The sequence below is a fragment of the Phoenix dactylifera genome, chromosome 4, assembly GCF_009389715.1.
Source record: "Phoenix dactylifera cultivar Barhee BC4 chromosome 4, palm_55x_up_171113_PBpolish2nd_filt_p, whole genome shotgun sequence".
NCBI classification, from domain to species: domain Eukaryota; kingdom Viridiplantae; phylum Streptophyta; class Magnoliopsida; order Arecales; family Arecaceae; genus Phoenix; species Phoenix dactylifera.
This window is the reverse complement of record NC_052395.1, coordinates 7,407,967-7,479,618: the sequence shown is the minus strand read 5'-3', so window position 1 is coordinate 7,479,618 and position 71,652 is coordinate 7,407,967. Positions and strand designations below refer to the sequence as shown.

Sequence of the window (71,652 nt, the reverse complement as noted above, 5' to 3'; positions counted from 1 at the left end):
GAAGCATTAATTAATGTTGTTCTCATGTACTGCTGTATTCTATTAACAGGTCTCTTGACGTGGAGCATCTCGAAGCCTTTGGGTTTGGAAGGCTCGAGTCCTGGACACGATCCGCCGGTGACGCCAAAGGCAGGAGACGACGTCAGGCATCCGACGTCGCCGTTGGCCCTCGCCGTTTTCGAGGCGGGGGGGCTCGTGACGTGGCACGGGGCCGTCCACAACGGCTCCGTCGTGGTCCGAGAAACGCCAGCCGTTATGTCAGACGGGAACCGTTGGTGGAGTGGTGGAGCCGGACCATCGGCTCGAGATAGCGTGGTCCATGGCCCAGCTGGCGATGACGGAGAGAGATAACGGAGAGTGGGGACGGACGTTTGGATCTCCGCCGTTGAGCTGGCTGGAGGAGGTTAACGGCGATTGGACGTGCGGGTTGGTGGAAGCCCCCACCATGTGCTTTCGCGTCACCGCCCTCCAAGCCAGTTCAAAATATGGAAAGCTATTTGACTAAAAGCCATCGTCTATTGACTAATTTACGAGAATAGCCCTGCCCCTCCCAACGTCTACTTCCGTTGTGGGCGGGAATTGGTGGCGTGTAGTGCGCAGAAGGAAACGAGTGGAAGATATGTGAAACGGATTCGGGAATCGTTTTTTTCTTAAAAAATACATAAAAATAATTATATGTTGTAATTTAATACGATAACCTATTATGAAGTATATGAATATGTAACAAACCACGACAAAAATTCTGAAAAAGCCAAATAAGTTTAATTTTATTAAAAAAACCATTAATTATAAAACTACAGGTATGCAAATGCAGTCTTGTTAAAGATATATAAATGAGCCGGAAAAAATTGACAGGCATTTTAAAATTCTATAAGTTAATATTTTTTATAATAATATATTGTAAGATATTTAAAGTAATGCTTCAATAAGTAATATTAATACTTTAATATATATTTTTTTAATAAAATTTTATACAAAACGCGTAAGTTTAGTAGTGTGCTTGATCTTAGTATCCTAACTCCCTGCAACATTGCATGCACTATTCATATATTAAAAAAAAACAAGAAGAAGAATAAAGATGGGAAAGGCGTTTCCAGAAACATGATACTTTTTTCTCTCTTTTCGAGGCCAATAAATACGATGTTATCAGGCCGTCTTTTTAGCCTCATAGGCCCATGCTGTACATGTAGCACACGCTTAGTCGCAAACTCGGCAGATCTTGCCGTACAGAGGCACAGGCAATTGAGTGCGCACCTGAGGCGCTGATAGCGGCCAGGGGCCCCTGATACCCGAGCCAGAGTCCAACGTTTACCATCACGACAAACCGACGGTTATGATTCACTCGCTGCCGGCCTTTTTCTCATGATCCCAGCTTTTCTTCCACCGGCCACTGTAATTGCCCAACCCTTTTTCGGCCTAATGGGCCGGCCTGAAGAGGCCAGGCCAATTGTCCTTGTTGACCGATCGTTGGAGGTGGAGAAGAAGACCCTAACTTCCCCCATCGTGCTGGATATCCAACCACTGGAATGGGCTATCCCTGTTCCCTCCTTTTCTTTTGGTTTGCCGACCGCTGCCGGCTACGACTTGTCGCTTGAGGCTCTCACCGCCACTGCTGTTGCCGTTGGGGGCTACGGTAGGCTGTTATCCCTCGGATCTTCTATGGTGGGTTGAGAAGCATAGAAATGCACTGTGCAAGTGGAAATTGATTTGACAAGTATAACTTGTAAATCAAATGGATAAGATATGATTTGAACCAACCTCGTCATGAGATAACCTCCATGAGCTTATGCATGAGATAGACTCCACAGGCTTATATGTGGGATAGCGTCTATAGGCTTACGCATAGGATAACCTTCATGAGTTTATGCATGGGATAGTGTGTAGGATTTTGTCAGTCTTAGACTTGGACATGAACTTGATCAGGCTAAAGCCGATAAAATATTGCTATAAAACTTGGAAATCAAATTAGTGAGAAATGGATGATATGATATAAGAAATATATATATGTATATATTGTATTTCGTTGATAAGATGACAATAAGGACGTATGAGCATGTTACTTGTATTAGCTTTCCGAGAATTGATACGGTATTCATTTTACTTGGTATTGTTCATTTGATTATTTTTCTATTAGCGATTCGAATTTTTTATAGGTTGAAAAGGCTCATATCTTTTCTTACATTTTTTTTCAGAGTTGCAAGTTGTGCAATACTTGGTCATGGTTGCTTGGCTATGGTTGAGATCGAAGGGGAAGAAAATGAATAGATAGAGCATCATTATTCCTGTTGGATGAATAATTTAAGTATTTCTATACAAGTTTGTTACTTGTTATAAAATAAGATCATTTTTATTCAAAGATTTTAAGGTTGTGATAAAATTTCAAGTTTAGCATATTTTCTAGGGTGATATCCTAGGGAGTGTGCGGCCGTATCATGTGACCGACCTGAATAATAGGTTTAGAGCATGATAGCCACCATGTGCGCGAACCTCTTTCTACCCTAGACAGGCACCCAAGTGTACGCTTCTGGACCATCTGATCACAGATAGAGACGTATGATCATCAGATACACTGCACAGATCAGTGACCTTGCACAGGACCACAGCTACCTGCATCCCATTTCTGTGGCTCAGATCTGTCACACCCATCCCACAAGTCCTCTGATTCAAAACTGCTCTCTAAAAGAGAGAGTGTTCAGATGCTTTACCATTTGGATTGATCAAAGATAGAGATGATGAATTATACCAACATCTTTGGATGGTTCAGATTTTAGTCATACCACCTCCCCTGTTACAACTTTACGAGCCAGTGGCCAGGTGTACAGATGAGACAAGGGACTTGGAACAGGGATCACAGATAGCTCCGATGATGATGATTTTTATGGTCCAATCTCTGTGGTTCAGATTTGCAATCATTCACCATTTCAATTTGGGAGAGGATAGCTAGGGAGCAGCGCTTGAAATAATAGCCGTTGCGGCATTTAAACGGCAGTTACAACAGTTTTTGAAGGCTCGATTATAACTATAATGCCCCTCATTATATAATGTTATATGTTGTTTATAATTTACATACAAGAATAAGGATAGTATGTTTTTTATTTATATTACTCAAGCATTTTTTGCCCCTCATGCGATGTGAATCTAGTAGATTACATTATTAGTTTTAGCTTTACTTCTATATCTTATTACAACAAGAATAACCTCCATTGTGACCATCATGACAATTAAAGCACGATACGTACAATGCATGTTGACACATAAAAGTAGGCCGTTTGATGATTGGCCACGAAAAAAGCTAGGATAAAATAAAATGAGCAGTAAAGAGGAAATGTAACAATTCAAGATCTCACCTAAAATAGCTAGTTAAAAGATATTTTTTGAGTTTCTTAATCTTATATAAGCACCTAAAATCTTCTCGGTGAATAATCATATGTGACTAAACACACCACCGTGTGGGTCCTCATAGGGAGAGCATGATTGATGGCCCTAATTAGAATTAAATGAGGGGCATTCCACGAATGACCATGATTCAAGAAGGATTTTTTATAGATGATACTGGTTTGAGGAGCAAGAGGCGTCTCTTCAATTACCAATTTACAACTCTTTGTTCATTGGTAGCCTCTTTTGGTCTTTGTGAAAGTAAATTTCTTTAGATCCATTATGATTAATGATACTAGAGAAGGATTAGAGATGCTACCGAAACCTTGTGATTTCTGGATTCCTCCCTTCTTATCTATTTTTTTTATAAAAAAAGTAAATAAAGTTGATAGATTAGAAATAAAGCGAAGCATTGCGCTACGAAGCAAGAAGAAAAATAAAAGATGATAAAAAAGATAGCAATACTAGATATATAAATCTTGACATTAAAAATGAAATAGTAGACACGTATCTAAAAGATCTAGAGGACGACAATATCGTGCTGATCTTTAGAGCTTTTTGCGCCATATATAAAAGAAGAATATTATTTTATTTCTCATTAGTTGCGATAAGATTGAACTAATAAATACCGATCAATCTTTCCAATAAGATTCATTTTAATAAGAACCATGCCAAACACCAAAATCTAGTGTGTGGAAGACTATTTACCATGTTCACTTTTGTAGCAAGAAAGTAACAATGAGTTGACAAAACATCATAGAGCCATAAGTATGCTAAAAACATATATGAAAATAAAAAAATTTATTCCCATGATAGCGACTTATAAGCCATGTTATCTTTTGGATTTCTGCATACTGACTGCATTCCAATGGATAAAATGCCAACCAGCAACAGATCCTTTACATCTTGTGTTTTAAGTCCACAGTTTGTTAGCTAAGCTTACTGTGCTTGTAACACATGATCAAAAGATCCACAACCAAGGACTGGACCTCCATAACTGCAGCCGTATGACACATCAGGACCATTTCAACGGCCCAGATCTATTAACGTATCACCCCTCCCAAGATGGCATCGCTATAAATGCGAGCCGGGGGGTAGGGGCGACGGGCAGGGTTATTTACGTAAAATAACAGAGAATCAGGGGTATTTCCGTAAGGCGGCTGTCTCGCAGCCCGCAGCAATAGAGCTGGAAGAAGAAGAAGAAGAAGGCGGTGTTTGGGATTCATGATGTCATCTTCGTAGTCTGAGGAATAGAAGAAGAAGAAGCCACCTCTCGCTTCCTCCTCTCGGCGTTAACGATTAGGGTTAGGGTTAGGGGTTTCAGGGACCGCAAACCCCTCGTCTCCTCTTCCAAGTTCGGAGCTTTCTTGGTTCTGGGCGCCAGGGGTCGTATCTCCATTTCTGGGTGCTCCTTCGAGGAGGCGAGCTGGTCGTTTGCTCCGTTTTGAGAGCTTTCCTTGGTTAGGATCCAGAATGGGGTGGTGCTTGCTTGTTCTGGGATGGAGGACTTGAGGGGTTTGGCGACCGAAAGCCCGGGTTTTTCGGAGGTTTTTTTTTTTTGGAAGGTTCCGGGGGCTATTCGAGCAAGAAATCTAGGAAATTTCGTTGCTTTTATGGGGCGGCGTTCTTGATCCTCGATTTGGAGGTCCGGGTGCATTTATTGCAGACAGGGATCCTCTTAGATTACTGCTATTGCGGTTCTTGAGTCTTTACATGAATTCGTAATGAATCGATTGATTTGAAGGTAGAAATCAGGGATTTTCGGAGATTCTAGTTTTTCTAGCTTGAAGGGTTTTTGACCCTATGGTTCAAGGGCCCTGGAGTTAGCTACAATTCAAGGTGGCTGGATAGCCTTTTCTCTGTCGTTTTCTCGCGAAAGGAACAGTCCATTCACGGGAACAGTGCTTGGATGCCCGCTAATATCTCATGGCCCATTCCCCACTGCTTAGCTGTTGAAAAAAAGAGGACCATTCTTTCAAGCAGCAGCAAAATCAACGATTTTTTGTTGCATGCGGAGTTATTTTCTCCAGGAACTCGGAATTGGAGGATTGAAAGATATAGAATCTGATGGAGGCTAAAAAGAACGGTCTCTTGCAGGTCTTTGATGGTTACTTCAAAGTCATTGATATAAATTTTCGAGAAATTTGACAAATAGAGTACCGCATAGAAAAAAACAGGAAGAAGAAATAGTCAACAAAAGAAGAGAGAGAGAGAGAGAGGGAGAGAGTAAGGTTATTTGGCTGTCTGGAATTCCAGTTAAAAGAGTCCTTTCCTTCTTGACTGCTTCAATACAGTGATAACAACAGTGGGTTCTGATGTCTGTTATCTACGCTAGCCTGGTGGGAACAGTGTTGTCTTGATGAGGAGCTTCATTTTATCAAGCACTTCACTTTTTCTTGCTTCTCTGCTTTATTTGTTTTATTGTTGCTCATATTAGGAGGCCTGTCTCTGTGAGTTGGTTATGAAGGCAAAAATCTAGTTGAGAGGGTTAAAGTTCGAATTTTGAGGGGGAGAGATGAGTTCTAGCCTGCTACAGAAGCGGGGGAAGAGTGATAAGGGCCTTGATGCTACCGAGAAGGTCGTGGTTGCTGTCAAGGTTTCAAAGGACATCTCAAAGACGGCCCTTGAATGGGCTTTGACCCATGTTGTTCAACCTGGTGACTCAATCACACTTCTGGTAGTAGTTCCACCACACAGTTCAGGTATAATTTCTCCAAGCTCTCCCTATCTTGTTTCTTTTTTGTTTGTTTGTTTGTTTCTTGGTCTTTTTTGCCTCGTAATTCTTCTCGGTCTTTCGTTAACTTCCTTGTTCCGACGAATTCTGAGTGAGATTCGGTGACCCCTGCTGATGCGGTCGCTGGTCTGGTTATGGTTACTATGATGGTTGCTGACTTAACTTGCATCCTCTGTTTTTGAAATGTTTTTTGTCGTGAATTACATATAAAAATCAACTTTTTTCCCCCTTTCTTTGGAACCTTGTGTTCAGTATTTTTTAAAACAAGGTTTGGTTTCGTAAGTTGCTAAAATGTGGATATTTAACAAACCTGAGATGTTGATATCACATCCAGCTTTCACATTGTAAGTATTGATAAACGTATTTGCTGAAGTTTTTCACCAGGTCATACTGTCTCTCCAATTTGAGACCGTGGCGAGTCTTGTTCTTGCTCTGGTGAAAAACTTGGTACGAGTGCTTAACTACAAATTGCATTCTCAAGAGTTCAGACCTGTCCAGAATAGGTTTGAGAAGAATGATTTTGGTTTAGAAATTTATTGCTAATTTACACGATCGCTCTGTACGGTGAAGTAGTTTATGCTGTTAAGGATGTCTGTTGCTTGCCAAACTAATTTTAGTTCTGAATATAATCATATATCTTCCTATTAGCTGATGATAGGAGAACCTACGAGCTTGTTTTTTTTTTTCCATCCTTCAGGTAGAAAACTATGGGGCTTTCCAAGATTTGCAGGGGACTGTGCCAGTGGTCACAGGAAGTCACATGGAACTACACTAGAGCAAAAGTCTGATATTACAGATACATGTGCTCAGATGGTGCTTCGACTTTGCAATGTTTATGATCCCAATAAGGTAAAATACATAAGAAAGCGATGTGCGTTCTTATTGTTCACTTCTCTTTTGAACTGTTATGTGATTTTTTTTTAAATGTTTTATAGATAAATATCAAGGTAAAGGTCGTATCTGGATCAACTTGTGGTGCTGTGGCTGCTGAATGCAAGCGAGCTCAAGCAAACTGGGTTGTATTGGACAAGTAATGATTAAGCTGTTAAATGATTTTGTTTGGTATTTTCAATGCAAGCAGGATTAGTTGTCTTAGCTAATGACGTGCTTCTATTGTCAATATCATGAATATCTTTTATAGTAGTAGTTAGTATTTAATGTGTTTGTAATTTTTCATCCACTGGTATTATTGCTTTTGTTCGGTCTTTAATTTGCTGACCTGATCCATTCTTTCTTATACAACCTCTGTTCACTTTCTCATACTTCTGTTCACAGACAACTGAAGCATGAGGAGAAGCGCTGCATGGAAGAGCTACAATGTAACATAGTGGTCATGAAACGTTCTCAACCGAAAGTTCTTCGTTTGAATCTCATAGGATCTTCTGAGGCAGAGCTGCAAGTGTCCTGTCAACTGCCTTCTGAGCTGGATAAATCTGCTGGAGAAACTACAAAGGATATGAGAGATTCTCGGAATTCCATTAGAGGGCCAACTGTGACACCAACTAGCAGCCCTGAAGTAGAGACATCGTTTACTGCTACTGAAGCTGGAACATCCTCAGTGTCAAGCTCTGATCCTGGAACTTCACCATTTTGTGTTTCTGAAACTAATGTTTGTCTTAAGAGGCAGGAACAATTAACCACCAAAGAAATCCGGAATTTAAATGTGACCAGCTCTGATTCTGACAGCGACAGTTTAAGTCCTTCAACATCCTTAGGGTTTCAGCCCTGGATGGCTGAGATTCTCTGTGGTGGCCACACATCTTCACAACAAGTTGAGGAATTATCACAACAAGTTGCTAGCAAGGCACATATCTCCAAAGCAAAAACCTTGTTGGAAAAATTCTCTAAACTTGATCAAGAATCTGGAATTGGCACTCTGAAGTGCAGATCGAACTTAAAGTGCAATGGGAATGTTAGAGGAGCAATTTCACTATCCAAAAATGTGCCCCTAGGGCCACCTCCTCTATGTTCAATATGTCAGCACAAGGCACCTGTGTTTGGAAAGCCTCCTAGGTGGTTCAGTTATTCTGAACTAGAACTTGCTACAGGGGGGTTCTCTCAAGCAAATTTCTTGGCTGAGGGTGGCTTTGGATCTGTTCATAGAGGGGTCTTGCCAGATGGTCAGGCAATTGCTGTTAAACAGCACAAATTAGCTAGTTCACAGGGGGATCAGGAGTTCTGCTCAGAGGTGGAAGTTCTAAGCTGCGCACAGCATCGTAATGTTGTGATGCTAATTGGGTTTTGTGTTGAGGACAGGAGAAGGTTGCTTGTTTATGAATATATCTGTAATGGGTCATTGGATTCCCATCTTTATGGTAATTCCTTTCATCTACTTGCTACTGATTCTTACAAGGTAGAGTATAGTTTTAATAGGTACTTGGTGCAATAAGTGTTGGAGATTATCTATTTCTTACCAAGCGTTATAATCTCTAAATCTCAGTTGCTTGAGTGCATGACCAACACTGAAATGGACTGACTTCATGGTTTATCCTGTCCAAGATGGAATGCTGTAGAAATTTCTAAATGACCTAGACATTCCAATATCATCGTAATATTAGCCTATAAAGTAAACCAGATTAACTAGCACTTTATGTATTGATATTACTTTTTAGTAAATAAGAAGCCTATAACAAATTTGAACGCTATTACTTTTTAGACATAAGAAACCTATAGTAATTTAAACACAAAAAAGAAAGACCAAAAATTCTTGGCCGATATGTTGATATAGTTTCACCAATTCCATGGTTTTCAACTTAATTGGTGCAGATAACAAACTTTATTTTATAGAACCCTATTGATGGGTACCCAATACAAAGGCAAACTGATATATTGGCTGAGATTAACAAATGGGTTATCATGACCTTCATACAAAAGAGAGGCATGTCTCCCCAGCTGCAATATCCTCTTAGGAACAGAAAGATAAAATGCCTATCACATGAGATGATAAATGTTTGTTGCTTGAAAGCTGTTGCTAATTTAAATATTTCAATGTGTGTAGGTCGTAAGAGAGAACCATTAGATTGGTCTGCTAGGCAAAAGATTGCAGTGGGAGCAGCACGAGGTTTGAGATACCTTCATGAAGAGTGCAGAGTTGGTTGCATTGTCCACCGGGATATGAGACCTAACAACATTCTTATTACACATGATTTTGAACCACTGGTATGACCTTCTTGACCTACACAGATTATAGTCATTGATTATTGTGCTGAAGCCATATTGAAACAATTTAACTCATTGGTCATTGGTTTAACTTGGCCTTGAAAGCTCGTATTAACATCTTTATTCCACATAGTCAATGAATATATCCATCATTTGTGCAAGTTACTCTTCATTTGTTTTTTAGAAATATCAAATTCAATTATTATTTTGTTCATTTTGTGTTTGTTTACAGTTTATTGTAAAGCCCTCTGTAGAGTTCCAATGGTCATTCTCAATGTCATGATTTTTCTTGAATTTATTTATTCATTTATTTTGGCCAGCCCGGTATTCAGTTTTTAGTTGTCAATGTTACATAGCAAATACATTTCTTCCGAAATTTTTCCAATGCAGTTGGGCATACTTAATACCTTTATAGTCATAATCATGAACAACAAGCATTTTCTACCAGTTCTGTTGGAGGCTTTTTTTTCCCCTGTGTGAAACCATGACGGTTGTCGTAGCAGCCTTCCCCAAAAATCTTCACCGATCATCAGTTGCATCCTGGACTTTATCAAATTTTCTTTTTCCTGAACTTGGATCCTTCAACAGATATGTGGAAGTTAGTTCTTAATTGGCTTGTATTGCATTAAATGATATGCATGTTCTGAGTTGCAGTATGGAGAGGAATTTTACAATTCAGTAAGTTGTTTCGATTCTTTTTGTGCCTTGAGGATTCCTCAAAATTAGAGGCAGGAATGATCATCTCAAAATGGGCAATCTTATTATTTTCACGGGTTCTGCATGTTCCAATCCACAAATTTAAGTAGAATGTTCATCTTAAGGAGGTTATTCCAATTTAGAAACCTATTACCATGTCTGAACTTGATTCTAGATGCTTCTAGTACATTCTTGATCATGCATCATTTATTGCTTTCCTAGTTCAGGCCTATTGGGAATGAGATGGTAATAGAAGCTTATATGGTTTAGGAAGATTCCTTTTTCCATTGGCAGAGCTAAAAAAGAAGTTTATATGGTTTATTTTGAGTTCAGAAGTTGAGTGATATTTCAATTATTTGGTTTTATCATATGCATATTACGTAATTAATTAGCTTCATTCCTCCACCTTTCCTTGATTCTGTCTAGTTTTGGTTGAGAAATTGTCTATATAGTTTGTGCATTTCACCCCAGTGCAGAAATTTCTGCATAAATCTGAAAATATTTCAACATGTCAAATGTTTTCACAGAAAACCAGATCTCCTCTTCTCCTGTCTAATTCTAAAATCAAGCTATATTAAATGTAGTGGGGATAATTATTAATTTTTGAACAAGGTAGGTAGTAGGTACTTGGATAAAGAAGGAAAGGGTTTTTTTTTTTGGTCATGTTTAGAAGATTGAAAGTGGTTTGGCTTACTGCATTTGCTAGGATGACGAGCGTAAAGATAACATCAACTAAAGGAGATACCTTCTAGCCTTAATAAAAGAACGTCCCAACACGCAAGGCTCCTACCATTGTGCGGTTTGAGAAGAATCGAATGTACGCAGTCTTACCGCCATATGCCAGGAAACATATCAGATTACAGTGGAACAACCTTACTTTTGCGCCAAGGTTCACCGTCTACCTTTTAGCCATCAATCCCATCCCAAAAAAACATTCACACCCACATATAACCAACCAATAAAAGTTTTCATTCCTATTTGTATGCATGAAGCCTAGCTTTGGATGCATGAATGTTGATTTTGGTAACTTGAGCAAGCCAAGTAAACATGATCACAAGATGAAGTGCATAAAAAGGTGGTGAGCCTTTGCGTAATGATAAGGTTGCTTCATAGTGACCTGCGTGTCACAGGTTTGAAGTAAGAAAATAGCCTCTCCACACGTGGGGGTAAGGTTGCATATGTCTTACCCTCCCCAGACCTTGCAATAGTAGGAGCCTTGTTGCATTGGAGTGCCCTTTTTAAGATGAAATACATAATAACTAACAAAATAAAGATCATCTTTGAACTTTTGAAGCACTTTGAACATTGTAGTTATTTTTGAGATGAAAAGGGAAATAAAATTAAAAATATCAGGAGTAGAATCAAGATAACTTGTTCCTTTTGGAATTGTTGTGGTAGAAATGACTTTGTCCGGTAATAATGAGGAAGCTCATCATCATAATAGTAATGGCACATATTTGAAAATGAGTCTAGTGCTAAATCTTGTGCTTGTGAGTTGGATTTATGTCTGTAGCAGACTAATGCTCGTGATACTTACCACGTCCTCTTTAGCAACTTTGTCAACCATCATGGTAGCTTTTGTCCCATGTGGTACATTTAGCAGCAATCTTTCCAAAAAACAGATACCTATCAAACAAACTAGAGTATGTATTAATGCCTCCTTTGAAAGGAAAAAATCTCCGAAATAACTCAAAAAAATGTTGATCTCCGTTTTCACTTAAATAATACAGAGGGTTCCTACAGTGATCTTCTCATGGTAACGAACTATCCTCTTCAAGTCACCTCTCACCTAGACTTTGCAAGAAAATAAGTTATGGCATTGTGGAGCTTGCATCTGCTCTACTAGATGTCGTCCCTTACATCAATAATCAATAATAACTCATGCTTTTGTTATTGTTTCTTTTTTCTTAATCTGCACTAACGGAACATTTCTAGATTTTCAAGCAAGTTACCATCAAATTCCTAGACTCCAACTTCTACATAGTTGGAGGCAAATATCACCTAGGCTTGGTAAAATGATAACCAGTGATTGTTGGAGAAAGATGGTGCATCAAGTTTGTTTTGTAGGTTTTCGAAATTCACATGTTCATTATGTTTTCTTCTCATATTTTCTTTTTCTTTAAATAAATCTGTCCATGAACTCTGTTTATGTCAGACATACATAGACTCCTTGTGTGGTGTTTTCTTTGTTTAAGAGTAGATCCTTTAATGCTAGTATTGCTTTTATGCCATAAAGTGATTTTTCATCACTTTCACCCTTGCTCGGTTTCCACTAACCATTCTCCAATATCTCATTCTTTGAAATAGAGGAACTTGAATCCCTTATGCGAGTACCTAATGACTTCTATTGCATTTTTTCAATTGAAACAATGGAATGTGACCTCGTCAAAAGAGTAGTTGACCCCTATCTCCCATTCTTTTCAGCATCAGAAGTTGATTTCTGCAGGCTACTGCAGCAATGGAAAGATTTTGTTTTTCTGAATCCTCTAGATAATCTTTTTCAACATCAAAACTTTCTGTAAATTGATCTCTTCTTATTTTTTAATTACTAGAGACTTTGCAATAAGTTTGTATTTCTTATTCCATTGAGCTGAAATTGTTGTGACACTCAACATTTATGTTCATGAATGTGTTAGCCTGTATCCATCACATGCCAACCAAATTAAGAAAGTGTATCCATATCTGGCTGCCCATCTCTTCTTGATTTTGCTGGTTCATCATCCTCACACGTATAATATTGGAATAAGGATTATGTCAGGATTGCAAATTTGACACGAGTCAAAAGTGTGAACTATTTTTCTATGGCGAACCCAGAAAGGGTGGGTTAATATATTACAAATGTTGCATTGTCTGTGTAAATGCCTCTAGACATTTCCAACATCACATTTCTTTGCCACAGACTAATGACTGAATGTGTGCATTTATCTGTAATCCAACCCCCCCCCCCCCCCCCCCCCCCCCAACCCCCTCAAAAAAAAAAAAAGTAAAAAGAAAACAAGGAATGGAAGCATTTAATTTGAGGTTAGTTGTATCAAAAAGCTATACTTCTGTTGTGTTTGACTTTTGACTTTAGAGATAATAGTTGGGCGTAATGGCATAAAATTTTTGTTATGATTTTTATGAAGGTTGGAGATTTTGGCCTAGCGAGATGGCAGCCTGATGGGGACCAAGGCGTGGAAACAAGAGTGATTGGCACATTTGGGTAAACTTTGATCATTCTGATACACCTTATTCTTTTGACAGTAAACGGTGTATATCTAAATCAACTCTGATTGAATTGCAGGTATCTGGCGCCGGAGTATGCACAAAGCGGCCAAATTACGGAAAAAGCTGATGTTTTTTCCTTTGGGGTGGTACTGCTGGAACTTGTCACAGGACGAAAAGCTGTCGATATTAACCGACCAAAGGGTCAGCAATGCCTTACTGAATGGGTAAGATGCATATTAACATCACCTCGGTGGGGAACAAACATATTTCTATCCATGTGCATTGATCCATTATATTCAACTGGATAGAACCATAGCTGCTGCCTTGGTGGTAGCAATAGCTGATTTAATTTTGCTCTGGAAATGTGCCTTTCGTTGAACATGGGTTCATGTAGATGCTTAGCAGACTATTTATCTTTTCTGATAAAGAAACTATTGCAGACTCTGTTTTGTGTATATGATCCTTGGATTTAATTCTTGATATGCCATAACTTGTTTGAGCAGGTTCGCCCTTTATTGGAAGATTATTCCATCGAAGAGCTCATAGATCCTCGTTTGCGGGACCATTACTCTGGACATGAGGTCTACTGCATGCTGCATGCCGCATCATTGTGCATAAGGCGTGATCCTCATGCAAGGCCCCGAATGTCGCAGGCAAGTCTGAATTCGTATAATTGTGATACACAAGCAGGGAATGGTGGACCATTTTTCTGATGCGTAAATAATTCTTGGTTATCATGTTCAAAAAAAAAAAAAAAACAGGTTCTTCGTATATTGGAGGGTGACATGGTCATGGAACCCAGTTACATTTCAACGCCTGACTATGACATCGGAAACAGGAGTGGGCGGATGTGGCACGATCAGCAGCAGCAGCAGCAGCACCCACATTACAGTGGCACAGTCCTCCGGCAAGGAGGCTTTGGAGGGTTTTAGTGGGAAGCACTCCTATGAGGCTATAAAGGCAGCTTGGGGGAGAGAGAGGAAGGCCTCATGCGTAGATGTTGATCAGCTCTCAAGCAGGCGAAGGCGTCCCAGATGCAATGTGTATTCTTCTCTCTTTTCTTATCTTCTCCTATCTATCTTTGCTTGCTTCTTTTCAGCATGGGCTTCATCAATTTGTTGCTGATATATTGTTAGGGTGCTATTGTATAGGAGTGTCATTAGGCTTATCAATTTACACAATGCAGGATAGCTGCTGTTTTTGTGAAAGAATTGGGAGCCACGGTTTTGGGTTAATTGCTGTTATTTTTGGTCCATGCTCCTGGACAGCACTCCTTTTCTGTTTGCTTTTTATTTTCTTTTGGACCGGCTGCTATAGATTTTTGATGAAATGATCCAAGTACTTGAATTTAACGTATCAGAATTCTGGAGTGGTAAAAATATAGATATTGAGCAAAATGCGTAAACCGAAACCGAGAATGTTATTACCAGATCACAAATTAAAGATCGGCTGAGATTGTATGTTTCTGAAGAATGATGCCTCAAGACAACCCTTATTCCAGGCCTTTGTTTAACTGCTCTGTTATATATTTAGCGCTTGCGTAGCTGGTATTTGGTACTTAGTCCCTGTGCATAAGCTCGTGATTTGCATACCATTAGAGGTGTACATGGTTCTCTCTTTTGTACACTTATAAGCAAGTTAGCAATTACATATAAGACTATATTTGGTTGAAAAGAGTTGAGCTCGGAAATAGAAATGTGAATAGGAATGATTTTTATTCTAGTCGTTTTGGTTAGGAAAAATCTCATTGCCTTTCCGCTTTCAGAGAAGAATGTAAATGCCTGATTTTAATATTCAAATTTTTATTTCGATTCCGATTTCATTTAGATATAAGCTCATAACTTGTTTAGATATAAATGCACTTAAGAAAGATTGTTGAATGTTGAATGACAGTCAGTCCAAGGGGAAGGATCTCAATGATCAAATTTTTTTCCTGCACTGTCTATTAAATCCTCATGCCACTGATATATCAGCGATCCAAGTTGAGGTTAAACATCAGATTTTCCGTTCTTTAAAAATATTTTTTTTTTTTGGAAAGACGGTGGCAGTTTTGCCGGCTCGACAATTCCCGCGACAAGCAAGCTCTGGCCTTTGTCTTTGTCCGATATTCGAGCTAAAAGATATTCGACTCATTCCCTATTCCGGGAATAATATTAGTACAGCCTTTGTCTTCAATACCTTTTTCTCTCATCTTGCTCTGAAGCATCAAATCATCAAAATATCAAATCACCAGAAGGGAATCACTCTGATGTAACAAATGAAAGCTCGGTAGCTGCCAACCCAATAGCCAGTGTCTCTGCTCATTTACTAGACAAGATTGCATTGACTTGGCCACAAGAGGAGAGAATAATTTTTCAGGCTCTGAAAAGATAGATGCGGCTAAAAGATAAAAAAAAATCCTCCGTTTGCCTGCCCTCCACCGCCCATACCACATGAAAGCCAACTGCCAAAGTCTGTGCTTCCATGCACTCCAATAAAATGAGTAATTTATTAGTCTGTCAGTTTTTCTACCCCAAATGTCAATGATTTTAAAGTGCATTTATTAAAAAAATATTTAGCTGACATATTACTTGATATTAAACATCAAATCCATTAGCTCAACAAATCCTTCCTACAACTTAAATATATGCAGCTCTAAATTGCATGGCCAATAAAATTCTGTCACATACTCCAATCATAAGTATTTTCTACAACTACGAACATGGCGGATTTGAGTTATTAACAACAATATTTTATTGAAAGAAATTGACAAGTCTTCATTTTTGATGTAAATTAGCCAACTAAAATGTGGTCCATATGCGCGGCAGGTGCTGCGGGGTGACTCGATCAAGCATGTATTCAGAAAGGCTAACGGGACGGCTGATTAGATGGCTGTCTACGCGGCCCACCACTTAGGATATGTTCTGTGATCAGGATAGGGGAGCTGCACTGGCGCTCCGCAAGTTTATATTTTTTGATTTTTTTAAATGTATTTGTATACGTATTATATGAAGAAACCTTCAAGAAGAAAGAGGACGAGGAGGAAAGAATGTGGTCCATATCATCATAACTGATGGATTATTGCAAGCCTAATGGCCTGTGAAGGCTACTGTTCAGGTTACGGTTGCATGTCATGGTGCATCTTGGAAACGTCCAAAAGTTACACAACTTGTAAATGCCAAACATGTGACTGCGGTGGACCCCTTGGTTCCTCTACCTGACCTTTTCGTTTCTTATCCGGAACCAAAGGGTATATCAGTACAGATAAGACATCTGGGCTTTAAAAAAGACCTTCACGGTTGGCTAACTCTGGGCTCGTAAGGCCAAAATTCGAATCAGATGAGACAATACTTGGCTGGGATGGGACCCTTGGCTCTATCATTGAGGCCCTTTTAACGATCCCAAGCCCAGAAGAGGCCCGACAGGACGAACAGCAGAGACACGTGGGGTCCATCAGACCGTGATTAAGAGAATAGCATCCATTTGATTGCTGTACCATGATTAAGAGTTTGTCCCTCCATTTTAGAAAGGCCAACGAGGCTGCCGGCTGCTTATATGGCTAATCATTCAGAAAATACTCTATGATCAAGAGAGAAGTTGAGACACTCCATAGGATTGTATTTCTGATTTTATTGGATGTGTTCGTACACGCATTGTATAATTAACCCTAAAAAAAAAAAAAGAAAAAAAGAAGAAGAAGAAAGAAAGAAAAAAAGAACACAAACCCATAGAGAAATGACCAATAGAGGGAAATAGGCCCGTGGGAAATACCTGATATGAGCGCTGTGGCCCACCAAGAGTAGCTGATGACTGTTAATGGGCTGGCCCATGAAATAGATCTCTTTTTGTTCGTGCTGGACTTTAGGTATCCTAAGTCTCGACCATGGTTTTAAAATAACGGTATTACAACCGCTACAATAGCTGTTGTAATAATTTCAGCAGCTATAAATAATATAGAAAAATATTGAATCCGTTATTTCACTATTTTCCAATACATACTGTTCAATATAAATAACGATGATGATCATTGCTTTCACTTTATCTAATAAAAAGTGAAAGGGAAAATAACATCATTATTTTTCCATTCTTTACCTGTTACAACACTGTTGTAAAAACCATGGTTTCAGTATTTATTTTTTGATATTAAAAATAAATAGTTATAATTGTTACATCTATTTCGATAGTTTTGAGGTAATGCGTTATTTAAGATCTTGGTCTTGACCAATTGCCTGTCAGCATTCCTGCCGATCTAAAAAAAATTTGGCGTTCAGGTTACCCTTGGTTGGCGTTGGCCCATAATTAGCAATCGTTCACCATCTCGTTGCTCGAGTGGTCGGTATGTTGTCAACATGATGCGTAGTTACCAAGAATAGCTATTGTTGTCACATCCAATGAGCAATAATATCCCATTGACAGATGAGAGCAATCATCAAGAGACACTGTAACAAAATACATCTCACGAGTCCTCAAAAGAGACTAGGAAATCTGTGCAAAGCTCCCCACCACCAGAACCAGGATTCCTGCTATCAAAATATCATACATGGACCATTTTTGCTGCTACTTTCCATTGCATGAACAAGAGAAATACATAGGCCATCACCCGGAACATTTTTATAAATACACCGCATCGCAGCTAATAATAGTCCAATCCAATGACAAACAGAAGCAGCACTCTCATCCCTAGTTTTCTCAAGGTCAACTTCGATGGCAGCGTTAAAAGAGGTTTTTGGTTTTGGTAGGAGAGATGCCGGATTTGTTATGAAGGATCAGAAGGCCAGATTTGTAGCGGCTAAAGACCGGCAGATCTTCGATCAGTCTGTAGTCGGTGCCAAGGATAGGGTCGCATGGGAGGGCATCTCCTATACGAGAAGAGCGTCGAGCGCAGATCGTATTATTCTGAAAGAGAATTCAACCACAAAGTACTTGAGTAGATACAAAGTGCGGGTCATGCAGCAGGCGGGTTGCGCAATATATTAGAGGAGTGCACCTCTCACAAGGCTATCCATATCCTCCAAGAGGCCAATAGTGCGACGGACTGGATGGCATCTTTTACGTCTCATCGCTTCGAAAATTTTATTTGGGATACTCACGTATTGGTGCTGTCACACCCATTGTGTGTGAGACATCGATGTACCAAAAAAAAAAAAAAAGCAACATCTTCCGAGAAAAGAATTACAAAAAGATATGAGCAGACTCCAAACTAGCTAAGTCTCTAGGATGTCTAGCAGCTCTGGCCATGGACCCGATTCTCACCCATCAACTCCTCAAATGAAGAAACAAAAGCTACCCGTCTTAGGTTCAATTCCATTAGTCCAGAACAACTCGTATTCATACTGGCAGGCATACCGCAACAAAAATACTGACAAACATATGCTCCAAATAACCAAGAACAGGACTCGCAAGCAGCATAGAGTCTTAAACATCAGAATAAGCCCATGCCATGACATCACATTCTCACTACAATAAGGATATGGCTAACGTTACCTGACCAGATTTACCTGTCAACACCCCCATTATATTCTGCCGCATGAGTAGTTCTTACCTGCAGAAGCCGCAGCACATAAAAGTAGTTCTTACCTTTGCATCGCACTTGAAGGACAAGAGTTGGAGGCTGCTTGGAACAGTAAAAGAAACCCTAGAATACTGCTATACATCTAGTCGGGAGAGGCAGCATGTCCATGCCTAAGATGATTGGCTGAGGCCTTGACACTTTGCTTGGGCGCTCTATTAATGCCTTGTATTCCTGAGATATTCATTTCTTTGTTAACTGGAGGAACAAGTAAAACCAAGGACATAAGACCCGATAATCATACTCCCAAGATTTTCATGGGCACGGAAATACAAACATAATAAAATTATATCAAGTGGGACGGCATATTCCATAATATGCTGAGAATAAGATCGCAAATGGGACGCATGACCAAAATTGATAGAAATAACATGCCATAACAGTGGTAAGGCCTACACTGGATCAGAGAAATATTAGTGATGACTTCCAATTTCACTCACATATACAATAGTTGGGAACAAAAGAGAACTTATGAAAAACAGGGACACATCATTATTTTACTGAATCCTGCAAGTCACATCCAAATTAGGAAGAGATTAACTTGGTAGTGGCAGAAAGGCACAACTGATCATGCAGCAAGCTCTCTACTTCCCAAGAGTGGGAAACTGTCCAGGATCTTCAATTGAAGGGGCAGCAGCTGGGGCACCTGAGCCCCTACCACCTCCAAAACCACCTCTGAATGGTCCACGGTCGCCACGTGCCCTGCCACGTCCACGGCCAACTGGACTGTAGTATCTTTCTCCTTCAGCTGGCTTTAAAAACTCGTTGATGCTCACAGGCTAACAAAGAAAGCTCCATCAGTCACAATTTCCTGAGCAGATATTATTGCAAGAAAAGATTTCTGCACAAATAGACAATTTATACCTTCTTAGCCCGTTCATCACGATCAGCAACATCTTTCTTTTTACCCGTATCTTTGTCAGAGCCCTAATGAGGAAATGTTACATCAAAATGTGATTAAAAATTCTAAAGAAACTCGGTGAGGCTTTATAATGGTTGTTAGAAGAATAAACATGCGACAAAGGGCTACAAACTTACCAACTTCATAAATACATCATCATTTCTTTTTTTTAATGAAAGCTGTTGCATGGACTGCAACTCCTGATCAATTTCAACTTTTCTCTCTTCGGTCTTCAATGCAAGTAGGGCTTTTCGCTTCTCCTCTCTTATTTTCTCATACTCCTCCAGAGTCATCTCCTATGCAACCAATTCAACAAGGCAGGGAAAAAATGTATATACCAAGTTAGTAATTGTAAAACAAACTCTAACATCAGAGAATTCTGGCACAAAAGAAAAAAAAAAGCACGAATATAGAAGAATGGAGGAAATAAACATTTCCATTTTCCAGCATCATTAATCCTTTTAAAAATATTCACCCTAGGGTTTCCACATATGAGAAGATTCAAGAAAAAATATTCACAATGCCTATATGATTTGCTTGAAAACACAGGAGCTCAAATTCCAATGATTATTATTCAGAATGCATATAAAATCATGGGAACGTACAATAAGAGGTTGAACCCCGATGTACATTAAGTGTTAACATGTGGTTCTCTATACCCAACCAACATCTGAAATATGAAGCTGCGTCCTGGCCTGGAACAAGGTTTTCCAGTTGCATAAACCAAGCTCAAACACCCAGAGAACGAATGAATGGAATTCCGGAAACAATGCCCTTGAGCATCATGTAGCATTATGTGGACCATGCATCAGTTACTCTCTGTACCAATGGCAAGTAACCTTGTGGTCGTCTGATGCTGCAAAAATCAACACTTACACTACAAACATCAAGTAATAACCATTTGATAAAAAACATTGCTTACAGTCACTGAGATTCTCTTTGAACTACTAAAGTAAATCATATATAGCCATCAACTTAAAGCTATGAATGGAGAAACTGTTTTAGGTCAGAAATAAATCCAATTGCAAGATAAATGAATAAAATCCTCCATCCAACTTCCATCACAAGAAAGAGAAAAGGAAAAAGAATTAGATTAGACATAATATATATATATATATATATATATAATGTACCAATTATAATATGTACGGCAGTTTCCTGAATTGATACATGATAAAAGAGCATGTCAAAACCTTGATACTGCCACAGTGAATGGAATAGCTATTGGCTGGGTGAAATGGGGTGCTTGCATAAACTTTTTGTTTCTTGTGCGTGTTACCTCAAGCAATACCCTTTGGATCAGCCACAAGTACCATAATTACTGGGAGTTTAACTCAAACTCCCAAATTAGATAAAACTGCTTACAAAACGAACAGAATTTCTTCCAAGGCTCTTGGCACAAACAACAATCTCATGTTAAGATGAACCATGGGAGGCTTTATCTATTCCTGCAACGGAACTGAGCAGCACAGAAGAGCATGCAAACAAGCCACACAGTTCTCTCAAAGGCAAGAAGGAACAGAAGTGAGGTTCAGTATTACTTAAACAAGCTACACAGTTCTCTCAAAGGCAAGTAGGAACAGAAGGGAGGCTCGGTATTACTTTTTTGTGCACGACAAGGCAGAGATGGGTTCAGGATAGGAGCCACAAAACTGTAACAGGTGGGATCTCTAGTTAGAAGATTCTAATTACTGGTTATACAATTGAAACACCAAAAGAAATCCTTCTCTCTCTATCAAGAAGATACTTGCCCGGTATTTCGACCAGCAATAGACAACTTTTAATTTTATCCAAAATCCCAAATAAATTGGAATTTCATTATAATATATAGGTAAAAGAATGACAGAGGTCCTTCTGCATGCAACAGCATGACAGCTAGTGCCACAAAAAAAAAAAGATCTCCAATCCAATCTATCAGAAAGTTGATTAATCCCTATTCCAATAGACCAGATAAAACAAGGACCTTAACTCAAATCAGCAAAGTAATTGAATGTAATTACAAAATACATAAGTAAAAGATTTCCAAAAGCCCCTTCTTGCAAGCAACAACATAGCTGCTCCTGCACAAGTAAATATAAGGCCTTGGGAGGTTTTATCTATGCCTGCAACGGAACTGAGCAACACACAAATGCATGAAAGCAAGCCACCCAATTCTCTCAAAGGCAATATATCAACAGAATTGTGGCCTATCCCTACATTTGTAAATGGCAGGGGAACTGGAGTAGCGGCTTATCCCTATATTTGTAAATGGCAAGGAAATTGGAGCTAACAAACAGAGAATAATACTTGGAAGATTCTACTGTGCGTATGATAGAAAACTACTACATGTACCGTGCACACACAGTTGTCTCAAAGCCATGATAGGAACAGATTTATGGCTTATTCTCATATCTGACTTTATTAGAAAGCCTTTTAATCAACACTTGCATCAGTAACAAACAATCATAGATTTAATTTGAATTACCAGAACATGGAAAACATATATGCATGCATGCATGCATGTATAGACAAACAATCAGCAAAAATTTGTTCCTAAAAAAAAAAGACTTTACAACACAAAATTATTTAACCTAATACATGGATCAGTGATGGGCAACCTAGAGTTCAATCAAAACTTTCAAACAATATGAAGTGTTAATAGAAATTGGAAATAAATGATTTCCGAAGGCCTATCTAGCATGCAACAGAATAACTTGGTCATGAAGATCCAGAAATATTGAGACCTTGGATGGTTTTACACATGCAACAGAATGGAGCTACAGAGGAGAGCATGGATTATGGATGCACGACACCCTGCTCTCTCAGAGGACAGGATAAGACTGCAACTGAGACTCACACCCTACATTTATAAATGGCAAGGCAGAAATCGGCTAGGAGCAAAAGCCAATGCAGTGTGTAGAGTACTGATTATGACACTCCACTTACCATAACTTAATTGGGACAATCAGAGGTTCAGCTTGCTTCACCCCCACTTAGCAAACTCCAGCATCAAAAGTTGTAGCATGCTAGCGTGCCCGAGGGAGAACAAGTTACGGATTAAGCGCAACGAGCAAAAGAACGAGCAAAAGAACAAGCAACAGCAAAAGCCATTGGCATTATTTTTCTAAGATGAACTGATTAAATTCACTTAAAAAGTTATTTAATCAATGCTAACAAAAGGTATTTCATAAAATTTTAATTTTGTAAAATTTGATCAACTGCAACAAATGATTCATAGTCTAAAGCAAATGATTTGCCAACTATCCACAAACTTTCTGACTGCTTGTTTCAATATTTCTCTATTTCTTTAGTTCAAATTTTGCCACATAAGATATTTTCTTGTTTGCCAAACAAATATACTTAATTCAAATGCTGTAGGCTGTAGCCATGCCAATCATTACGGTATCAATACCAAAAATTCATGAAATGTTGGCTCCAAGATAACAAAACAAATTCAGATATAAGAGAGAATATTTGAGAGTTTCACTGACATATGATCCATTCACCTACTAAAACTACACAGCCAGAACGCCCACTATCACAGAGAAAAAATTTTAAATATAAAAAGGTCTAGAACCAACCTATCTGAAACCAACCTGGACCTTAGTTAAAACACAATCCCAAATTCTCAATCTTCTTAGTGTCAGGCAAATTTATGCAATATTTCATTTTTTTTCATTTTAACAAGTAGGTGAATTGTCATAATTCATAACCAACATCCCCAAATGGAAAACAAATATAGGCAGCATTACGCAGTGGAGTGGAGGATGGAAAATTGGATTAAGTCAGTTAAGAGTCATGTACTTGAAATGTCCAGGTCGCTGAGTTTATTGATGAGTAATATAGAGACACTTAGCATAGAATTGAGGGCTAAGAAAAGCAAAGACTAAAGTTTGAAAGAGTATAGAATTTCAAGCTAAGTCCTACAAGGAGTGAAGACAAATTCAATCGAACAAGTTTGGAAGAATATAATATATGATGTTTATTATCACTAGAAAAGTCTGAGTCTTCTATAAGGAGAGGTACTTAAGTTTATATTGAGGTTATAAAACAAAAGGGAAAGACCTGCATTAACATGGCTAGAGTTTACAAGAATATGGAAAAACTAACATCATGGCCCTAGATAAGAATGCTTGGTGAATGGGATCCATAAGGCTGGACTCCGAATAGTTGGAAAAAGGATGATGATGATGACAATGATGATATCTAGTAATGTTGGAAGAGTTATTAGCCAATAAAAATGATCCTTAGAAAGAGTCAAACTTTGTTATGTCTTTGTTATGTTGTATATTTCATTATTAGTTACATTTTATTGAACATACATAGTTACATTTTGATAAGATGTTCCAAAGGTCACGCTAGGTGGAAACACTTTTGGCCCACATAAGTGGAGCACTCCATTGTTTAGTGCCCTGCAATGTCATGCAATGTTATGTTGTATCCATATATATTGGGTGCTGGCACTCAAGAAATCCTAAACTTTGATATTTGCAATAATCTTATCTAGAGCACTGACAGCACACTCATTTAGGTTTTTCTGGCTTTTGGGATGTAAAACCATGCAGCATATATTTCATAAATATGCAATGTTAGAGTGGTATACAAGAAGAAACTTCATAACTTGATGTTAGAACAACTTAATTATTCTTTTGATCAGATAAGCTTAAAGATTCATTATTGCTATCATTATGCGTGCAAGACAAGTGTCTGAATTGTTGTATGGGTTATATTGTGCCATGCACTACCCATCAGGTTTTAGAGTTTCATCTATTACCATGTATTACCATTGCCTAGATGTGCATCAGTTGATGTAGAGTACTAATTGCTAAATTAAGTTACAAGTAGAGACTTATGTTTTTATTCATAAATTTCAACAAACACTGATACCAATGAAAGCTGATTGTTTGTTTTAAGAGGATTAAGTCGATTTAACATGCTCAGATTGGTCTTTGGTTTCTCTTGCTTTCATTATAAGGTGTTCCATCTCTTCATGACATTATTAATGCAGGCAGAACGGACCACTTGCTTTTACTTCATTCGCATTCAATTTAAAATATATTATATGACATTATACCTTTTTTTTAAAAATATCATTCTTTCCTTTAGACAAACTAGCAATCCAGCTAATGACAAAAAAACATTTAATAATAAAAAAGGAGATGTCCATGTTAGTGCATGTTGGCAGGCACAGTGCAGTCATGATTAGGTGCAAGCTTAAGAAAAGAGATGAAAGGCTTACATTACCATGTACCACTTTGTCAGTTTGAGGCTAAGCAGCCTCTTTTTAAATATTCATAACTCATTAATTTACACACGCATGCACCCACAAAGCAATGCACTATGAGTTTGTTTGGCAAGAGGACAAAACAACACTATAGTTTTCAGCACCATATGGACATCACTGATATTTAAGAACAACCACATGTATATTATTTAAACTCATATATAACAACCATTGAGGGTGAGCCTTGACACAGCAGGAACCTAGAACTCAGTCACAAGTTAGAAACACAAAAATAGCCTCTCTACACATAAGGGTAAGATTGTGTACATCTAACTCTCACCATACCCAAAGCCTCATGCACTAAACCGTCCCTTTTATATAAAAAACCATTCAATTAACTAATCCAAAATTAATGTGCAAACATTTTCAAAATGTTAACTTTGACCAAAGGGGAATAGTTTAAGTTTACTTTAGCTATCTTTAGCATCTTCATTTTTTAGTGCATGCAAGTATTCAGCCCAAAATTGAAGGATATATTTTTAATAGCTGACTCATGGAGGTGTTGCATATGGTACTAGGCCTTGCTGCAATTTAGATAGACTCCTACAGTGTACGATTCACTTAGAAAACAAAAGTACGATATCACACTGATCTATACACAGGGATGTAAATGAGTTTGGCTAAAATTAACTTTGCACCTAAAGTCTGGCAACAAGCTTAGCTTGTTTATTATCAGAATGGCCCTAATCAAGCATATTCTCATCAGCTTGATGACCGTATATAGAAAATCAATTCGAGCTTGTACCAAGTTTGGGTCAAGCTTGATTTAAGCTTTGATCAAACTTGACTTAAAGCTCAATTTAAGCTTAAAATAAAGTTTAACCAGATTCTGAAAGGAATCAATCAAACACTCAAGAAGTTTAACCTTTTTAAATTAAAGCTTAACAATTAATGCAATTTATTAATTGAGCACTCAATAATCGACCACACATTCAAACATCACCACTATGTGAAACATAATGTTTTACATGTGGCGGATAGGTGTGAGGCAAGAGGAGAGAGCAAGAGAAGAGTAGGTTGATAAGATCTGGCATCCTCGCCTTAAGTACCCAAATATCAGCCATTAGATCTATTCCAAATTCTCAATGGTTGATGGCACATGTACTTTTATACCTGCAATATATTTACACCCAAAGCCGATCCTTGTCAGGCCAAAGCTTATTCAAACTGACATATCTCAACTTGGCTTGAAATTAATTTTGAGCCTGAGAATGGAATTTGTGCTTGTCTCAATTAACTTCAAGCACAATCAAGTTTGCATTTCAAGTGAAGTATGAGGAATATTCAAGTTACTCAGAATAATTGACAGCCTTAGTTATAAAATGGTTCATCCAAAAGATGCACAACACTACAAAAGATTCACTTGGAAATTGAGTTTTTTTTCCACTGATCCATGTAGTTACAGCCAAGGTGACTCCTAAAAGCACATGACATGCTACAAATCCTCAATCAACATATTTGATATTACCAACAAACATCAAGTAGCAAAGAACCAATATACTCTTGTATAACTAATAATCATGATGGAATAAACCACCATCAAAATTTAAAGATAATGATTTAAAAATTATTTCAACCTCAACATTTAACAAAACAAATCCATCAAACATTTTAAACTTTTCATGTGCTGATGACAATTTCATTTACAACACTAACTTCTCACAATGCAAAACCATCAAAACAAACATTTTAAACCTTTTATGTACTGAGAACAATTTCAAAACTCTTGAGGATGCAAATTTTTCTCAGATTCATTACAATGTTTCAAAAAAAAAAAAACATTCCCATTCCAAAAATAACATTTCAGCTTAGCATTCTATTCTAACAAAAATTTTCTATTTAACCATGACAACAAAGCAAATTACCACTTAATATCTCAGCACAACAACATTTGAAAAAAGCTAGAATACTTATAGAAGTCCATAAACCTTTCTTTCAATACAAGATGTCAAACAATTCTTAATTGCAATATCTTCTTCTTGTTCTACAACTATAGCTTAAGTAGAGGTGGGCTATATTTTTAATGAACTTCCTTATTATTTACAAACCACCATACAGAAAAAGATTTAGCCTTCTCAATAACTGATCACAGTAGGCAGGACATATATAAATACATGCGTACATACATGCATAAATACATGAATGTACCAGCAAAACAGACTATCACCTCACCATTAGTTACAAGAAGTCTTTCTTTACCGAGATATAGTAAAAATATCACCCAACATCTATGTCGACAAAACAGGCAATCACCTCACTATTAGTCACAAAAAGGCCTTCTTTACCAAGATATAGTAAGAATATCACCCCACACCCAAAAAAAATGTAAAGAAATGCTTACTTTGTCCTCAGGTTCCTTTTCTTCTGCCTCATTTGCTTGGGCATCCTTGTCCTTCTTTGCCTCTGATGATGGTACATCATCATGCTCTGGCTGCTTCTCGCTGGCAAGGATTTTATCATCAACATTCACATTTTCTTCAGTAGCCCTATCCCATCATACATTGCCAACCGTAAGCAAATTGACAAGCACCATTATGGTTGTACAAATAAACAAATAAAAGAAAACACACATTAAACAGAAGACAAAGATAAAACCAATCTTAACTGCGCAATCACGTCATCAGTAGCAGTTCCCCAGTTCCCACGCCCGGATCCCTCACGCTTCATCTCATACCCTCGGCCCGTACCACTGCGCCGCTCATACATCCTGCGTGGGGGTTGTTCGGACTCACCTCCAGCCTCACCGTTCCCATAGCCACCACGACGGCCTCCACGGAATGGTGGACGTGGCCCACGGTCCCTCTCAGGAAGCCGTCCAGCATCACCTTCCACACCTCCACCACCACCACCACCACCACCATAGCCCCCTGAAAATCCATTGGCGTTCCCATTTCCAAAATCCCGATTTGGGCCCGTCCCACCTCCGCGTCCACCTCTACCGCGCCCGGGCCCACCTCGGCCGACTCCACCGCGTGTAGGTGCGGCGCTGCTCCTAGTCTCTCTCGCTATTAAAAAATAAACCAGATAAAAACAAGAAAACTATGGAAAAAAAGGGAAACATTCCTACCAAAAGCTAGGACTTACGCAATAGGATCTAAATTCGTAAAAAAGAAGCCAACTTTCGCGATAGCAACAGAAAGCCTCCAGAAAATCGGATCAAGACGTATACAGAAACCCGGATCGGATTGATTCTATAGTAAAGATCAGCCAATCAAACGATATCAACGAATCGGGCCGAATCCGAATCGAACTCACCGGCCTGAGACGGAGGGGCGGGCTTCGTCGGGAACTTCACCGCCGCGGGGGCGGCAGGCTTCTTGGCTGCGATCTTTTGCTGCTGGACAGCGATCAGCTGCGAGGGATCGTCATTTTCGTCGTCCCCGAGGAGATCGAAAGGGTTCGCGGTGGCCATCTTCGCTGTGACTCTGGGAGCGGCGCTCGGAGGAGCTGAAGTAAACCCTAGGCACTAGAAGGAGGAGCAGAAGGTCCTCGTCGATTCGATGTCCATGGAACCCTAGATTCGGCTGCGAGAGGCCTCCTGTTGGGAAAGAAGAAAGCTAGGGTTTTGGGGAGAGCAGAGAGGAGAAGTGGATGAAGAAGCGACAGAAGAAAAACCCTAGCCGCACTCCAGTGGAGTCCTTCCAGGAGGCCTAATCCCTTCTCCTCTACCTGGACTTTTTAATTTATTCTTCTATTACACGAAATGACTTAAACACCCCTACATTTATCATATTTTCAGGAGAATGCCGCGATCGTTGGGTGCGTTGAATTGAAACTCTTGGGTCTCTAGGAGCCAGAGGGTAATGATTAAGCCTACTCTTTACTCCAAAATATTTAGTGTAGGGGTTATAGAGGCTTTTCAAACTAAATATATTTTTCGTAAAATTAATGAAGCTGCGGACTGGATGGCTACTTATGTAGCCAGTCACTATAATATTTATGGGCTGAAGATGGAAAATTACCTCTGACACTTTATAGTATTTTTGTTTTTCGATTTTATTAAGTGTATCCGTACTCGTATGATCCACCGATTTTAGTAATAAAAAAAAACCAAAACTCGATGGGTATTTTGGTCATTAAAGTTTAAGGAGACGTTTATCCATAGGAGCCTCGGTGAGCTCGTCAGAGGCGAATCCTGGCCGTGGCGTTGAAATCTGTGGGATGAGATTCCAAATATATGATGGGTCCATCGGACGGTTATAATACTGCGATGGGGTTTGGTGGGGTAGGTAACTTGTCCTTCGGCGTACATAATAACGCGCAAGGGAAAAGTCACGAGCGTAAGGTCTACCGATCAGACGGTAGAGAACCTTTAAATGGTCGACGTGCTACAACACTTTATTACGATTGCTGCGTGCGACGTTCCGCATAGTAGTTTTTTGAGTGGATTGCCTGTTTGGTGACAGGTGTGGATTTTGCCTTGAGATAACTCTCCGCGTGGGATCGAAGTTGGTATCTTATGGTCATGGACGAAAGAAGGATTCACCTTCCTTCCCACGAGTCGACCACTCGGCTCTCAAATCACCGGGAACTCCATCAACGGTCCATCTGCACAGCTTTCAAAGCAATCTGTGGATGATCCATTAGTGGATTCGCACAAATGACCCTTTACCCGCATAAAATATAATACCCCCCAACCTCTCCGCTCTCACCGTTTACCGCACGGTAACATAAGCGTGCAACGCGTTGGATAAAAAGGCCCGCTGTAGAATAGCACAGAAACATTGCATTTAATTTAAAAAAGGTATGGGCCAGCCTGGCATGCTTGATGAGTGTTGTAGGCTAGCTCTGCCATACTTGAGAGACTCAGCTAGCCACTGTAATTGGATAGATTTGCAATGGTACTAGTGGTGTTGGTAGGCCTGTTAACAAGCCGAGCTGCTCGTGCTCGGACCGGTAAAAACTCGGCTCAAGTTCAGCTTGTTAGTCAAACGAGCCCGAGCCAAGCTTATAATAAGGCCCGTTTAAACTCGAGCTCGAGCCCAAGCTCAAGCCCGAGCAGCTCACGAGCCCGTTTGGTCTCGTGACTTAACACTGCCTACCGCCTAGAACCTTTTTGAGCCCCCCCTCTCCTCTCTCGGGCCCGCTTGGGAAGGCTCTTCATGCTAACTAGATGGTATCCCATTTTTTTTTTCCATCTCTTTCCCTCTTCGTCTTCGGAGTGCGAAACCCTCTCGCTGAAGCTATGACCAAGCGGCGGCGGCTAAAACCTCCGCCACCGCTGGCTGCCTCAACTCCTCCTCCTCCTTCACAGGCAACACTACCAAAGCAAAACCCTAGCCCTAACCCTAATCCTAAGTTGACAGCTTCCCAGACCAAAACACAGTGGTCCCTCGCCCCCTCTCTTCTCCGCTCGCCGCCGCCGCCGCCACTGGATGGGAGCCCCTGCATATCTCCCGCTCCGAGCTCTCCCTCCCCCTCTCCCTTCCCACTGGCCATACCTCCCGGGGGTGGTGCACCGCTGCCGATTGCTTCACCGGCGTCGTTGGACTCTTAGAAACTCCTTAGAAGAAGAAAAGCTGTGATTTTAGGGTATTTTTATTTGGTTCAAAGTTTCAGTTTTTTTTTGTTATTTTTACTATAGAGGCTGTGATTTTTTTTTTTGTTAATTTTTTGTGGTGTTTAATGTATACTATATCCTTATTATCGAGCCCGAGCCCGACTTGAGCTCGTAATTAAAACGAGCTTTACGAGCTCAAGCCCGAGCCCAATACAGAGCTCAGTACCAAGCCCGAGCTTCTGTGAAATGAGGCTCGGGCTTGGCTCGGCTCGGCTCATTAACAAGCCTAGGCGTTGGAGGGGGTCATCCCCTGCTTCAGGATATTCGGACTATATTAAGTGGTGGTGTGGCTTTCCAGACAAAGCATGTCTTTAAAGAGACGAACGAGACCGCAGAATGGGTGGCTTTGTATGTAGCTAGTCACTCTAGGAGCACTTTATGAATTGGGGAAGGGAGTTGCCTAGAGCGCTCCAGAATTTGTTTTTTTTTCTGATCTTATTGGATGTATCCATACTAGAATTATATGTATCATCCACTCTAACAAAACAAAATTATTGTTTAACTGTAACTTAATAAATACACTATTTCTTATTTTTCATTTCTCCCCTTTTGCTTATAGATAAAGAAGACAATGCAATTTCCTAATACTAATTATATAACAAATTTCAAGAGGAAATGTAGTGTTTTGAGGGTGTAGATTTGCCTCTTGCTTCTTCATTTTTTTTTTCTGAAATGGATCATTCATGCAGATCTAATACAGATACATCTAAAAAAGTTAAAATACGGCATATCTCGAAGTGCATTAGGCAGTTCTCTCTCTCCAATTTAAAGAGTGTCATCGGAGTCGTTGGCCACGTACTCTATCCAGTTCGATGTTCCGTTAGCCTCTCTATAGACATGCATGGTGAAAGATCACCCCATCACAGACCAAAGCTCGAATGTCTCAGACTAGAGGATGGCACACGTCTGCACCGCCAACCATCCAATGAATCCATCTCTCGTTTCTTTGGTGGTTACACTGGAGACATATATTATGAGTCCTGGGTCTGTGAGGAGGGATATCTAGCCTATTCTTTATATATTGCATATTTCTTTCTAGCTCGAAAAAAAAAACAAGTGAAGGAAAAAAAATATCTCATTGTATAACTACATAGCTAGAAAAGTTAGCTGTGCTCGATGAGTTTAATTGAATGCTGCCCTGGTGCAAATGGCCATCGTATCGATGATAACAAAATGATCAATTACTAGGATTTTAATCAACGCTTAGCACTAAGGCACCATTTGGGGGAGCTTTGGAGGGCCAAAAAGCACTTTCTGGCCCTCCAAAAGCACTTTTACATTAAAAAATGGTGTTTGGTAAAAATTTCGGAAAACTATTTCAACTTTTTTAGAAAGCTGAAAATAACATTTTGGCAGAAACTCCATTTTGGAGCTTTCTGAAAACGCTGTTTTGAGTTTTGTCAGAAAGCTTTATTTTTGACCAAAATACCCCCATTTAAAAATCTTTTTTCCTCCCAAAATACTCATCTCACTTCCTCTTCCTCTCCCACCCACCCCCTCCCTCTCCCCCACTGCCGCCCCTCATGCCCCCGCCCCTACGGTGGGGAGATGCCGAATAAGAGGAAAAAGGGTCGGTCTTCCTCTTTTCGTAGCCGCCGCTGGCCACAATGTTCCCATCACGGATGGAGAGGTGCCGAAGAAGAAGGAGGTCAGTTGCTGCGGATGTCCCCGCCCCCACGGTGGGGAGGTGCCAAAGAAGAGGAAGAAAAAGGACGCGCCCTCCCGCTTTTTGCGGCCGTCGTCGGCCATGCCCCGCCCCCTCCCGCATCCGCCATGGCTCGGCCCCTTTCCGACGCCGTCAGCCTCACGGGAGGAGAACACTTTGCAAGGGGCCAGCCGCGGCCGCCGAGACTGCCGCAGGCGTCGCCAGCCACGGCCCGGCTCCCTCCCTCGGCCACTGCAGCCTGGCCCCCTTCCGGCGCCGCTGGCCGCACGGGAGGAGAAGAAAGGAGAAGGGGGAGAGGAAGGAAGGAGAAGAAGAGAAGAAAAAAGAAAAGAAAAAGAAAAGGAAAAAAAAGAAGAAAAGGAAAAAAAAGAGAAGAAAAGAAAAGAAAAAATAAATAAATTAATTAATAAATGCATAAGTAAATATGTATATGAATGAATGAATGAATGAATAAATAAATAAAATAATAAATAAATATATTTCAATGAATAAGCTAATAAATAAATAATTATATATATATGATAAATGTATAAAGAAATAAATAGATAAAAAGAAAAATAATGAGTGAGTGGCAAATAATATGATCTTTATGATATTGATAGGTACAATGAATTTGTCACCATTACAAATAGTTAAAGTAAAGAGATAATTTGTTAAAGAGGTAAATATCATTAGAAGGGTAAAAAATTAATTTATACTAATAATTATAATATTATATATATTTATTGTTATATTATACCATAAATATAATATTATATTACATTATATCATAATACATTAATATGTTATGTTAAATAATTTAATATAATATTATATTATGGGAAATTAATTTATACTAATAATTATAATATTTTATACCTTTATTATTGTATTATACTATAAATATAATATTATAATATATTATATCATAATACATTAATATATTATGTTAAATAATTTAATATTATGTTATATTATGAGAAATTAATTTATACTAATAATTATAATATTTTATACTTTTATTATTGTATTATACTATAAATATTATATTATATTACATTATATCATAATACATTAATATGTTATTTTAAATAATTTAATATTATGTTATATTATGAGAAATTAATTTATACTAATAATTATAATATTTTATACCTTTATTATTGTATTATGTTATAAATATAATATATATTACATTATATCATAATACATTAATATGTTATGTTAAATAATTTAATATTATGTCATATTATAAAAAATTAATTTACTCTAATAATTATATTACTATTATGCTATACTATACAATGTCATATTGCTATGTTATAATAATATTATTTTACATTACAATAATATTATACTTGTTGGGGGAAAAAATGGACCATCCTACAAATACAATTAAAGCACCCAAATCCGACAGCAAGGCCGAGCTCATGCAGGCCGAGCCGAGCTTAAAAGGCCGAGCTCGTCATCCACATGCTGCAGCCATGACCTGCAGCAGTCTCATCCAGGCCGAGCCGAGCTCAGAAGGCCGAGACCAGAATGCTGCCGAGCACAAAAGACTGCCGAGCTCATACAGGCTGCCGAGCTCAGAAGGCCGAGCACAAAAGGCCGAGATTAGAAGGCCAAGCACAGAAGGCTGCCAAGCTCAGAAGGCTGCCGAGCTCATGTAAGCTACCGAGCTAAGAAGGCCGAGCACAGAAGGCTGCCGAGCTCAGAAGGACGAGACCAGAAGGCCGAGCTCAGAAGGCTGCTGAGCTCCGAAGGCTGCCGAGCTCATTCAGGCCGAGCTCATACAGGCTGCTGAACTCAGAAAGCTGCCGAGCTCAGAAGGCCGAGCACAGAAGGCCGAGATCAGAAGGCCGAGACCAGAAGGCCGAGCTCAAAAGGCTGCTGAGCTCCGAAGGCCGGGCACAGAAAGCTGCCGAGCTCAGAAAGTTGTAAAGCTCATGCAGGCTGCCGAGCTCAGAAGGCCGAGATCAGAAGGCCAAGCATAGAAACCTACCGAGCTCAGAAGGCTGCCGAGCTCATTCAGGTCGAGCTCATGCAGGCTGCCGAGCTCAGAAGGCCGAGCACAGAAAGCCGAGCATAGAAGGCCGAGCCCAAAAGGCCGAGCACAGCAGGCCGAGCTCGTCGTCCACATGCTGCGGCCATGCCCTGCAGTAGCCTCACCGCACCATGATTTACTTGCCGGCCACGCTACGACATATCAATCTGGGACCATACCCTGCCACAATTGTCAACGCCTCACCATTTTCAAGAATGGACTGTACTGCGCGCCACAAGCAAGCTCTGGCTGCACGCCATCTCCTCCCACGATGGAAACGGGCCATCCACGGTAACTCATTACTTCCACGCCCACGTCGAATCGTGACGGTAACCCATTAATTCGTCCAGTCACATCACAGGAAATTCTGGCACTCCCCCTATAAAAGGGGAGCTTCTCCCTCTAAAAAGGGGCTTCTTCCTCCCAAAGGAGGCTTGGGACTTTTACTTACAGTCCATCTCCTTCTCCAAAATTAAGCCCCTCTCTGAAAACCCCTCCTCTGGGAAAGGGGTTGGAAAAACTCGGCAACTCTTAAGATATTCTTCTCTCCCTCCGCATATTTGCCCCCTCTGACTTAATCATCGGAGGGCTGGCGCCGGAAACCCCGGCCACCGGCTTCTTGCAGGTCTCCCGGAGGACGTCATCCACCGACGAACCACCTCCTCCTGCCGTTCCAGCACCGGAGCTCCTCCTTCTCAGCTGACGGTCGCCCTCGGGTCCAATTTCCAGCAACAGTTGGCGCTAGAGGAAGGGACCGAGTTGCGGCCATAAAACTAAGGACCAGAGGAGTTTTTAATGCCTCTCGGCATCATGCTCCAAGTTCCGAACGCTCAGTCCAGAATTCACCACCAAGATCTCCGGTAGATCAAGTTCCACAAGTCCAACCCGAGCACTTCGACGCGCTAGTGCAGCAAGTCCAAGCACTAACCATTGCAGTCCAAAGCCTGCAACAAGTGGAGGCTCCTCCTGTGCCACCTCCACGGGTTCACGTCAAGCAGAGGAAGAAACTTTCACCCAAGCCATCTCAAATCAGGCACGGCTCCCGCTGCAATGACGTGGAACATGGGGGGAACCAGTAAGAAGTAGTAACCCGAGTTTCACGCCAACGAGTTGGAGGGGAATAAAAATAAAAGCTGAGATCTGGAAGATGAGAGTTATAGAGCTTTAAAATGGGATTGTAAGCCTCTGTTGTAAAGGGTACAATCCCATTAAATTCCATTGCCCTTCAAACTCTTCTATCTTCCGGCAGCAAGTAAGAAATCAGCATGTACTCCCTCCTCACGGGTGTAAGTCCTCAGGACGGCGCCCGCGATGTTGCTCTCCTTCAGAGCGTCGCCATCACCGAAGCCCCCGCCGAGCTCATGCAGACCGCCGAGCTCAGAAAGCTGCCGAGCTCATGCAGGCTACCGAGCTCAGAAGGTCGAGCTCGTCATCCACATGCTGCAGCAACGACCTACAGCAGTCTCATCCAAGCCGAGCTCGTCTCATCCAGGCCGAGCCGAGCTCAGAAGGCCGAGATCGTCTCATCCAGGCCGAGCTGAGCTCAGAAGGCCGAGACCAGAAGGCTGCCGAGCTCATAAGCCCGAGCATAGAAGCCCGAGCGTAGAACACCTCTCCTAGACAATCGAGCCAAAGAAGGCCGGTGCTGAGCCAAGTCCTGAGGGACTTTGAAGCTCGAGAGCCATCAAAATATCTTCAAAAGGTACAGGACGCCACTTTGGCTTGAAATAATTTCAATATTTTATCTATTTCTAGGTTGGAGAATCCAAAAAATGACCTACCGGTATCTCTATCTCCAACGTCGCCCCGCTCCGAATAAGGGCGCACGATCGCCAACGAACGAAGTCCATCTCCTGTATGTGTCTCCAATGATGCCCCGACCAAGCTCGGGACACCTATTCGACGCCTTTCGACGACATTCGATGCCATTCGACGCCCTTCGACGACATTCGACGCCTTTCGACGACATTCGACGCCCTTCGACGACATTCGACGCCCTTCGACGCCATTCGACGATATTCGACACCATTCGACGCCATTCGACGCCGTTCGACGCCATTCGACGCCTTTCGATGACATTCGGCGTCATTCGACGACATCCGACGCCATGTCAACACCGTTCGACGCCCTTCAACGCCATTCGATGCCTCCTACGATGATATGCCCCGATCTGAGTGGGGGCACCCTGCTAAGTCGACCACAAGCCAAGAAAGGCTGCTGAGTCGACCTCAAGCATTTAACTCCAACTGCATGAGAGGTACACCCTACTTGGCACACACATCTCCATATTTATTTGGCTATATTACAGGATGATCGACGACTGGACTACTTCCTTCGTCCGAGCCAAAAAGCGGCTTGAACTCGGAAGTTGGGAGGGGAATGGACCACCCCACAAATACAATTAAAGCACCCAAATCCGACAGCAAGGCCGAGCTCATCCAGGCCGAGCCGAGCTTAGAAGGCCGAGCTCGTCATCCACATGCTGCAGCCACGACCTGCAGCAGTCTCATCCAGGCTGAGCTCATGCAGGCCGAGCCGAGCTCAGAAGGCCGAGACCAGAATGTTACCGAGCACAAAAGGCTGCCGAGCTCATACAGGCTGCCGAGTTCAGAAGGCCGAGCACAGAAGGCCGAGATCAGAAGGCCAAGCACAGAAGGTCAAGCACAGAAAACTGTCGAGCTCAGAAGGTTGCCGAGCTCATGCAGGCTACCGAGCTCAGAAGGCCGAGCACAGAAGGCTGCCGAGCTCCGAAGGCCGAGCTCCGAAGGCCGAGACCAGAAGGCCGAATTAAGCTTCTTCCTCCCAAGGGAGGCTTGGGACTTTTACTTACAGTCCATCTCCTTCTCCAAAATTAAGCCCCCCTCTGAAAACCCCTCCTCTGGGAAAGGGGTTGGAAAAACTCGGCAACTCTTGAGATATTCTTCTCTCCCTCCACATATTTGCCCCCTCTGACTTAAGCATCGGAGGACCGGCGCCGGAAACCCCGGCCACCGACTTTTTGCAGGTCTTCCGAAGGACGTCATCCGCCAACGGACTACCTCCTCCTGCCGTTCCAGCACCGGAGCTCCTCCTTCTCAGCTGACGGTCGCCCTCGGGTCCAATTTCCAGCAACAATACTATATCGTATATTATGTATTAATATATGTTATGTTTTATTATGCACTGTTGTATAATACTATGCAATGTCCTTTATGGTAATTTTATCATACAAAAGTACTTTGTCAGTTTGTTTACAAAACACATGTTAAAGTGCTACAATACTTTAAAAATATAGTTACCAAACAATAAATAACTTATTATAAAAGCTCTACTTCAGACAGCTCTACTTCCAACAACTCTCTCAAACAGAGCCTAATTTATCCACATCACTTAGGGGGCATTTGGTTTGGGGTGATCGGCTCAGGATCAAGGGTGATGGGTGTGGAGGTGATGAGATCACTGCGTTTGGTTGCACCACGATGATCCTATATGGCGATGATCCTAAATCACCTCTACTCCTCAAATCACCGTCCAACCCGGTGATGGGACACCCGTCCTTGAGGTCGAAAATCCAAGATCACCTCAGGACAATGATCCTAGGTTGAAAATTATAGACCAAAATACCCCTCAACCATTTTTTATGCCCTAGTCGTTACCTCTTCCCTATCTTTGCTCCGATCTCTCCCATCTCTCTGCTCTCCTTTCTCCATCGCGTTCGTTTTTACCAGGCGTCCGAAGGCGACAAGCAGCCGTCGGCGGCGACTTCCAGTGGGGATTCAAGAGGCCTCAGGGATCCAGGCATGTCTGCTTCTTTCTCCATCGCGTTCGTTTTTACCCTTTTTTTTTTACTGAATTGATCCATAAAAAGGAAGGTCTCCACCCAAAGGAAATCTTCCGGGAGGCAAAAAGAAGATAATCACAGAAGGAAGGGAGAAGGCAAAAAGGCACCGACTTGCGATGAAATAAAGAGAGGAGAGGAGGGAGAGAGAGAGAGAGAGAGAGAGAGAGAGGTGGGGTAGGGAGGTTTCTTGCCCTGTTTTCTGTGTCTTGAGAGTTGAGGAAGCAAAGGCCCCATATAAAATGGGAATAAAAGCTGGCTACGAGTCTTCCCCCTTGATGGAAGGGAGGTGGAGAGTTTCCTGCTTGGGGTTGAATGGTTGCTGTGCTGTGATGTTGCAGTTACCGCTTGGGTACTCGAAGGGGAGATGATGGGATGTGATTTTTATTAGTTAGATGGAGTGAATTTCTTATAATGCCCCTTTACCTTGACCATGAAGTGCCATGGGATAACCTATTCCTATTCTGCTCTTGTGCTGTGATGTTGCAATTGCTGCTTGGGTACTCGAAAAGATAATAGTGATGACAATGACTTTGAAGAAGAGAAAAGATCTTCCATCTTTAGATAGGTACAGGTTATTTCACCTTGAATTATAGTTTAGTATGAAGTGAGATCTAAGGTTAGAGCACTATTGCTATCAACCATAAATAGATGGAAACTGTTGCTGGAATTTGGACCTGAGGGCGACCGTCGGCTGAGGAGGGGGAGCTCCGGCGAGACTCGACGAACGGCAGTCCGGCTGGCGCGCGACGTCCTCTGGAAAACCTGCAAGAAGCCGGTGGCCGGGGTTTCCGGCAGCGGCCCTCTGATACTTAAGTTAGAGGGAGCAAGTGTATGAACGAGAGTAGTCAATGTTCAGAGTTTTTTCTCCTCCCTCCCTGATAAGTGCTAAATAATGTATATATTTAACTATTTTACATAGCACTTATCATTATTTTCTTTGCACATATTGTAAATTTAACATAAGAAAATGTGTTCCCCTCCATCATTGCATTATTAAAAATAATTCGATTTTGCTTGATTTTATGGTCGAATTTAATCTATGCAGGTCGAGTCGAACTCATTTGGGATGATTTCTGAACCCAAATCGCAGGCACCCCATGAATCAAATCCTCTCATATCTCGATTCAGTCCAATTCTCTTATTTCTTTCCCAACATTGAGCTCAACAACTCAGCCTCCCTCCGGATCACGACATTCACCCAAAATCATTTCCCCTGTTCCATGTCATCCCACCTTTTATGTGATTCACCCTAGCTTCAAAACAGAACTTATTTCCAGCCGTCCGCATACAAACCTCAGGTTCTCATCCAATTCCTCCCATTCGTTAACCAAATCCTTCCCACGTCTCTCTACCAAACACAGCCCATCTACATCTCCCAGCCATTTCCTTCTTTCCGTGAACCAATCCATATCTTTCCCAACTCATCCCGCGATGCATACCTTCTTCCGCATTCCATCAGCGTGTCCTCCCTCCCGTCCGCATGAACCTAGCAACATCATTCCTGATTCTTCCTTACGCCCGTCGTCATCTCAGTCAACGGCAGCACCTCTGAATCCTCTGCATCCTCATCCCAATCCTCTCAACGTTCCAGTTCCCTCCGCATATCTTCCTAGCCGAATCAAGCCAACCTCCTTCGGATTCGTTTCATCCATATCCCGGTGCCAGCCAGGAAAACTCCCGGATTAATTCCAGCATCCTCATCTTCTTTCCGTTTCTTCCCAAGTTTATCCTCCCGCGATAGAGCCATAATCTTCTCCCGGATTCGTTCTAGAGAGCTCCCAAACATCCGCAGCCAATCCCATTCAAATCAAGCCTCCCCTGCATCCCAGAACAGAGCTTATCCTCTCCGAAAATCAAGCATCTTAAGCTTCTCTTCCTACTCATCCACGACCTTAAACAGAGTCCAGCTCCTCCTCGAGTCCGTGTTCATCTTCCCATCGTATCTTCATCACTGATCCATGTCCAAGTCTCTTCCACATCGTTCCATCCTTATCTAAACAAATTACCATGCATCTGCCACGGAAAACGGAATTCCCAACGCTCGCGATAAGCTTCCTTGCTTCCGCAACTGCTCAACGCGTTCACAACTTCTTCCGCATCGTCCACGCAAGCCAACTGCAAGTAATCTCCTAGGATCCACGAATCGAGCCATATCCAAGCTCCTCCGCGTCTCCTCCGTGATGAAGAAGCGTCGGCCTCTTCCGGATCATGTCCAGATCTCCCGTGGCCAACAAATCGCAACTCCATCCTTATCCCGCATCCAAGCGTATCCTTCTACCCATGTGAAGAAACAAAGGAGGATGGAGGGGGAGCTTGCGGCCTATAAAAGGAGAAGGCTTTCCTTCTTCGGGGAATCAATTCTTCTTCCCCACCGGGGGGGGGCTTCTCCCAACTCTCTTCACAGGCCGAGTCCCATAGAAATAAAAAAATAGGAGGAGAGAAGTTTGGGTATTTTGGGAATGATTTCCCAAAGAAAAAAATAATAAAGCCCTAGAGGGAGGAAGAGAGGAAGCTGATCATGATACCGATAGGAGCCCGCTGCTGTGCCACTGCTGCTGTCGTCCACGACTCCACGGAAGGCTGATCTCCTCTCCAGGGCCGGATGCAGTCCTAACAAAAGGATAAGGATTTTGTATTTTTTTGATTTCTATTCTTGGGGTTGTATGAACTTATTATTTTCAATAGATATCTTCTTTTATCTCACGTTTAATTTCTGTTATTTTAAATGTGAAGTTTATACAATTGTTCTTCATGATCACTAAGTAAATATAAGATAATCCATGCTTAAGAAAGATGAGGTGTGCTACCACCTTAGATTAGGGTAGACATTTCATGCCAACTGAAGATGGATTATTCCCAAATTGCTTTTGTGAATTTCTATTTAAATGCTTATTAGGCTTGTAGCCAATTTGCTTGTTAATCCAAGAATAAATTAAAATATAAATAATTCTTGTTTCGATGTTAGTGGTGAATTCCTTGCCCTAGGTTCTTCCAAACTGATATCCTTTTAATTGCATATTTTTTATTAAATTTCTTAGTTTAATTTTCTTCACAAACTTTCTTTTTAAATATTTTTAAGAAAACAACTGTACCCAAATCCCTGTGGATCGATATCCGTAATCACTATCCTACTAGATACGTGCTATTGCGTGGTCTTTAAAGTTGACTATCAATTTTTGGCGTCGTTGCCGGGGATTGCTAGCATAGTTGTTTTTCTTTTCATAAAAATAAATAAAAAAAACCTCTTTAAAATGGAAAAGTTTCCTTTTTATAGAGGGGGTTAGGTTACCTGTGATGTGACAAGGCAAATAGTCTGTAGTACGATTGGGCATGCAGTAGAAATCAATGCTCGATCGTGTGAATCAATACCGTTACTGTAGGAGATTAGGCCGAAGCTCTCAAGTCATCATAGAGTCATACCATCATTCATAGCCAAGCAGATTTTCTATAAGAGGCTTGATGTCCGTAGACAACAGAAGCCATATGCTTTAATTGCTGAGTAAGCTGAGTGCCTGCAGGAGCCATACGCTTTGATTGTTGAGTAAGCTGAGTGCCTGCAGGAGCCATACGCTTTGATTATTGACGAAAGCAAGGCGTGGTTTTTCAGTCGCGCTGCGGGGGGATGTGACCATAGCGCGAGTCGGGCGTCTCTGGGTCAGTAGGGCTGCTCGGGCGCTTCCGAGTTAGGGGGTCTGCTCGACACCGACAGGTCGGAGGGTCTGCTCAGTGCCTCCAGGTTGGAGGGTCTCGCAGTCGTGACGACTTATATTTTTCCCCTAACACTCCCCCCCCCGACTTCCGAGCTCGAACTGCTCGCAGGCTCGAGCGCAGGAAGTAACTTCGATCGTATTAACGTTAACTAGAAAATTTTGAATTATCGCGCGCTTCAAGGCGCTTTTAATGGGCGGCGTCTCCTTTTTCGGAAACGTTTCAACAGGGAATACCTTTTCATTTTTCGAAGCATCCTCGCGTCGTGGGCTCATGATGGGGCCACACGACCCGACGAGGCGCTTCCATACTCGAAGCGTCAGCTCGAATTGAATGCAGCACTTTAATTTTCGAGGTCGACATGTGTCATGATCTGGACGGAGAGCAGTGCTCCGCCTCGCAGATCTGGGCCGTCAGAGGGATTTATATATGAATCCATACTTGGCCGTCTCTGACTTCTTTCCCATCGTCTTTCTCTATCTTCTTCCTAGTCCGAAGCGGTCGATCCTCCGTTACCTCCGACAAACTCCCAAAGGTATCCTTCTCTTCGTTTGCTCGGAACCCCTTCTTTCTCCCCTTCTCTCTTTCTTTTCTTTTTCTAATGGGTCTCGGTCCGGATGAAATCGGGTCCACAATGAGTGAGGTGGAGGTTGAGATGGCCGAGGAATGGTTTTTTTCTCGGCGAGGGTTCCGTTTGGAACCTGCTGAGTTGGGGGATCGGGTAACGAACCCTCCTATGGGTCGGATCGGAGTGTATTTGGAGGCACTCTGGGCCGGGCTACGATTTTTCCTCCATGGGTTCGTGAATGAGTTGCTCGAGGAGTACCAACTCGTCCCGGCGCAACTTGCTCCGAATGCATGGAGGACGATTATCGGATTCCTGTCCTTGTGCATTGCATACGGGATCCCGTCTTCCGTGAATGTCTTCCAGCGGCTCTTCATGTTGAAATTCAACCCGGGAGATGGAGAGTGGCTCTATATCGCCCTTTGGGGGGAGGGGGTCGGCCACTCTTCCAGGGCGCTCCGACGTCCATTCACGACTGGAAGAAAAAAAATTTCTTTTTGGGTTCCGAGCGGTCATGGGGGTTCCACCCTTGGTGGAGGCAAAGCCGGCTCAAGACCGCCAACAAACTCCCTAGGCTTTCCACGCGCGAGCAAGGGATCCTTAACGCCGTTCGCGGCCTCGTGGATGGTATTCTTCTGAGCGGCCTCGTGAGCGAGGACGCTCTAGTCAATGTCGGTCTGAGCTCGGCGCGCCCTAAGGGTAAGGGTAATAGTAACTTAAAAAATTTTCTTTCTTTTTCCTTAAAAAATAGTAACTTATTTTGCTCGTCCTTGCAGACATTGCGAAGATGGTGACCAAGAGCGGAGCTTTGTACGCTCGGTTCCGAAAGAGGGCGGCCGAGCTCGGAGGAGTCCTGCCCGAGCCAAAGAAGAAGGCCAAGGTCTCGGCCGATGGGGCCGCCGAGAGGAGCGCTCCCCGAGTTGAGCCCTCCGAAGCTGCTCGGAGGGGGGGCTCGAGCTCCGAGCCCGGGAGCTCAGCAGGAGCCACTATGGCGCTCGGATGCCCGGTGCCAATCTCGCAGGTCCTTGGTCGGCCGCCCGTCCGACCTGAGGGCCCGGCATCCGAGCCGGGCAGCAGCCGAGGAGTCGCGAGGCCGCCTTCGCCGAAGGCGACAAGGCCCAGCCTCCCCGAGCCACCGGAGGACGAGGGCCAACAAGAAAGGCGGCCCTACATTCCAGAATGGGCAGTGTTCGAGGGCGACTCAGCCCTCGAGAATGTTGAGACGGCGCGGCAGATCTTCCGCGTCGCACTTCTTCCAGACGATAGGGCAAAAATTCAGGCCATGAGCCTGAACAATTTTTTGGAGTCAACTCGCCTCTCTGCTATTCGGTTAAGTCTTCATTATTTACTATTATTTATTCTTTACGCTTTTAGCTTTTATGCCCTAATTCTATCCTCGGCATAATTTCTCTATCTTGCTTACAGCATCTCCACGAGATCGAGACACTGATCTCGATCGGTGCGGACTACAAAGAACGAGCTCGTCGGTGTTTACGGGCACAAGAGGAGGCCAAGAAAAAGCTGGCGGAGCTCGAGCTCCACAAGAAGGAGTTTTTTTTTGGAGTGGGGGCCACCGAGGACGAAGTCTGAATTCTGACCGCGGTGCTCGAAGAAGAGAAGGCCGCTCATGCTCTGACGAGATCAGAGTTGCGGGCCGCCGAGGCTCGCTTGGCCGAGGCGCGGTCCTTGCTCGTCGTGCGCGAGCAGAAAATAAAAAATGCGGAGCTGAAGGCCGAGCAACTCGAAGCTCAACTCGGAGCTCGGGAGAAGGAGGCCCAGGAGCAGGCCCAGAGCGCCGTTCAACTCTTCTGTGAATCGGAAGAGTTCCACGACCTACTCGAAGAAGAAGCCATGAACGGGCTCATCCAGGGCTTCAACGACTTCCGCAATCAACTGAAGCGGCTCTGCCCCGACTTCAACCTCGACCTGCTTCAACCGGGAGCGGGGGTCGAGGAGTTCGAGGCAGATGACTCGGTTGAGGCGGGGACCCGGGCGGTTGAAGAAATCGCTCAAGAGGTTGAGGCCGCTGCTGAGGAAGGTCCGACGGGAGCACCCGAGGCTGCTCCCAAGGTTGCTGAGGACGGCCGGGCCGAGACTGCCATGGAGGAATCAGTCGCTGCCGAGGAAGGTCCGGTGGGAGTTCCTAAAGCTGCCCCCGAAGCTACTGAGGACAGTGGGGCCGAAGGGATCCCAGCTGCTGGTGCCACGCTCGCCCCCTAGGGTTCCCTTTTTTGTTTTGTTATTTTTGTAAAGGAGGATGGCCTTCGTCTGTTATACGGCCGAGCCTCGATTTTGTACTCAGCCTTCGGGCTTTTCTTCTAAATGAAATTCTTTTTCTAAATTCGTGTAAATTGATTTAGGTCGCGCCTCTCAGTAGATCTGGGGTTCTTCGAGTCCACTCAAGTCCATGGACTTGGGCTCTGCAGTTTCAACCACGTTCGTTACGTAGTCAGACTTAGGTCTGGCATATTTGCCAAGTCCCTAAATTCGGGTTCAAAGTTCCCGCTGCTCGGACCCTCGACCAGCGATCTCGTCAAGCCTTCGAGCTTGGCACTGAATCCTGCCGAGCCCTAGAACCTGAGGTCGCTAACCTGACTCAAATTTCATAAACTCCGTGAGCTCGGAGCTCTAGTTGCCGAAGCGAATTGTCGGACCCTCCCCCCAACCTAAACAAGTCTAGGTACAGGCCCGATACAAGTCTCCAAACTCGGGATGAAATTTCACCGAGCTACCGGTATCAATCAAACTAGGGTTCACTGACGAGTGGTGCGCGCGGGGTCGATGAGGTCGGCCCGTGATTGATCCGGCAAAGCGCTATCTAAGCATTCAACCGGTGCAGAAACGAATGAAACAACGTAAGTACTGATTAAAATGTACCTTTTGTACTGTTGGAGTCGAGCGTCTCACGCCGAGATCGGCAGCTTTGCTCCTCGGCTAGCTTTTGAGGACGCTCTTTTGCTCGGGGTCCATTTTCTGGGGATGTCGGCAGATTAGGAGAAAGTTGCCATTGGAGATCCTTGTGGGCATTGCTTTGTGGTCATCCACGAATATTTTGGGGGCACTTTGTTGTCAATCATGAACATTTGTTGCCAACCACGAACGTTTGTTTTCGGAGGACCGCGAAGGTACTACCCCGTCATCCCGAGATCGAGGGAGCTCGAGCTCACTGTCGACTCATCGGGGCATCTCGACCTTAGTCGAGGAGGCGCTACGGGGGGCCGCGAAGGTACTACCCCGTTATTGATGTTGAGTGCCATGGGGGGCCGCGAAGGTACTACCCCATCTTTTCGAAGTGTCGAGGGGTCTGGGCACGCACTGTCGACACTCGGAGCATCCCGAACTTTGCCGGGGAGGCGCTACGGGGAGCCGCGAAGGTACTACCCCATCATCTCGAAGTGTCGAGGGGTCTGGGCATGCACTGTCAACACTCAGAGCATTCCGAATTTTGTAGGAGAGGCGCTACAGGGGGCCGCGAAAGTACTACCCCATCGTTCCGAAGTGTCGAGGGGTCTGGGCACACATTGTCGACACTCGGAGCATCCCGAACTTTGTCGGAAGATCGTCAGGTCGAGAGGTCTGGGAACGCACTGTCAACCTGCGACGCTTTCTGAGGTCGAGGGGTCTGGGAATGCACTATCGACCTGCGACGTTTTTCGAGGTCGAGGGGTCTGGGAACGCACTGTCGACCTGGGGGCATCTCGGCCTTAGCAGAGGTATTTGAGGAAGATCGAGACCGAGCTCGACATTGGCACCTCAAACCTTTTGCTAGGGCGCCCGGCTTCGCCCGGTTCTAATTGTAGTATCCGAGCGGGATCGTGTATACGAGCTGGGCCGGATCGTCTGGGAATCACGAAACATTTAGACATCAGGAGAAATGCAGCACAATTAAACAATTACAGATAAGCTATTGCAAAAAGGTGAGACTTATGTTCCAATCAGAGAGAACCCCTTGGGGTCCTACTGGTAATACACCCGGAGATTTTCAGAACTCCAGCTTCTTGGAATAGGGGTCCCCTCGAGAGACTCCAGCTTGTACGCCCCGGGTCGCTGGGCGCGCGCGACCCGATGAGGTCCTTCCCAATTCGGAGCCAACTTTTCTTGCTCGGTCGGCTGAGAAGCTTCAGCTCTTCTGAGGACGAGGTCTCCCACTTTGAAGGATTTGACTTTGACTCTGGCGTTGTAGTATTGCGCCGTCTTTTGCTGGTATCTCGCCATGCGGACTCGGGCGGCTTCCCTTGTCTCCTCGAATAGGTCCAGATTATTTCTGAGCTGCGAAGAGCTGGAATTGGCGTCATAATGCTCTACCCTCGGAGAAGGGAGCCCGATCTCCAACGGGATGACGGCTTCCGTTCCATACGTCAAAATGAAGGTTTTTCATCGGTGGGTACATGGAACATGGTCCGATGAGCCCACAGGATGTTGTATAGGTCTTTGACCCACTGTCTCTTGGACTGGTCGAGCCTGGCTTTGAGCCCCTGCAAAATAGTACGATTCGTTACCTCGGTTTCTCTATTTGTCTGAGGATGCGCGACCGAGGTGAAGCGGTGGTCGTTGCCAAGCTCGGAGCAGAACTCCCTAAAGCGAGCGTTATCGAACTGGCGGCCGTTGTCTGATATGAGGATGCGGGAAAGTCCGAATCTGCAGATTATCAACTTTCAAATGAAATCACGCATCTTCTGCTTGATGATCCGGGCTACTGGCTCGGCCTCAACCCATTTAGTAAAATAGTCAATAGAGATGACCAAAAATTTTCTTTGCCCGGTGGCCAGAGAGAATGGTCCTAGGATATCAATTCCCCATTGGGCGAATGGTCAAGGAGAACTGATCGAGGTCAACGGGGCCGAGGGTCGGCGTTGAATATTGGCGTTCCTCTGGCATCAGTCGCATCTCCGGATGAAGTCTAGCGTATCCTTCTGGAGTGTCGGCCAATAATATCCCTGGCGTAGAATCTTATGCGCCAATGCTCGGCCTCCCAAATGATTTCCACAAATTTCTTCATGGACTTCACGCATCGCATAATCCGCCTCCGACGGGCGGAGGCATCTGAGGAGGGGGGAGGTAAAAGACCTCCGATAAAGTTTGCCCTCATACATTATGTACCGAGAGGCTAAGCGCTTGACTCGGCGAGCTTCGCGCTCATCACTGGGGAGGACATCATCCTGCAGGTAGCTGACGAGCTCGTCCATCCAGCTTGGCTCAACCTCGATGCAAAGGGCCGGCTCGGGTTTCTTCGTGCTGGGCATCTGAAGATACTCCAGTGCTGCTGCTTTGGGAAGCTTGCTCATGCGAGAGGACGCCAACTTTGACAGTTGATCTGCTCTGAGGTTCTCCGACCTAGCAATGTGTTGGATGTGGAAAGAGCTCAGAGTCGAGGTGAGATCCCGCACTTTTCGGAGATACTCCTGCATCGTGGGCTCTCTGGCTTCAAAGTCATCCAAGATTTGGTTCACCACTAACTGGGAGTCGCTGAAGACCCTTAGGTCCTTCACTTCTAGCTTTATTGTCAACTTGAGTCCGACGATGAGTGCCTCGTATTTCACCACATTGTTAGAGACGGAAAACTCGAGGCGTAGAGCCTGCTCGGCAACCACTCCACCTGGACTAGTAAGGATGAGGCCCGCTCCACTACCCCCCGAGTTCGAGGAACCATCGACGTGCAGAGTCCACGTCGACCTCGGGGTCTGCTCTGTTGTTGCAGGCTCGAGCTCGGCCTCGTCTGGCACAGTGCACTCGACTATAAAGTCGGCGAGTGTCTGTGCCTTAATCGCCGGTCTGGGTCGGTACTCGAGGTCGAACTCTCCGAGCTCGACGGCCCACTTTGTAATTCTTCCAGCACGATCTGATCGTTGCAGGATTTGCTTCATCGGCTGGTCAGTCAACACGGCCACTGTGTGGGCTTGGAAGTAGGGTCAGAGCCTCCGAGCCAAAATGACCAGGGCAAAAATCGTCTTTTCCAGCTTTGAATATTGGGTCTCGACATCCCTCAAGACCCGGCTAGTGTAGTATACCGGTCTCTGAAGCCTGTTCTCCTCTCGGACCAGGACCGAGCTCACTGCAACTGGAAAAACAGCCAAGTACAGATAAAGGAGCTAATCCTGCTGAGGCTTCGTAAGCAAAGGAGGAGAAGCGAGAAGACGCTTAAGCTCTTCAAAGGCTTGCTGGCATTCTGCCGACCACAAAAAGTTCTTCGGCCTCTTGAGAGCTGCGAAGAATGGAAGACAGCGCTCGACAGATCGGAAAACAAATCTTCCGAGAGCTGCGACTCGTCCCGTGAGCCGCTGTACCTCTTTAACTGTCCTCGGAGGCACCATCTCTTGGAGCGCTCGGATCTTCTCGGGATTGGCTTCAATTCTCCGTTGGGTGATCACGAAGCCAAGAAACTTGCCCGAGGTGACTCCGAATGCATATTTTGCGGGATTGAGTTTCATCCGGTACTTTCGAAGCGTGGAGAATGCTTCGTCGAGGTCAGCCACATGATCCTTCGCCATTCGACTCTTCACCAACATGTCATCGACATAGACCTCCATGTTTCGTCCTATTTGGTCTTTAAAGATTCGGCTGACCAGCCTTTGATAAGTTGCTCCAGCATTCTTTAAGCCGAAGGGCATCACTTTATAGCAATAGGTGCCCCCGTCAGTAATGAAGGCCGTCTTTTCTTCATCTTCTGGCGCCATCCGGATCTGGTTGTACCCTGAGAAGGCGTCCAAGAATGTCAACAGCTCATGTCCTGAGGTGGAGTCCACGAGCTGGTCGATGCTGAGAAGTGGAAAGCTGTCCTTCGGGCAGGCCTTGTTCAGGTCGGTGTAGTCCACGCACATGCGCCATTTTTCGCTAGCTTTTCTGACGAGGACCACATTGGCGAGCCACTCCGGATAGGATATCTTTCGGATGAAGCCGGCCATGAGGAGTTTGTCGACTTCCTCGGAGCGGCACTTCGCTTCTTTTGTCGCACAGACTTATAGGTTGGCTTTACTTGGAGTTGGTGGACCGCGATCTCCGGATCTATCTCCGGCATGTCGGCGGGCGATCAGACGAAGACGTCCATGTTGGCCCGTAGGAAGTTGATAAGGCGATCCCTCTCGCGGGCATCAAGGTCAAAGCCAACCTGCACGGTTAGCTCAGGGCAATTTTCTCGTAAGAAAATTTGGGTGAGTAGCTCACCAGGCTTTACCCGCTTCTTCTGAGGGCCAACCAAGGGCTTATCATCTGGTGTCGAAGTTGGCACCTTGGCCGGTTGCTTTGCTTCGTGGGTCGCCATGTAGCATCGGTTTGCTACCGCCTGGTCTCCACGGACTTCGCCGACTCCTTGGCTGGTGGGGAACCGCATAAACAAGTGGCAGGTTGAGACCCCGGCTCGAAGAGCGTTGAGCCCTGGTCGTCCAAGGATGGCGTTATAGGCCGAGGGCAAGCGCACCATGAGGAAACCCATCCTCACGGTACTCTTGGGGGGCGAGCCCGACCGTAACCAGAAGATCGACCTCGCCCTCCACTGGAACTGAGTCTCCAGTAAATCCGACCAGTGGGGCGTTCATCCTCCGTAACTGCTTTTCTGTCACCCCCATTCTAGAATAGGCATCAAATTACAAAACATTCACCGAACTTCCATTATCAACTAGGATGCGTTTTACATCAAACTTGTTTACGACCATAGAGATGACCATATCGTCATCGTGGGGAGTTTCAACTCCCTTGAGGTCCTCATTCGAGAAAGAGATGACTTCAGAGGTGCGGGGGCGCTTTGGAAGAAGTCTTTCCCCAGCTGGTTCTCCGGCTGGGGCCCCCTGATCTATGGTGTTGATAGTGCCAGCAATGGGTTTGTTAGCATTCGGCTCTCCATGCTGCACGACGTCTTCCACTGGTATTTTTTATTCACGTCGGTTCCGCACGAACCGGTTGAGCACTTCTCGGCGGATGAGTGCCTCGATCTCGTCTCGGAGCTGGAAGCAGTCCTCCGTATCATGGCCGTAGTCTCGGTGGAAGCGGCAGTACTTCTTGGGATTGCGCCAGGCCCCGGGATCCCGCATCGGGGGTGGAGGCCGAAAATAATTCCGACCCTCGATCTCCATGAGGATCTCAGTCCGAGGAGCGTTAAGGGGAGTGTAATTTTCGTACCTCCCGTTGGATATACGGGGCCATGGTGGAGATCTCGGACGAGGCGGGGATCTTGGTCGGAGCGGTCTCTGCTGTCGGGGTGGACTCTTTAGACAAGGCGGGTTCTTAGCTCGATGCGGAGACAGGCTTCTAGGACGGCCGCGCTCCTCACGACGCCTCTTTTGCTTTTTGGATGTCTGCTCGGCCCCACCCCATCTAGAGGCGACGACTTCCTCGGCTTTCGCGTACTTCCGCGCCCGGGCCAGCATCTCGGTGAAGTCAGCTAGAAAATTCTTCTCGACGGAGAAGAGAAACCTATAAGACCGAGCTCCAGTCTTGAGTACCGACATGGCTATTGACTGGTCGAGTTCGCGGACCTCCCAAGTTGCGGCAGTAAAATAGTCCAGATATTCTCTGAGCAACTCTCCCTCCCTTTGCTTTATATCGAGGAGGGAATCTGAAGTCCGTAGCTGGGGTCGGCTGGCAGCAAAGTTGGTGGCGAACTGTCTGCCGAGCTGTTCGAAAGAGGAGACCGTGGCGGATTTCAGCCTGGCAAACCAAAATCGAGCTGCTCCTCGAAGCGTTGCTGGGAAGGCCTTGCAGAGCATGGCCTCCGAGGATCCTTGTAGCGCCATCAAGGCCCGGTAACTCTCCAGGTGATCGAGGGGGTCGGTCATGCCGTTGTAGGGCTCCACCTGAGGCATCTTGAACCTCGGCGGGACCGGCCCATCCTCGATTTGTTGGGAGAAAGGGGACTTCGTGGTAAACTCGAAGTCGCCCTCGTGTCTCGCCCTCCTACCGTGGAGCGCCTCGATCTGGCGCTCCAGGTTCTCTACTTTCTTGTCGAGTTTATCACTCTGGAGGATCGCCACGGCGGTCTGCTCGGGCGCAGGTTGCCCTGGGACTGACTCGACCTCTGACGGTTGTGGCCAGTCGCCTGGACCCCTCACTGGAGGTTCTCTCCAAGAAGATGCTCGGGCGTGGAGATCTTGGCCTTGGGGGGCCGGTCCACTTGGAGGGGGGACCGGCTGGACTGGGGCCTGAGGAAACGGCGCTGTCGGGATGCCCCTAGGTTGCAGGCTTTGGACAACAGCAGCCAGGGCCTGAACCTGCTACATCAAGGCATCAAACTGTTTCGGCCGAACTTGAGGAGTCGAATCGGCCGGAGGTGGTGAGTTCTGGACAGAGTGTCCAGGGCTAGGTGGAAGACGTCGGGAGGCATTAGAAGCTCCCTTGCTTCTCAGCTTCATGGCCGCGACTCGGTCCCTTCCTCTAGCGCCAACTGTTGCTGAAATTTGGACCCGGGGGCGACCGTCGGCTAAGGAGGGGGGAGCTCCGGCGAGACTCGACGAACGGCGGTCCGGCTGGCGCGCGACGTCCTCTGGGAAACCTGCAAGAAGCCGGTGGCCGGGGTTTTTGGCGCCGGCTCTCCGATGCTTAAGTTAGAGGGGCAAGTGTATGAACGGGAGTAGTCAATGTTCAGAGTTTTTTCTCCTCCCTCCCTCTTTAAAATGGAGAAGTTTCCCTTTTATAGAGGGGGCTGGGTTACCTATGATGTGACGGGGCAAACGGTCTGTAGTACGATTGGGCATGCAGTAGAAATCAATGCTCGATCGTGTGAATCAATGTCGTTACTGTAGGAGATTAGGCCGAAGCTCTCAAGTCGTCATGGAGTCATACCATCATTCATAGCCAAGCAGATTTTCTGTAAGAGGCTTGATGTCTGTAGACAACAGAAGCCATACGCTTTAATTGTTGAGTAAGCTGAGTGCCTGCAGGAGCCATATGCTTTGATTGTTGAGTAAGCTGAGAGTCTGCAGGAGCCATACGCTTTGATTGTTGACGAAAGCAAGGCGCCTCCAGGGGGTCTGCTCGGGCGCTTCCGGGTCGGGGGGTCTGCTCGGCACCTCCAGGTCGGAGGGTCTGCTCGGCGCCTCCAGATCGGAGGGTTTGCTCGGCGCCTCCAGGTCGAAGGGTCTCGAAGTCGTGACGACTTATATTTTTCCCCTAACATAAACAAGCTAAAGATCTATAGTAAATTTTATTAGCATGAATGGTCGTCAAAGAATCAAAAAGGAATTTTTTACAGGGGAATAAGCAAAAGAAACTTATTAAGTACTACTAAAAGTAGAATATGTGATAAAATTATGGAGCTATCATAGGAATTAGCATATTGACTTACATGTTTGATTTATGAGAATTAAAAATACAAAAAAAATCTATCTAAGATATATCAGGGGTATTTGTGGTATTATGTGGTCGGTGATCTTGGATCCTGTACTATACTTAATAAGTTACCCATGGATACTCAGGGATTTTTAATCACTGGATCATGGCCAACCAAACACTGTGATCTTAGATCATTGAGGATCAAATCATCTCAGTATTCGAATCACTGGAATCTTAAATCACTGTGGTGATCGTGTGGGGGTTACCAAACGCCCCATACAGGGATGGAGGATCATACGCCGGTAGCATCATAGATGAAGTAACATTCAGTGTTAGATGGTAGAATCTCAGCCATCCATCTATGGCCACGTGCACTCAATGTCCCAAAAACGTGCTTCTAATAACATACGCCGCGCGCTCCCCTGCTCCCCCCCACCGACTTTCCCTTGGTTTCAAACCCTCGGGTGGCGCCATGCTCGCCTCCAGAGCCCTCCTCGTCCTCTCCGTCTCTGGCGGCTTCTCCCCTATCCCCGTCCGGCGAGGGATCTCGCGGCGCGGACTCCATCGAGGTTCTTGATCCCATCTGTCAGCTAAAAACCGTATAAGTCGATGCCCAAAATCACATTCCCCTTATTGATCTCTCCTGGAACATTTCTGTTCCAAGATCGTTCGGAAAAGAGAGAGGCGGCGTCCAGTTTCATTTGTCCCACTGCTGTTGTCCATCCCGATGCTTTTCCTGGGAAGGTTCTCTCTGATTTTCCCTCCTCTTTGCGTTGTTTGATTCAAGTTTTTTGTATGTTCCTAATTATATTCAGTCATGCCCGTTTGATTTACTCAACTAGCAGTAATGGCATTCGATTTCGTTTCTATATCTCTTGTTGTATTGTCCGATAAATTTCCCTTATTTGGGAAATCTCCTATTGTGTGAAAATGATCGGGTTGATCATCAGGGACACTGAGTCTTATCTTGATGGCCTAGGTTTGAAAGCCTGTTAAGGTGGCTTATCTCGTAGATGCCCCAGTAAAGGTCATCCATCATTGCCTTATGGCTAAACCAAAAGATGAAACAGTGGGAGATAAATATGTCTTATGTTGGTTTAATGAAAACTCATTAATTTTCCAAAAGGAAACATTTCATAGTAAAGAACTTGGTCGCTGTTTAGTTCTTCGTGTTCACAGGGTGTTTCCATTGGTCCTTTTCATACAATGGGATCTGCCATAAAGATTGGTAATGCTTGCCAATTGCACCTAGGGAGCCATATCCTGGGAAATACAGAGTTTGGAGAATATAGATAGACTCTAGAACTAGTGTTACACTCAGTTAGGCTTTGAATGCGGTCTCTTCTGGCTGGATGACTCAATATAAGAAAAGGAGACTATAAAATGGAAAATAATTTTGTATGTAGAGGCCCTTTATTTATCTTTGAGAGGTTTTTTTTTTGTTCACTTAATCATTGTTTGGTATGGTGAAAATTATGTATAATTATGTTCTTAATTGTGCGAGGAAAAAATATATGAAGTGGCCGGTCAAATTGAGCATGTTATCAGTTTTCAGCTGTCTTTTGTTGGTTTGCCCAAAAAAAAAAATCTGGAGTTTTTATTTTTCTTGAATTGGGCTAGAGTACAGTTTTGGCTGGGTTAGGCCAGGTGCAGTCATACAATGCTGTTTGTCCCGTACAATACTGGCTTCTAGCAAGCAAATGTGAACTTTGTTTTCTTTTTACATCTCGAATCAACTCTGCATTACACATCACTTTGAAATGATTATGTCTGATGCTTCCAATGTAGTATTTTTATGTAGTCAAATTGACGTTCGAAACTATTAGGCAGTGGTGCTATTGTTGGTACAGATATACCAAGTTGAGCAATCATCCGGTGTAACAATATTATTGGACACTATGCAGTGGTTGGATAAAGTGCCAATATTTGAAATATAAGGTGCTCCCAATGGCCCAAGTCATGCCATGTGATGCTTGGATACAATTTCATTCTCTGCAGTACATATTCTTATCTTAGACTACATTTCAAAGTTTTGATTACTTTGTTTCTAGTGAGAAAGGCCTTAATATTGCAAGGTAGTTTGTTTGAAATCTTCGCATCAAGTCATTTCTTCATTATGTTGAGTTTAAAGTTTCTAAATCTGAATTGAATGTCCACCAGGGGGTACCCTTTTGCTTGCAAAGGAGCACATAGAAGCTTGTAAAACATAAGTTTTTCAGCAAGTCATTTCATAATAGTGACTATCGAGCCTCAACCATTTAGCCATAACTAACAATTCTCAACCAATGATAAGTAGACCTGTGCATCATCCGAGCTAAGCGGGGTTCAAGCTGGGCCTAGGCATAGGTATCAACTATCAAGAGTTTAGGTCCTAGCTTAACTCAACCTTAGGTCTAAAAAATCTATAACCTGAACTACCCCGATCCTAGGACTCAAGCCCGAGACCCACTTGACTTTGCCTAATTAGCAATGGGCTAGGGCATGCCCATTGTCGATGGCTAGGAGTGAGACAGGTGGAGAGAACGGTGACCCATGGAGGCGGTGATCCATGGTGAAAAATCTAGCTTGACGCACTTGATCCCTAGGACCTAGGCCCAAGATCCACTTGGCCCTACCTGTCGGGATCACTGGGCACAAGAATGAGTCTTCCTGGCCTACCAATTAATAGTTATTCTCATTCAGGCATTTCACCAAACATATCACAGGCATAAATAGACAAGCACAGAGAGACAAGATTTACGTAGTTCGGCAGCAAATGCCTACATCCACGGGGAGAAGGAGCAATCCACTATGTCAATCGTTCCAATAGGGTACAAACAAAGCCGCATAAAAGCCCAAAACATGGGCTGCCGAATGATCACAAGAGGAGGCAACAGTAAACCAAATATAAGGCAAAATAACCGATCGGACCAACCTTTCTGCAGCCACAATGGTAGATCAAAAGAGTAGTATGCAAGGTAACCTTTCTACGGCTTCAATGGCAGATCAAGAGAATATCAAAATATCTTACCTTCTCTTCTTTTTTAGACTGTAAACAGCAAGAACAGGGACTCACGGAAACGATAAGCCACAGAGAGGAGTTACGGCAGAAGAAGGAAGGTCTTCTGCGAGCGGAAGATCAAAACAGATGCCTGCTGTTGCCGGGAGACCGAGAGCACAAGAGAGAAAGAGGGGATAGAGGGCAGTGATCGGGATGCCCTTCTCACAAAAAACCCTCACCGAAATACGAGAATTGGTTGCATTATATAATGGGGTGTTAATCTTGCAAAAAAATCTCTCTCAAAATAGTGATTTGGAGCAAAGTCTAAAATAATCAACAATCCTCCTCCTTGCGACAAATCATGTACCTAGTATCAAATATGGATTGATAAAAATAACCTCCTGTAGTCAAACACTCTTTTATTCATGTATTTCTTGCTTTAGTTGTTTCTCAGGATTTAGAGCTGGAACAGCTAGATGTTAAAACAGCTTTTCTTCACGATGATTTAGAGGAACAGATTTATATGCAACAGCCACCTGGTTTTGAGGTTCCAAACAAAGAAGATCATGTATGTTTGCTCAAAAGATCATTATATGGTCTTAAGCAGTCTCCAAGACAGTGGTATCGCAAATTTGATAGGTTTATGGTCGACCATGGATACAACAGATCTCCATATGATAGTTGCGTATATCACCAGCAGTTTTCAGATGGATCCTTTTGTTATTTATTGCTGTATGTGGATGATATGATGATAGCAGCTAAGGATATATTAGTCATCCAAAATCTGAAAGCTGAGCTCAGTATTGCATTTGAGATGAAGGATCTTGGACCGACAAAGAAGATACTTGGAATGGAGATCAGTCGTGACAGGCAGTTGGGTAGACTTTTTCTTTCTCAACATGGATATATTAAGAAAGTCTTGGATAGATTTGGTATGTCTATAGTCAAGCAAGTCACTACTCCCTTTGCCAGTCATTTCAAATTATCCGCCAGACTCTGTCCTCAGACTGAGGATGAGGAGAGATATATGTCTAGAGTGCCATATGCAAGTGCAGTAGGCAGCATCATGTATGCGATGGTCTGCACTCGACCTGATATTTCACAGGCAGTAAGCGTAGTAAGCAGATACATGGATAAGCCTGGAAAGGCTCACTGGTTAGCTGTGAAATGGATACTTAGATATCTGAAAGGCACTTCTAATTTGGGATTGGTATTCTCCGCATAGAGTAATTGCACTGTTACAGGATTTTCTGATTTAGATTATGCTAGTGACTTGGACAGAAGAAAGTCATTAACCGGATATGTATTTACTCTCTCTGGTTGTGCAGTCAGTTGGAAGGCTACTTTGCAGCCTACAGTTGCTTTGTCTACTACAGAAGCAGAGTGTATGGCGTTGACAGAGGCAGCAAAGGAAGCTATTTGGCTAAGAGGGTTGGTACAGAATTTGGGTCTTGAGCAGGACTGTTTGGATATTCATTGTGACAATCAGAGTACTTTGCATTTTGCCTGAGACCAGATGTATCACGAACGCACTAAGCATGTGGATGTCAGGTATCACTTCATCAGAGACTTGGTGGAGAATGGTGATGTCCGGCTTCAGAAAATTTATACTGCTCATAATTCGGCTGATATGCTCACTAAACCAATCACATCAATTAAGTTCAAGATTTTCCTGAACTTGATTGGTGTGAGCACTTGTTAATGCCTTTCCGGGCTTGTGGTGAGGAGAAGGTTATTTTTATCAATCGATATTTGATACTAGGTACATGATTTGTCGCATTGTTGATTATTTTGGACTTTGCTCCAAATCACTGTTTTGAGAGGATTTTTTTTGCAAGATTAACACCCCATTATATAAGGCAGCCAATTCTCTTATTTCGGTAAGGGTTTTTTGTGAGAAGGGGATCCCGATCGCCGCCCTCTATCCCCTCTCGTTCTCTCTTGTGCTCTCGGTCTTTCGGCAACAGCAGACATCTGTTTTTGATCTTCCGCTCGCAGGAGACCTTCATTCTTCTGCCGTGACTCCTCTCTGTGGCTTCTTATTTCTGTGAGTCCCTGTTGTTGCTGTTCACAGTCTAAGAAAGAAGGAAAGCTAAGATATTTTGATATTCTCTTGATCTGCCATTGAAGCCATAGAAAGGTTGCCTTGCATACTACTCTTTTGATCTACCATGATGGCTGTAGAAAGGTTGGTCCGATCGGTTATTTTGCCTTATATTTGGTTTACTGTTGCCTCCTCTTGTGATCATTCGGCAGTCCATGTTTTGGGCTTTTATGTAGCTTTGTTTGTACCCTATTGGGACGATTGACATAGTGGATTGCTCCTCCTCCCCATGGATGTAGGCACTTACTGCCGAACCACGTAAATCTTGTCTCTCTGTGCTTGTCTATTTATGCCTGTGATGTATTTGGTGAAATGCCTGAATGAGAATAACTATTAATTGGTGTCGGAAAGACTCATTCTTGTGCCCATGATCCCAACAATTGGTATCAGAGCTATGGCTACTGACGGGCAACAAAGTTCCTCTAGGGCTAACAATTCGGCTTCTGTTTCTCATTCCACTACCATGAGGCATGAAGTGGCTGTATTTGATGGCACAGGGGATTTCTCACTATGGAAGGTAAGAATGAAATACTTGTTGGTTAAAGAGAGTGTAGCAAAGGCCCTCAAGGGTATGGATGCAATCCCAGGAGATAATGAGGCTGTCAAAGAAAAGATTAGTGAGAGAGCACTAGGAACTCTGTTTTCAAGCTTGAGTGATAAAGTCCTACTGTTGTGGATCTTGATACAACTAAGGAAGTATGGAAAAAATTGGAGAGTCTATATATGGCAAAATTCCTTACTAATAGATTGTATTTGAGGGAAAAGATGCACACATTTCATATGGCAGAAGGGACTTCACTCAAAGATCACTTGGATGAGTATAATAAGCTCTTGTTTGATTTAGCAAATATTGGTGTTGAAGTAGATGAAGAAGACAAGGCTTTGATCCTGATCTACTCACTGTCTAAGTCCTTTGAGCATATTACTACTACTATGCTCTATGGAAAAGAGACAATAAGCCTTGAAAAGGTAGAAGCTACTTTATTATCCAATGAGCTTAGATTGAAAGTACAGCTATAGCATCAGGTTCAGACTCCAGCTCAAGGACTTATAGTTAGAGGTAGAGATGAACAGAAGAAAGGTGGACAAGGTAGAAGCAAATCCAAAACCAGATCAAAGTTTAGGTCTAAAAGACCAAGTGTTTGTCACTATTGCAAGAAGCCAGACCACTGAAAATCAGAATATAGACTTTTACAGTCTAAGAAAGAGAGGGAACAAAAGGATAAAGGAACCATCTCAGATTCGGCAACAGTTATAGTTTCATCAGCAGGTCACAACAGTAATGAAAATGATGCAGTATTTACAGCTGCTTGCAGTGTTAGTCATCCTGATACTTGGATTGTGGACTCTGGAGCATCTTTCCACATGACACCCCATAGGGAATGGTTCTCTTCTTTTAGATCATGTGAGGGGGGCACCGTTCTTCTTGGAGATGATGACATTTGCAAAGTGGAAGGTGTTGGTACAGTTTAAATTAAATCTAATGAAAACACTGTGGTGACTTTGGACGATATCAGGTATGTTTCTTAACTAAAGAGAAACCTTCTCTCATTATATGCTTTCAATAGTGCAGGTTTCGAGGGCAGATGGGGTAGAGGATCAATAACTATCAATAAAGGAGTATTGACTTTATTAAAAGAAAAATTGTGTAGGACCTTTTACTATTTGGATGATAGTACAGTAGTTGGACAGTCTTCAGCAGTACAGTCTTCTATTGAGCAGTTGACACACCTATGGCACCAGAGATTGGGCCACATCTCAGACAAAGGTTTACAGGAGCTGAGCAGACGTGGTTTGCTAAATGGTCAGAAGGTTGGTGCACTTGGATTCTGTGAGCATTGTGTGTTCGGAAAACAACACAGGGTCAGCTTTTCTACAGGCGTGCACATGACAGCTGGTATATTAGATTATATTCATTCTGATCTATGGAGGCCTACCCCAATTACATCCAAAGGTGGATCTAGGTATTTACTCACTTTTATTGATGATTACTTCCGCAAAGTCTGGATATAAACTATCAGAAATAAGAGTGATGTGTTTGACACGTTCAAGAAGTGGAAGGCTATGGTCGAGAGGCAAAATGATAGAAAGGTGAAAACCTTCCGAACTAACAATGGATTAGAATTTTGTTCTACTGAGTTTGATGACTTTTGCAAATCAGAGGGCATTGTCAGACATAAAACCACAGTGGGTACACCTCAACAAAATGGTGTGGCAGAACGCATGAACCGCACACTAATAGAGAGAGTCAGATCTATGCTATCTAGTTCTGGATTAAGTAGAGATTTTTGGGCAGAGGCCACACACACAGCCTGCTACATTATAAACTGATCTCCAGCATCAACATTGGGTATGAAAACTCCGGAAGAGATGTGGACAGGGAGACCTGCAGACTATTCAGTATTCAGAGTCTTTGGGTGTCCAGCTTATGCACATGTAAGAGATGGAAAGTTGGACCCCAGGGCTAAGAAGTGCGTATTTCTTGGATATACATATGGTGTAAAAGGCTACAGACTATGGTGCACAGAGCCTGGATCCCAAGGATTTCTAGTCAGTAGGGATGTGACATTTCATGAGATAGCCACTCCTTTAAGGCAGCTACAACCTACTTCTTCTCAGAGAGATCAGGGTCAGGATCAGATGGATAGGACTGTTATGAATATTGATCAGACTATCAGATCACAGCAGCAGCAAGCAAATGAAGATATTTTTATTCTGAAGGAGCAGCAACAACAGACAGATGCAGAGATACAGACTTAGGATGAGGTTACCATGCAAGGTCAGGATCAGATTGATAGCATTGCCACTCGTAGATCCAGACGTCAGATCAGAACACCACAAATGTATGGCTTTGAGGATTCAGCTTGTGCTGAGTTAGTTTATTATGCTCTGAGCATTGCAGACACTATTGGTGATGAGCTGACCACATATCAGGAGGCTATTAGTAGTTCACAGGCTGAACAATGGACTATGACTATGGTTGAAGAACTACAATCTTTAGAGAAGAATCAGACTTGGGAATTAATTAGATAACCAGAGGGCAAGAAGGTAATTGGCTGCATATAGATCTTCAAGAAGGAAAAGGGTGCCAGTCCTCAGGATTTTAGATATAAGGACAGGTTGGTAGCTAAGGGCTATAGTCAACGGGAGGGAATTGACTACAAGGAGATATTTTCTCCTGTAGTCAAACACTCTTCTATCCGTGTATTGCTTGCTTTAGTTGTTTCTCAGGATTTAGAGTTGGAACAGCTAGATGTTAAAGCAGCTTTTCTTCACGGTGATTTAGAGGAACAGATTTATATGCAACAACTACCTGGTTTTGAGGTTCTAGACAAAGAAGATCATGTATGTTTGCTCAAGAGATCATTATATGGTCTCAAGCAGTCTTCAAGACAATGGTATCACAAATTTGATAGGTTTATGGTCGACCATGGATACAACAGATCTCCATATGACAGTTGCGTATATCACCAGCGGTTTTCAGATGGATCCTTTTGTTATTTATTGCTATATGTGGATAATATGATGATAGCAGCCAAGGATATATCAGTCATCCAAAATCTGAAAGCTGAGCTCAGTACTGCATTTGAGATGAAGGATCTTGGATCGGCAAAAAAGATACTTGGGATGGAGATCAGTCGTGACAGGCAGTTGAGTAGACTTTTTCTTACTCAGCATGGATATATTAAGAAAGTCTTGGATAGATTTGGTATGTCAAGCCAGTCACTACTACCTTTGCCAGTCATTTCAAATTATCTGCCAGACTCTGTCCTCAGACTGAGGATGAGAGATATATATTCAGAGTGCCATATGCAAGTGCAGTAGGCAGCATCATGTATGCGATGGTCTGCACTCGACCTGATATTTCACAGGCAGTAAGCGTAATAAGCAAATACATGGATAAGCCTGGAAAGGCTCACTGGTTAGCTATGAAATGGATACTTAGATATCTGAAAGGCACTTCTAATTTGGGATTGGTATTCTCCGCACAGAGTAATTGCACTGTTACAGAATTTTCTGATTCAGATTATGCTAGTGACTTGGACAGAAGAAAGTCATTAACCGGATATGTATTTACTCTCTCTGGTTGTGCAGTCAGTTGGAAAGCTACTTTGCAGCCTATAATTGCTTTGTTTACTACAGAAGCAGAGTATATGGCGTTGACAGAGGCAGCAAAGGAAGCTATTTGGCTAAGAGGGTTGGTACAGAATTTGGGTCTTGAGCAGGACTGTTTGGATATTCATTGCAACAATCAGAGTACTTTGCATCTTGCCAGAGACCAGATGTATCACGAACGCACTAAGCATGTGGATGTCAGGTATCACTTCATCAGAGACTTGGTGGAGAATGGTGATGTCCGGCTTCAAAAAATTTACACTGCTCATAATCCGGCTGATATGCTCACTAAACCAATCACATCGGTTAAGTTCAGGACTTTCCTGAACTTGATTAGTGTGAGCACTTGTTAATGCCTTTCCGGGCTTGTGGTGAGGAGAAGATTATTTTTATCAATCAATATTTGATACTAGGTGCATGATTTGTCGCATTGTTGATTATTTTGGACTTTGCTCCAAATCACTGTTTTGAGAGGAATTTTTTTGCAAGATTAACACCCCATTATATAAGGCAGCCAATTCTCTTATTTCGGTAAGGGTTTTTTGTGAGAAGGGGATCCCGATCGCCGCCCTCTATCCCCTCTCGTTCTCTCTTGTGCTCTCGGTCTCCCGGCAATAGTAGGCATCTATTTTTGATCTTCCGCTTGCAGGAGATCTTCCTTCTTCTGCCGTGACTCCTCTCTGTGGCTTCTCGTTTCCGTGAGTCCCTGTTCTTGCTGTTCACAGTCTAAGAAAGAAGGGAAGGTAAGATATTTTTATATTCTCTTGATCTGCCATTGAAGTCGTAGAAAGGTTACCTTGCATACTACTCTTTTGATCTACCATTGTGGCTGCAGAAAAGTTGGTTCGGTCGGTTATTTTGCCTTATATTTGGTTTACTGTTGCCTCCTCTTGTAATCATTCGGCAACCCATGTTTTGGGCTTTTATGTAGCTTTGTTTGTATCCTATTGGGACGATTGACATAGTGGATTGCTCCTCCTCCCCGTGGATGTAAGCATTTGCTGCCGAACCACGTAAATCTTGTCTCTCTGTGCTTGTCTATCTATGCCTGTGATGTGTTTGGTGAAATGCCTGAATGAGAATAACTATTAATTGGTAAGCCGGGAAGACTCATTCTTGTGCCCAGTGATCCCAACACTACCCAATTAGAAAGGGGCAAGGGCTTGCCCATGGCTGGGATTGAGATTGGGGGCAAGAAGGGCAACAACCTGTGGAGCGGTGATCCATAGTTGAGGTGCCAACAGTAAGAGAGAGGGAGAGGATCCAAGAGGCGGTTTTGGTTCGAGGGAGAGAGAGAGTGGTGAGGGGAGTAGGAGGGAGAGTTTGAAAGGAGGATGTTAATGTGATAGGAAAATGGAGCTTTTGGCTGGGGGTAGGGGTAGAGGGGGAGAGAGGCAAAGAAAGAGATAGAGAGCACAAGTTGGATGAAAGAAGAGTTTGGTTGTGGGGGGAGAGGAGAGAGAGGCGTGGTGGGTGATGGAGGTGGAAGGGAGGGGTGTGGTGGGCAGTTGTAGTGGAGGTGAGGGAGGAATTCATTAGGGTTTCTTTGTATTTTTCTATTTATGTTTTATAAATATTATTTTGTAAAATAGACAAAGTTTCTGGTCCGGCTGAGTCAAGAGAAGGGCACACTACATCAATTCTAGTTGTGCTTGAAAATTTGACGTCCAATCTAGCCTGAGGATGAAAATCTAAGCCAGATATTAGTAAAACTTGGTCGGAGCCGGGCCTGGTTAGGTGGGCAGCGCTGATTTTACTCAGGTCTAGTGATAAGCATTCTAGTTGGCAAGTCAAAAATGCTAGTTATACTTCCTAAAATGATCTGTTATTGGCATCTTATTTAGCACATTTCGCTTGTTTCTTAAGCGCTAATCAAATTCAGGTCCTATTAGATATTATCTCAAGCACGGAGATTAGAGGGTTTTTTTTTTCATGCACCATGACATAAGTAACTTCAAGCGAGGGAAAAAAGTGATTCACATAAGCGTGTACATTGAGGCAATGCGTATGAAGGTGAGAAGTGAGAACTAAGGTTGGTGTTAGGTGTCATATGCCTATTATATAACCATGCAGACACTGTTCATGCAGTGGCGTAAGATGATATACTTCCAAAAGATACTTGATTATCACATTATGGTACATTAATATACCTCCTATTCCCCTTCTCTGTATCTAAGCTTCTTTTAGTTGCTTAGATTGGAAAGTAGGCATGTCTTGAACACTTTAAAATGACTGTTAATGAATAAAGTCAAATCTAACATTCTAGGTCATATGGAAGGCCTGTAACCCTGCCATTTTACGGATACATAAGCCCTAAATGTGCTATGCTATACATCTCTATATTGATTGAAGCTATACAGGGACTAGCATGAATTAGAATGACATGAAACCAACAAACAGTACCAGATACAAGGGAAAAACCACTTAAAAGCATGTAGCTACTTGAGATGCTAAAATATGGTTTAAGATATTCATCTATTTGCAAGAATGATCCACCCAATAATTGAACAATATAAAGAAGGATGAGCACAAAATGCACTTCTGTCACTATTTAGCATAGTGTATTTCACTGTTATGTTCTGACCAAGGCCAACATTGTGCAATATCCATCCATATTTTTATAATTCTATGTGCACTTGCTTTATTATTTTTGACTCTTCATGGACACAATATATACAGCAACCCAGAAGGACCAAGTCCAAGCAAAACTCATATATCTGAATAGCAATGATATTGACTCTTCATGTATTATCCTTGTATCTGTCAGGGCTTAGCTTGGTACTTAATGGTGTGTGCTACTTTGTCAACATTTGGCGTGGATGAGCATGAACAGTACACAACTCTATCATGTAAACTCCAAATATATGCTAGAAAAAATTGCTTAATTTCTAATATAGACTACTTAGTTTGGCTCGTAATGATGATAGATGGAACAATAAAATAATTCTAATACATACTAGTGGATTAAATTTTCTCGGATATGTATTGTTTCTATTGGTAAACATAACTATAGCTCCACACATGATGCCATTATGCTTGCTAAACATGCATGTTAAAGTAATATAAAAGTATTTAGGATAGCAAGACTTATATGAAAATCACAGTGTTGAGGATTTGAGTCCAACAGGACTCGACTATAGCTTGACATTTACCCCTATAGTTCTTTGTGTAGCAGAATACACCATCAGTAAACCAGATGATTGAGGTATACCTTCAATACTAGGTTGATATGTACCTCTAGGATATGACGTGTATATCATGCTAGCAAGGTCTTTATTGAATCATCATATGATGCTTAATGTGCCTTTGTGCGTTGACCTTGGTTTGAATATCAATTGTCAACATGCTCTGAAATTATTCATAGGGTGGTAATTACTTGCATACTAAAGTTTTTGTGCTATTTATTAATTCAATTTTGTGCAGACAGATTGCACAAGATGCACCAAAATACATGATGGCTTCTGGCGATCAAGCAGAGCTTCGTGGTTTGAATCTGGAGTGGCTTCAACGTCATTGATTCGCAAGCATGGAGGTTAGTGATATGTAGAGCTTATTGATCTCCGTTATTTTTAGAACTTATTTGGATTTATAGTATTAAAAAAAAGAGTCATTAACTTATTTCAATTTACATTAGTTAAAAAAATAAGGGTCATTGCTTGGTACAATGATAAAAGGCTTGAGCTGATAAGTGTAATGGTGCAGGTTCGAGTCTTGGGGCAGCTACTTTGTGCAAACAGAGAAAAAGCCAAAGATTAGGTTTGTTCCTAGTTTGCCCCTCCCAGGACTCTGGATTGGCAGGATCATATCTGGGTAATGTCCTTTTATTAGTTAAAAAATTATGAACTTTACAAATCCAGTTGCATATGTGCCGGGCTTTAGTCCAGACAGGCTGTGGCCAACTTTCTATCTCAACCCAAGCTCTTGCAGCTTTGATCTTTCTCTAGCTTAAATTGCAATTCTAAGCAGAACTTGTACCCAGAGGATAAGCCTATATTAAGTCCTATCTGACTCATAATTGCTTGGGAGTAGTTGCATGTAGGGCTGTCAACGGGCCGAGCTGCTCGGGCCCGGCTCGGGCCCGGCTCGGTAAAAGCCCGGCTCGGGCTCGGCTCGTTAGTCAAACGAGCCCGAGCCCGAGCCCAAAATGAGGCCCGTTTAAATCTGAGCCCGAGCCCGAGCTCGAGCCCGAGCAGCTCGCGAGCCCAAAAGAGAGCTCCAAAATCGAATTGGATTGGTTTGGGTTCGGACTTAGCCCGTTAACCCAAACCCAATCCGTTAATCCTTCCCTCCCACCTCCTCTTTTTTTTTCTTTTTTTCTTCTCCTTTCTTCTGGGTTTCTCCAGAAGCTTCCGGTGTCCCTCCCCTCCCCTCTTCCGGGTGTCCCTCCCCTCCTCCCCTCCGGGTGTCCCTCCCCTCCCCTCTCGCTTTTCTCCTCCGCCGCCGATGCCTCGCTGCCTCCCTCCGCCGCCGATGCCGAGCTCGGTTCCGGAGGTTTCGATCGGAGACTGGATAGGGTTGTCCCTCCTCCTCTTTCTTCTCCGTTTCTCCCCTCTCTCTTTTCCCCTCTTTGCCGACTCCTCCACCGGCGACGGCGGCGAGACTGCGACAGAGGAGGGGAGTCCCTCGCACGGGAGGGTCGGGCTATTGCCGGCAACGCCCGCGGCCGAGCCCGCGGCGCCCGTGGCATCCTCGGCCGTGCCTGCGGCCGAAGCCCGTGCCGGCGGTGCTCGCGGTCGAAGCCGGCAGCCGCCGCACACGAGTCGCTTTCGCGAGGATTCTTCTTCTGAGACGAACCGCCGGTCGTCGCTTTCGCGAGCTCTCCAGATCCGAGCTCCCTCCGCCGCCCTTCGTTCGTCTCAGAAGAAGAAGGCACCGGTCGACGAGGTGAGTCATTCTTCTCCTTTTTTTTTATTTCTTTCTTCTGAGTCGCCTTTGTTCGTCTCTCCCTCTCCCTCTCTCCAGATTCGAGCTCCCTCCGCCGCCCTTCGTTCGTCTCAGAAGAAGAAGGCACCGGTCGACGAGGTGAGTCATTCTTCTCCTTTTTTTTTATTTCTTTCTATCCTTCTTTCTTCTCTTCTTCTTCTTCTCTTTCTTTCCTTCCTTCATTCTTCTCCGACGAACCGCCGGAACTGAGCTCGGCTGGCGGCTGCTCGTTCTTCTCTCCGACGGTCGACGGAGACAGGGACGGGGATGGGGCGGGCTCGGGCTCGGGCAAACGAGCTTCACGAGCCCGAGCCCGAGCTATGCCGCCCGAGCCCGAGCCCAATACTGGGCTCGGTACCGAGCCCGAGCCCGAGCCCGAGCCGGGAAGTTGGTGAAACGAGCCGAGCCGAGCCTGCGGAGGCTCGGGCTCGGCTCGGCTCGTTAACAGCCCTAGTACTTGCATGTGTCTGTGTGTGCGCGCGTGAGAGAGAGAGAGAGGCGCAGAGAGAGAGAGAGAGAGAGAGAGAGAGAGAGAGAGAGAGGCTAGAAAATACTGTCATCACCCAAGGACAACAATATTCTAAATTCCACTGGTTTGCTGTTCTGTTATATTTAAGTGGTTTAGCCTAGTTAAAATTAGAAGAAACAAATGTCTTCATGAAGGAAGAAGTATATATCGTAATAAACTTTGGAAAATGCTTTGGTGCCTGTTAGTGTGCAAGAAAAGTTCCTTGGGCTGACCTGATGCTTGCTTGGTGACAGTGTTCAACCACCATACGCAAATTTCACCAATTCATGGAAGCTACACCAATGCCCTTCTACCATGTGGCAGGAAACTCTTATGGTGTGCATGAAATGGGTGCCCTCTAGCATTACTCGTAAATTTTATATTTCTTCTGTCAAAGAAAGATCAAGACCTGGTTGCTGATCCATGTGAGAAGGAATCAATGTGCATCCGTGATGGATGATAGACATAGGAATTTTTCAGGGCATTCGGTTCAAAGACATCAGGGTAGCAGTGATCTATGGTATGACTTTCTATATGAGTTTGGGTTTACAAGTGCTTAAGATGGGTTTTGCTTCATTTCAAAATAGTCCATGTACAGGGCAATTTGACTTTGTATCTCTCTCTAATATACCTACTAAGCAATCACATGCACGCGCAGATATCCTACTAGGTGTTTTCGAGTACTACATTTTCTGGCCATTTCTTGAATAATACTTCAATTAGGGAAAGCTCTCATACATCTTTCTTCAGTAAGGTATCAGCTCATGTAGTGTTACAGTACAACCCATGGTATGCCATTATCACACCGAACCGAGCGGTATAGGGTGTATCATACTATACCGGTAATAGTACAGGGGCCGTATCAACACAGTAACAGGGTGGCATTAGTATGGGGCCCGGTACCGAGACGGTGTATCTTGGTACAACCTCTAGCATATTCTCTTAAAGATTTTACATACAAATGCCATTTCGAATAAAGTCATGAGAATATTTGCTATGATTAGGCAGCCAGATATGTTGCAGACTGGGAGACTCAGGTAACATGTCGTATCAAGCTTTCAAACAGGGTAACTTTCTGTCGACTTACTAACTTCCCATCTTAATTTCCATATTAGTATGACAGGATTTTTACGTCTGCTAGTGTAGTTCCTGAACAATTGATTATCAAGTTTGCTTTAGTTAACCAGAAAATGAACTTAGTCATGTTATGGATATCATTGGGCTGGGATTATTTGTTAAGTCACCTATTAGGAATTGACAGTTACAATGAATTCACATAGTAAACCACATTTTCTTATCCTTGTTTTCTTAAACTTGATGTCGTACTATTAGAGATGTGATGTTGGGTAGTACTGGATCTCATTTGATGGCCAGATTATCTGTTAGTTTGATTCAAGTATGACTACTCATTCTTGTTTGCCGAGAATAAATTGTTATTTCTGATTGAACCCATCTTCTCCAATTTTATCTTATTTTAAATTCTGATTCTTTGGCAAATTAAAGGTTAGAGGAATGAGAAGAGCTTACCAAAAGATATTCATGTCCAGCGATATGAATCCAGGAGGCCTGGAGGACTGACTTGTTGAAGTGGTAAGGACACTCTTATTGCCATTCTATTTAATCCTCAGTATATCTTATAATAAAAATGATCTAACTTGACAGGAAAAAAACAAAGAATTAGCTGAATTTCCTGCCGTGTCTTCTATGGTGCAATCTATCCGCAATTCATTTGAGTAAAAGTTGCCGTGGAATATGCAAGTTCAGAAATAGGAGTCGTTCTTGATTTTGTTTCTCCCATGTCCTTTTGTTTGAAAGTTTTGTAATATCAGATGAAAGACAGCTTTGACTTTAATATCTACCTCTGGAGTACAGTTGAAAGCTTACACGTTAAATATTCAAATCACAACATGAAGATTTTTTAGCGTAGTCTTTTATGTACTTGCAATTATGTCAATCCTGCATATTACCTTGTTTCAATCCTCATTCTTGCAACTGTTCCATCATGTACTTTGTTGCATTTCTAGTTGAAGCTTTGGTTTTTAGATTGTTTCCTTAAATGTCATAAAATAAGTTTATTTTACTTGATTATAAGAAGTCATGATTATGAGATTGCATCATGTGTAAAGTCATGATAATTTAGTGCATTATGCCTGAATGTATGTTCTTTTAATATTACCTTCATTCTTTTCCAGTCATCATGTCATTTTCCTCAAGTCTGTGTCGGTCTTTCTGCTTACATGGTTCTCCTGTATCCGTACACACTATATGCTTGCTGAGTTCTGTGTGAAATGACTTGTTTGAATTGGCAGTGGATGGTGCAGCTATCGTGCTCATTTTGTTTTATATCTGTTACAGTTATTCTCTTTTCAAGTATATGGATGCAAGTCCTGTTATCACCTCTTTTTCCTTCAAGTTTGTTGTAGTAAAGCATTGTTGAAAGCCTTAATTCTCATGTATGTAATAGTTCAAAATTCAAAATATAGAATGGATATCTTCTTTCTTTAGTCAATTTTGTGCTCAAATTGTCAACTCCCAAATATATGATCCTTCTTAATATTGAACTATATGTAATTAAGGTGCTTGACTTTATCTTCCTCTCATTTCTAAAGTGAAATCGACGAATACTGGATTGCATCAAATAAGTTTGTGTGGTTGATTTTTCATGCATGCCTAAATGCTGCTCTCTGTTCGAACCATTGCTGGTGTGTACAAAAAGTCTGGTATTGTGACAATAGGCTTTGGCTGTCTCTCCTAAGCTCACATTTCTTCCTGTAACATCAGGTGGGTGGATGTTAGGCCAGCATGTGTTGAGATATTGAGATTTTGCGTCAGTGCAAAGTGCTAATGTGTCAATATATTTAGGTAGGTGGCCGAAATTTGGTGTGGATGCTTGTTTCATTGTGTAGTTGGACTACATCTTTTAGTCATACTATTCTGTCTTACATTGAGGCCACTGATGAAGGATGAATCGTTGCCCAACGACCTAGCAACCTTTGAAAGACGTAAAGGCAAATATGGTTTTCTTCTCCCATATGGGCTTGGGTGCGCAATTTCGGAAGGAGGGCTACTTGACCTAGATAACAGGTATGTTCATAACAGGTGGCTTTAGTGATACTTTGTGTTCAGCTAAAGACTTTTGGATCCTTCCTTATTCGGGTGAACTTGCTTGTATTTCTACAAGGAGGTGTCTGGTTGTCCAATAGAGAAAATTCAAAATTGGAGAAATTTGAAGATAAGAAAAGAAAACCATGATTTGGAAAATTTCTAGTCAACATAGAAATATTTAGTTAATTCTAGAATGTTTGAAATTTCATACCACAACTACACATTTCACATTACAGAATTATGATTAGTGAATGCATGTATTACAAAATCTAGATTGTTCTTAATTTTTTATTAATCAATTAAGAGTTTGGAGTATATGTGCATGGTTGTCTGGACATTTCATGCTTCAAATGAGATCCCTAGAACTGTGGGATTTGAAACTTCTAAAGTTGATTGAAGTTTCATTCTGTCCAACTGCATAGAAATCCAGTTCTCGCATCCTCCCATCATAATGGATATTGCCACTCATGGTTGTTTCTCTTAGTACTCGAACATAATAACCCATTTCATTTTTTTAATTCCCTGTTTTTTGTTTTTTTTTGTGTGTTTTAAAAAAAGGGAGAGGGGGAGGAAGGAACGAGCCTACCCCGCGTAGCAGCCCCTATTGGGCCTTTATCTCGCTAGAAGAATGTTTGATGCGGACAGAAATGACCGTATGTTGGGCACTCCGGCCAATTTTATTCATATCCTCTCCATCCATGGGCTCGGCTCGGATACCTTTCTGGGCTTGGCACGAATCCTCCGTGTAGTTTTGCGTCATGACTTTCAGGGGGATTGCATCTCTTTGCAGCAACAACTAAATAATATCCAACCATCCGTATACTCCTTGCAATTGTTGCATCGGAACTGCAGTTTTGTTTTCTGCTTTTGAACGCTTGCATTCATACATTCAAAGTTTGAAGCTATTGCCGATTGCGACTTGGCCCATAAATGTTTTCTCCCATGTTTATTTTGATAATGAAGGAAGAAGAATCCAATGCTTCCGTACAGCAACGTGACTTGCATCCACTTAATAAATAAGGGAGGGTTGGTGTTGTATCTTATAGTGTATACTATACGCTGCAAGTGTTTGGTTTTGTCTTTGCCACGGAGAATGGGAAGCCAACGAGATTCCAGTGGGTGAGGTGTTGGAGAGTTGAATGCGACCCATGTGGTGATGCTCCCCATCAACACCAATCACGCGGTTGTGATGTGATCCTTTCTACAATCATAAACAAATTGACTTGATTTGTTTCTTAAGCAAAACCTCTCTAGAAACTATGCAAGGGTTGGTTCTCCTTGTCATGCAGTAAATGAAGCAGTTGGTCCATGACCATCTAAATAACTTTATTATAGTGATCAATGGAAATTAACTATGCAATGCATGATGTAATCACTCGACTGCTTTGTTAGGTCGATGCTTAAAGTTGGTATGAACATGATTATTCAATT

General features: G+C 43.2%; 3 protein-coding genes across 9 annotated transcripts; 2 read left to right on the top strand and 1 right to left on the bottom strand.

Moving 5' to 3' along the window:
• Nucleotides 1–4,362: 4,362 nt before the first annotated feature.
• Nucleotides 4,363–14,527, top strand: LOC103721815 (inactive protein kinase SELMODRAFT_444075-like). The gene is made up of 9 exons (XM_008812161.4): nt 4,363–6,077; nt 6,807–6,958; nt 7,045–7,139; nt 7,385–8,424; nt 9,108–9,268; nt 13,090–13,166; nt 13,248–13,395; nt 13,675–13,824; nt 13,933–14,527. The coding sequence occupies exons 1-9, from the start codon at nt 5,891–5,893 to the stop codon at nt 14,101–14,103; spliced, it is 2,181 nt and encodes a 726-aa protein (XP_008810383.2). The 5' UTR covers nt 4,363–5,890; the 3' UTR covers nt 14,104–14,527.
• Nucleotides 14,528–19,058: 4,531 nt separating this feature from the next.
• LOC103721814 (RGG repeats nuclear RNA binding protein A-like) lies at nt 19,059–28,559 on the bottom strand. The gene is made up of 6 exons (XM_008812160.4): nt 28,139–28,559; nt 27,489–27,888; nt 27,225–27,369; nt 19,758–19,916; nt 19,584–19,646; nt 19,059–19,498 (listed from the first exon to the last, which is right to left on the bottom strand). The coding sequence occupies exons 1-6, from the start codon at nt 28,293–28,295 to the stop codon at nt 19,304–19,306; spliced, it is 1,119 nt and encodes a 372-aa protein (XP_008810382.2). The 5' UTR covers nt 28,296–28,559; the 3' UTR covers nt 19,059–19,303.
• A 24,351-nt stretch (nt 28,560–52,910) lies between these two features.
• Nucleotides 52,911–69,037, top strand: LOC103714320. Of its 7 annotated transcripts, none has more exons than XR_003387026.2 (6): nt 52,911–53,229; nt 64,453–64,534; nt 65,113–65,217; nt 65,388–65,495; nt 68,620–68,706; nt 68,779–69,037. XR_003387026.2 is itself a non-coding variant. In XM_026807367.2 (5 exons), the coding sequence occupies exons 1-5, from the start codon at nt 53,095–53,097 to the stop codon at nt 68,622–68,624; spliced, it is 435 nt and encodes a 144-aa protein (XP_026663168.2). In that variant the 5' UTR covers nt 52,911–53,094; the 3' UTR covers nt 68,625–68,707. The 7 variants fall into 7 exon arrangements, 1 of the variants encoding a protein (XP_026663168.2); XR_003387029.2 differs by having other exon boundaries at nt 65,109–65,217; XR_605204.3 differs by lacking the exon at nt 64,453–64,534.
• The last annotated feature ends 2,615 nt before the right edge of the window (nt 69,038–71,652 follow it).

Coding starts and splice junctions, on each gene's coding strand:
- LOC103714320 (XM_026807367.2), top strand. CDS start 53,095: ATGCCCAAAATCACATTCCCCTTATTGATCTCTCCTGGAACATTTCTG. Junction 64,535..65,112: donor ACAGTACACAACTCTATCAT/GTAAACTCCAAA, acceptor TTGTGCAGACAG/ATTGCACAAGATGCACCAAA. Junction 65,218..65,387: donor ATTGATTCGCAAGCATGGAG/GTTAGTGATATG, acceptor GTAATGGTGCAG/GTTCGAGTCTTGGGGCAGCT.
- LOC103721815 (XM_008812161.4), top strand. CDS start 5,891: ATGAGTTCTAGCCTGCTACAGAAGCGGGGGAAGAGTGATAAGGGCCTT. Junction 6,078..6,806: donor AGTTCCACCACACAGTTCAG/GTATAATTTCTC, acceptor TCCATCCTTCAG/GTAGAAAACTATGGGGCTTT. Junction 13,825..13,932: donor CAAGGCCCCGAATGTCGCAG/GCAAGTCTGAAT, acceptor AAAAAAAAACAG/GTTCTTCGTATATTGGAGGG.
- LOC103721814 (XM_008812160.4), bottom strand. CDS start 28,295: ATGGCCACCGCGAACCCTTTCGATCTCCTCGGGGACGACGAAAATGAC. Junction 27,370..27,488: donor ACTGATGACGTGATTGCGCA/GTTAAGATTGGT, acceptor ATGATGGGATAG/GGCTACTGAAGAAAATGTGA. Junction 19,917..27,224: donor AAAAGGAACCTGAGGACAAA/GTAAGCATTTCT, acceptor TTGGTTGCATAG/GAGATGACTCTGGAGGAGTA.